The 72089-nt window shown below is 38.5% G+C and overlaps 1 protein-coding gene and 1 pseudogene across 1 annotated transcript; both read left to right on the top strand.

The window, feature by feature from the left end:
* Positions 1-19544: 19544 nt before the first annotated feature.
* LOC149238919 (uncharacterized) lies at positions 19545-19976 on the top strand. The gene has a single exon (XM_089369697.1). It carries the CDS (start codon positions 19545-19547, stop codon positions 19974-19976), a length of 432 nt encoding a protein of 143 aa, XP_089225823.1.
* An 18014-nt stretch (positions 19977-37990) lies between these two features.
* LOC149238918 (uncharacterized) lies at positions 37991-39386 on the top strand (annotated as a pseudogene).
* The last annotated feature ends 32703 nt before the right edge of the window (positions 39387-72089 follow it).

Genomic DNA, 72089 nt, shown 5'->3' with positions numbered 1-72089 from the left:
AGAGGCTAGCTTACTAAAATCCTTAATGAATCTTCTATAATACCCTACTAAGCCTAGGAAACTCCGAACATCGCTTACCTTTTGAGGAGGTGGGACCCTTTGGATGATAGCAATCTTGTTGGGATCCACTTGTAATCCTTGCTGAGAAATTGTATGACCTAGCATGGTCCCTTCAATCATCGGGAATTCACATTTTTTAGGACTGAGGGACAGGTTCATTTCGATTCACTTAGCTAAAACTTTTCCCAGGTTAGTCAAAGCTTCCTGGAAGTTAGAACCATAAGGGGTAAATTCATCCATATATATTTCCACTAAATCATGAACCAGTTCAGCAAATATGCTCAATACTGCTCTCTGGAAAGTGGCAGGAGCATTGCACAACCCAAAGGGAAGGACCCAGTATGCAAAAGTACCCTAAGGACAAGTGAAAGTGGTCTTATCTTAGTCTTCCGGGCTAATTTGGATCTGGTTGTACCCGCTAAACCCATCTAGGAAGGAGAAGAACTTCTTCCCTGCCAGGCCATCTAACACTTGATCTATGAAAGGCAAAGGGAAATGGTCCTTCTTGGTGGCCTTGTTCAGTTCCTGATAGTCTACACAGATTCTCCACTTCCCATTTTTCTTCGGCACTAGCACCAAAGGAGAGACCCACTCACTATCAGAGATGGGGTAGATGAATCCTGCATCCAGCAACTTTTGCAGTTCTTCTTTGACAATGTCCTTAAGGGCTGGATTCATCCTCCTTTGAGGCTGCCTAACTGGCTTACAATCTTCTTTAATGTAAATGTGATGAGTACAGACTGAAGGGTGGACTCCCTTCATCTCCTTATAGCTCCAAGCAAAAGCATCCAAGTGGTTTTTCAATAAGCTACACAATTCTTTCTCTTGAGAGGTGGATAGGGATGAGTTGATCCTCAAGGTTCTTTCTGGGCCGAATTCCACATTCTTGACTCGGAGAGAGGTCGGATCAGCCACACAGAGATCAACTACAGGATTGGCTTGGGTTTCTTCCACCAACTCTTCTAATGGAAACACACTGGGGGGTGGATTCTGAATCAAGTTTTCAATAAGGTCATCCTCAGTTTGTGGGCCCCCCATGGTAGCCTCTACTACACACAATGGTGCGGAATAGACTTTATCCTCATCTTCCTCCTCCAACCAGAGAGGTAAATCATGTTCTAACAGAGGTTGGGCAGGAGGATATAGGACTAGCTGCTTGGACATATGCCCATTCTTGATTGTCATGTTCCTAGCTTGAAAACTGATGTAGGCATCTACAGTAGCCAACCAAGGTCTTCCCAGGATGAGAGGATACCCAGTGAGCTTTGCCTTTGGCTGGAGAACCAAGAAATTAGCAGGGTACTCCCAGGAATCAATAGATACCATTACATCTTCCACAATCCCCTCCAGGGTCACGATGGAACGGTCTGCTAGCTGTAGAACTATTGTGGTCTTTCTCAGGGAACCATGAAGATTGAGTTTGAGCATAGTGTCCCTGGTCATCACATTAATGGCAGCCCCTAGATCAATCAAGGTATGGGGGATTACGGTGCCATTGATGTGGACATCGACTACAAGACTCCCAGGGTCTATATATTTCGGACAAATTGCCTGGCCCAACATCAGGTCTGATAGTTGTCCTATGACATTGATAGTTGGAGCATCTCTCTTGTGCCTGCCTGGGTGCCTGAAGCACTTCTCCTTGATCATCTTGTTGTATATAGGCACATCCCTTATGGCTTGGAGAAGTGATATCTTTACACATAACTGTTTTAATTCTCCCAGAAGTTCAGTTTCTTCTGGGGTCAATTGTGTGGCTCCAGTTAGTCTCTCAGGAAAGGGTGGAATGACGTTTGGCTCACTTTCCTGTTTTTCTTCCTCATCCTCCTTAGGAGAGGGTTGGCTATCTGGGACAACCTTTCCAAACCATAGGTTAATCTCCTAAATCTCCACAACATAGGTAGGACATGATGTTTCTCCACTATATACCTGTTGGGCCTGTCTATTATTGGGGTTCAGGTTCAGTTGAGCAGGTATTTGGGGTTGTCTTAGTGGAGCAGGAGGCAATGGTTGAGGTTGAGTAGATGGTGGAGGAAAAAGAGTGGGAGGAGAGTTGTATTGGGGCCTCCACCCCTAATGAGGTGCATTCCACTGAGGTTGTGGCTGAGCATAAGAGTGAAACGAATGAGCAACTAGCAGAGCCTAGTATTGAGGAGGATACAACCAAGGAGGGGGTGTGGACCAGGATGGATGAGCAGGGGGACCCCAAGATGGCATGGAAGTGGCTTGATTAGGGTTGCAATAAGTCTGGGATGTCCCTTGCATCCCCTGCTGGTAAGGTCTGGGTCCATGTGGCCTCCTTTGGTTCATGAAATAAAGTGGTTCAGTGGCTCCTTTAGCCCCTTGATATGCAGCTTTAATTCCAAGCAAGGAAGGGCACTGATTCGTAGGATGGTCTTCTTCATAGACTAAACACACTTCTATAGAGTGCAATGGACATTCGTTACTAGTATGCTTTCTAGTGCACCTAGGACAAAATATGGCCAAAACCCTCTTGGCTTCCTCTTGTTTCCTTTTGATATGCAAGGTATCCATTTGCATGGCAAGAGTCTGCCTCATCTCGCTCTTGAAATCTTCCAGCCGATTCTCAAGTTCATTTCTAAGGGATGAACTGGATGAGGATGCACTGGGTAAAAGTTGACTTCCCCTACCTCTCTTTCTAGCTAACCTAGAATGGTTTCTAAACATAGTCTTTATGTCATCATAAGGCAGTTGGTAGATGTCTCCCCCAGCTAGCAAATGGAGGGTATCTAGAAGGTCTTCAGGGACTCCTCTGAGCAGAACCAACTTTAGAGATTCAGGGTCAAGCGTGCATCTGGCCCTTTTATAACTGAGTTGAAACCTCTCTTCATAGTCTTCTAAAGATTCATCACTTCCCATGGTCATTCGAAAGATTTCTTCCTTGGTATCCTTTGACCTACAGTAGTCCCGGTATTTGTTGTTAAAGGCTTGTTGCATCTGAGCCCAGGTTGTGATACTATTTCTAGGTAACCCCATGAACCCGCGCAATGCTGCATCCTTGAGGGTAGAAGGAAACAGTTTCAACTTCTGCTTGTCCTCTGCATAGTCATAGGTTCGACAAAGAACAAAAAATTCAAACAAGAAGGTATCAGGATCTTCAATAGTCAGTCCATGGAAGTGAGGTAAGGCTGAAGGACTTATGTTTTTAATTTTTGTGTCCCCATTAGTCTCTCGGATAGGAAAGGCACCTTCTATTCTTTCCTCATTTCCTCTAACGTTTCTGTTTTCAGCCATGGTCTCAAGATGAATGGTTTCTTGCTCTTCTTCTGTTATAGGATCTTCTCATATCTCTAGAGGTTCACCTATAGGTTCTTCTGGATCACTGCCACCAAAGAAGAGAGAAGGGTGACTTAGTGATGTGGTGGGGGTGTTGGGTAGGAATTTTCCTGAAATGTCTCTGTTCCTAATCTCTTTTTGGATGATTTTTGTTTTTGTTTTTTTTTCTTTTTCTTTTTCTTTTTCTGCTTGTACCTACAAAACTGAAATGGATTGAACAAGAAATTGTAACTAACTGAAATGAATCTTGCTGAAATGGAAATTGCATAATTGAAATGAAAGCAGGAGACAACTAATCTACTTTGCTGGAATGTAAATTGCAGAATTGAAATGAAAGTAGGAAATGCCTAATCTACGCTTGCTGAAATGAAATTGCAGAATTGAAATGAAGGCAGGAAATGTCTAATCTACTTTTGCAGAATTGAAATTGCAGAATGGAAATGAAACAACTACTCTACTTTTGTTGAAATAAACTACTTAGCAAAATGTTGTAGTAGAAAATAGAAGAAAAGTAGTAATCACAAAATACTCTGACGCTTCCCTGGCAACGGCGCCAAAAAGAGTGGTGAGCTCCAGTATTGCAGCAATAATGCTCCAACTCCTGGGCTTCCTTCTTTACTTTTATCAACCCAGTAGTTCGTAACAAACTTGGAAGCGACGACGTTGTATGCACAAGTACTAGCTCTTACTGTAGGCTGTCACTTGATCAGCTAGCGCAAGTTCGCTAGGAGCTTAAGTCAACTTCTATGAGTTCTCAGAAGAATCTTTTACTATGATGGAATAAAACTAACTCTACAGAGGCTATTCTACTTGCAGAAAGAGAAGGAAAACTAAAATGAAACGCAAACCCTAGCAAACCCTAGTTTACCCACTAACCCTATTTTTGCAAGAAAAGAGATGGAAACTAATGAAGTGAGCACCATTGACTACTGAAAAGGTAAATTTCATTTATTCAAGCTATTTCTGAAGAGAAATGAGAAGAAATTATCTTTTTGTACTTTAGAGTATTTTTATGTGGAATTATTATGCTTGTCATTTGACTAGTTGTGACTGTGTAGACGTTTGGTGGCAAAGGAAGATGGAGTTGGCTTTTTTAGAAGGTGAGGAAGGTGTGGATAGGTCCTAAGAAGCCCCTAGTACCCTTCTGAAGACTTCCATTGCGATCAGACTTCGTAAAATCACTCACAATAAATTCTACAAGAGGCTGCAGGGGATCTACAGGAGGATCTACAGGAGGAGGCCAAAAGTGGTTTTTGGAGGTTTGAAGGTGGAAAAATGATGGGAAAGGGGAAATGCAGGCTGGATGAAGGCGTTGAGGGGTCTATAACTTGTCAAGGAAGATCAGGGATGAAGGAGATGGTTGGATTTGTTCAAATGGCAAGAAAATAGCTTTATGGAAAAACAATGCATAAAGTAGGGCAGATTAGCGAAATGTGGCAAATGAGCTAGGGGATCTATGAGAAGTGAGATAGTGCTAGCTGTTTTATGGAGGAATAATGAGCTAAGATGTCCTGCAAGAGATATGCACATTTACTTCTCAAAACTGACTAAAGCAAGAACAAAAAACAGAGTTTTGTCTAGCTTAACCTAATTTCTGACCTAAAACTAGAAAATGCTTAGCAGTACCTTATGAACAGAAAATCATGTGAGAGAACTATGGTAAAAGGACATGAAATGATCTAAGCAATTGAATCTGAACCAATATCAACTTTTCCAAATCAAAGTATCACACTATCAGTTGCATGGAAGAGCAAAACCTGTGTTTTTGGTGGCGGCAGTAGTGCCTTGATCTAAAATCATAGTCCCAAGAAGGGAGAAAGGAGATCAAGACCTGTTGTTAGCCTTTTTGGATCTTTTTCTGTCACTGCAGCAACTTACCTAAGCAACTTGAAACAAAAAAAACTATTATAACCATCAAAAGCAACCTAATCTAATGAAGTAAAATGAGTATATGCAACAGAAACTAACTCATGAATGGAAACAAAAACATATAAGTACATAAAGGAGGTTTTGGGAAGCTTGGGTTGAGCCTTAAGCCAAGAGCTTCAGCCCTCTGAAAAAGATCAGTGCTGGCTCAAAACTTGGTTCACCTTCATTATCAAAAATAGCAGTTACATCACATAAACTGTTCTGAAAAAGAGTTCGAAAATGCGCTGAGTACAATGCTGCACAAAAGTACGAAAATATACTAAGAACTGGCTAAACTACTGAGACTCAAAGCCTTCTTATTTATACAAATGGGGACTCCCAATAGTTCTCCTAAATTTAAGGAACTCGGCTTCCTAGAACTGAAGATAACAGCAGTCCCACTTGACTTGTTCGGCTACCCCTTGGAATCATCAATGTGGGCCTTTCTACTCTGAGCTTCTGATGGAGGATTCGAGGAAAGGGGTCATTAATGAAGGATATACCCCTCCTACAAGTCCTCTTCCTTGTTTTCCTCGATTTTGGCTACCATTTGCTCATAAATTCCTTGTCTTTGTCCAACATTTTCCAAAATATCTGCAATAAACATTCATTAGACTACATGGCAATGTGACTAACCCAATTCACTCTATTGACATAAATATATTCAAAAACATGCACAAAACTACTGAGAATGGTAGATTAAATCAAAATAAGAGGTAGAATGAGCCCATATAGTTACCCATTTCTGGGGCTCATCAACTATTACAATGAATTGGTACTTTGAAACAAAGCTACGACATGGAACTACGAAGTGGGACGTTATGAAGGAGAGATTTTTTCTAACATTCAGTTTTGAGGATGAATTTGAATGTATTCATCGAGCATTACATGAAATCAAGGTTGCGATATACAGAACACCTGTAGAACCTATCACGTGGGTACAACCTGACTGGAGTACGTAGTTGCCCCATGCTCTGGAGTGCTACAATGTTACCACAGAAACAAGTGAGGAAGATCCCAGGAATATTAGTATCCCTGAGTTAGAGGGACAACGTGAAGTCACTGGACCTAAGGTAGAGGTTCCTGACATTTCAAAACCATTGAAGGCTAACCAAGTGAACACTGGGTTGGAAGCACAGCCGAAGTTCACGAATATAGGCGATTATTGGGATGAGGACATAGTTGATAAGGTCATGGAGTTGTTACATGAATATCAGGACTTGTTTCCAACAAAGTTCTTTGATCTAAAGGGATAGTAGGTGATCTGGGTGCTATGAAGATCAATCTAAAGCCATATGTGAAGCCGGAAAAGCGGCTGCCATACCGATTGAATCCTAAATACAAATAAAAGGTGCACGAAGAGCTGGATAAGATGCTCGTAGACGGTATTATTGAGCCTGTAGAGGAATCAGACTGGGTTAGTATTATGGTATTTTAAGAGAAGAAGACAAAGGGTGGAATCAGGATCTGCGTAGATCTAAGGAAGTTGAACGATGCTTGTGCAAATGATCCACTCCGTATGCCATTCACAGAGGAAGTCTTGGAGAATGTTGGTGGTCAAGAAGCATACTCTTTTATAGATGGATTCTCAGGATATCACCATATCAAGATCGCACCCAAAGATCGAAGTAAAACTACCTTCGCCATAGAATGGGGCTCTTTACAGTTATGCCTTTTGGACTTAAGAATGCTCCTACGATCTTTTATAGGGTGGTAGTCATAGCCTTTAAGGAATTTATTCACAAGTTTTTGGAGGTCTACTTTGATGATTGTGTCAGGCCAGGCAGTAACTCCTCCAAATAAATTCGTTTATTTCATTTAGGTTGGTTTTTATTATATACATGAGGGAGAGACTATTCATTTCATCTCCTGGTGACTATTCATATTCTCTATTATTTATTTACATCAATTTTAGTTATTCACCCAATCCTGATGATTAGGTGTCAACATTCCGCCCCTTAATCTGAAGGGATGTTCATGAGTCCAAGCATCGTTCTGAATATTTCAAGCTTTTCTCTTCCAAGCACTTTGGTGAAGATGTCTGCAATTTTCTCGTTCGCGGAACAATGGCGAAGATGGATTGTTTTGGCCTCAACATGATGTCGAATCAGATGATATTTAGTATTGATGTGCTACGTTCGATCATGGAACTTTGGATTCTTGGCCAACTTTATTGCAAAGGTATTGTTAATAATGAGTCGAGTTGATTGTACTTGTTTTACCTGCAAATATTCAAGAATTTTCCTGAGCCATAAAATTTATTTTGTTGCCTCAGATGTTGCCACGTATTTTTCTTTTGTTGTGGAATCTGTTGGAACTGATTGTTTGCGTGATCTTCAGGAGACATCTCCTGATCCAAGACTCATAGTATAACCTGAAGTAGATACCCTAGTTTCTTTGTCTCCATCGAAGTCTGAATAAGAGTATCCAATCAAGCTGAAGTCGTCCACCTGTGTATACTTGATTCCAAAGTCTTGAGTTCCCTTCAAGTACCTTAGAACTCTTTTTGTAGCAGACCAATGTCCCTCACAAGGCTTTTGCATAAACCTGGAGAGGATTCCAACAACAAATGAAATGTCTGGTCTGGTAGTAGTTAGGTAGTTGAGACTTCCTACAAGCTATCTATACTTTGTTGCAACCTCAAATTCTTTTCCTTCAATGGATGTCAACTTTAAGTTTTGTTCCATTGGATTAGTAAGAGGATTGCATTCTGTCATGCAAAAACTATTCAACAGATCTCCAATGTACTTCTTTTGAGAAAGGAATATGGACTTTGGATGTTGAGTTACTTCAATACCAAGATAGTAATGAACATAGCCCAAATCAGTCATTTCGAAACCTTTCCTCAATTCCTTCTTTATGGATGCAATGTATCTTTCATTGTTCCCTTTCATCATAAGATCATCTACATATATGACAAGATATACAATTGTTTTGCCAACTTTCTTGACAAATAAATTTGCATCATCAAGATCATAATGTTTGAAATTGAGTTTCAGAAGATGCTTGGTTAGTTTTTCATACTAGGCTCGCGGTGCTTATTTGAGGCCGTAAAAGGATTTCACAAGTTTGCATACTTTATGTTCATGTCCTTTCACATCAAATCCTTCTAACTGGGACATAAAAACATTCTCTTTTATATCTCCATTCAAGAAAGCAATTTTTACATCCATTTGATGGACTTTCCAACCGTTCTAAGCTGCTAGGGCAAAGAGTGTCTGGATGGTAGCCCATTTTATTGTGGGGGCAAAAGTCTCCTCATAATTGACCCCTTCCTTCTGTGTAAAACCTTTTGCCACAAGCCTGGCTTTGTGCTTGTCAAGTGAGCCATCAGCTTTATACTTGTTCTTGTAGACCCACTTGCAGCCAATTGGTTTGATTCCTAATGGAGGATCAACCAGCTTCCAATTGCCATTCTTTATGAGGGCATCATAATCCTTTTGCATCGCTTCTTTCCATTCATCATGAGAAGCAGCTTCTTTGAAGGAAGTTGGTTCAAAATGTGTAGACAAATTCAATTCATAATCATAAGAAACATCCATATCAACAGGTGAATTAGATTCATCTACATCACCTCCATTTTTCCGGTTCGAATTTCTAGTTCCTGTCTTTCCAACCTCATCAGGATGAACACTTTCAAGTGTCTTTATCAGCCACTTTGGAGGACCTTTCTCAGATGGTCCAGGCTGCTCCGTTGATTGAGTTGGGACTGAATCAAGATTGATTCTTCCAATTCTATCAATCACATCACTTAAAGCATCATCCATTGTTGGAGTTTCATGCAGGGGAGAGAGTGCTTCAGAAGAAGATTCCACATGTTGTTCTAGTATAGGAATACCCCCTTCAAGATGTGGAATCTGATTATCAAATTATTGAAATGATTTTTCATTTGTGAATCTATCCAAGCAATCAAGTTGCCGCTCAATGACATTGTCAGTTTTGGATGATTCAAGAAAATTACATCTCTAGATACAACAAACTTTTTATTGACTTCATCATAGAGACGGTATGCTTTGGAGGTGTTTGAATACCCCAGGAAGATACAGTTACAACTTCTTGCACCAAGTTTATGTCTATGTACCTTTGGTATCAAAGAATAATAGGTGGAACCAAAGACCCTGAGATGCTTTACCGAAGGAATGTGCCCATACCACATTTCATAGGGAGTCTTTTTTCTGATAGCATTAGATAGATATCTATTCTTTATATATGCAGCACATAGAATAGCATCAGACCAAAACATTATTTTTACATTTTTGAAGAATAGCATGGAGCGTACCATATTTAAGATTGTCCTATTCATTCTTTCAGCTACACCATTCTGTTGGGGATTATAAGGCACAATTGTTTGATGTTTGATCCCATGTTGGCGAAGATAGTTTTCAAATTCATTTGATGTGTATTATTTTCCATTATCAGTTTGAATAGACCCAATATGAGATTGTGCATCATTTTCAATCCATTTATGAAAGTTCTTGAATGTTTGAAAAGCATCAAATTTGTTCTTCAATAAATAAACCCAACACATTCTGGTGTAGTCATCAATAAATGTCATCATATATTTATTTCCATTTACAGAAGGAACATGCATTCGACCACATAAATCTGAATGAATGAGTTCAATTTTTCTATGTGCTCTTGAATGTGAATCATGCAAAGGCTGTTTGCTATGCTTTCCTAGAATGCAAGCATCACATTGCTTAAATTTCCTAGGAATTGTAGGCAAACCAGCAACACCATTTTCTTCAACAAGCGGAGGCTGTCATAGTTCAAATGTCCAAATATAGCATGCCATAATAAACTTGATGGAAGTGTACCTTCTTCATAATGAGAATTGTATGAGAAATGTTGTGCACGAGCAGAGGTACCTTGCAACTTGAGAAGCCTTTCTTATTCTATTCCCCTCATGACAAGTGAGTGGTCAGATGTTTTTCTCACCTCAAGCTTGCCATCAAACATATGAATGGAGTGACCTTGCTGGTGAATGTGGACCAAGGACAAAAAGTTTCTCTTCAGCAGTGGGAGATATAGAACATGATGCAAAAGAGAGTCTAGAAGACCAGGCAATTTGAGCCTGATTGTGCCAAGTCCTGATGACTTGATTTTTGATTGGTTTGCAAAGTATACTACTCCATTAACATTGTCAGTAAATTCTTCAAAAAAATATTTTCTATGAGTCATGTGGCAAGTTGCTCCTGAATCAAGCAACCAATCGTTTTTCCAAGAGGCAAGTGAAGCATTAAATAAGTCTTCATTTACTCCAATATTACATTGTGCCACAACATAATGAGCAGATTCAGGTGCTTTACCTTTTTCTGTGTCATTAGTTTTACCTTTCCGTTCGTTTCTTTGCTGCTCAATTTTGTGCCATGGTAACTTGCATGTAGAGGCATCATGTGATCCATTTCTTTTGCAACATATGCAGTGAAAGTCTGAATTTCTCCTTGAGATTGTCTGCCCCCCTGCCTCTAAAATATCTTCCTCTTCCTCTGGAAAATCTTGAGCAAGATTCTTTTCTTTATGAGCAAGGAACACAGCCTCTTCAGAAGATTCAGGGGTTGTCTTCTTTCCAAAAGCTTTCTCTCTTTTAGCAAATTTTTTCATAAGAGAGTCAAAGGTGATATCTTTGAGATTTCCATTTGCTTGCAATGACTCAAGATAATTGGAGTAAGTAGGATAAAGTGCCTTGAGAAAAGCGAGAAGAGGAATATCTAATTCAACCTTAGTGGCTTTGATATCATGCATTATAGATTTTACTTTAGATGCAAGAGCAAGAGGATCATTATTTTTCAATTCAAGAGTGAAGAGTTTAATCATGTGTTGAACAACTTCAAGTGCAGAATGTGAATCATAGAGTTCTTTCGACTTTTGTAAGGCTTCGAAAGTAGTTGAAAATGGCGAAATATGGTGACTCACCTCTTCACTTACAGATGCTGCAATTAATGCATAATCTTTGTTATTCTTATTTTCCCAAATGGCGAGCTCTTTGTCTGAGGTAGGTTGTTTTGGCTCTTTGTCTCCGTCTCCAATACACACTCCTTTCCACAACCCATTGAAAATGAGGGTGTCTTTTATCATGCGGGACAACTGAGGATAGTTCTCCTTGCTAATAAGAACTATTCCCACAATGATTGAATGCATACTGTAAAAAAAAAATCTGCTGGCAAAAAAATCTATGTACTGTAAAATCTATGTACTATTTTTAAAAAAATACTTACGATGGCAAAATGTGCTTTTGAAGTAAAAAAAAATCATAGATCAGGTTCTTTTGCACACGATCATCAAAATATAAATAATCTTTTATATCCCAACCAACACATTAATCGATTTTTTTTACAAGAGCTCAACCCATATGATTATTGCAACAACATTTGACATTCTCCAAAAACACACACAACCAATGAGGTGGTGTGGGAAAACAATATGGCTACCGGTGGAGAGGCAGTGCGCATGTATTAAAATGATGTATTAAAAAAGCCACAAACCACGATTGCATACACTTATTCAGATACCTCCTGCGCATTTATGTATATAAAACACTGCTTTTTTTTTGGAGAAAACCTTTAAATATATATCAGTGTTATATATATCAAAACAGTGGCTTTATATATACCAAAAATATTGTGGTGCCAGCATGTCAAAAATGGAGGAACTGCACCATTATCAATATCATGCAATATATATATTGTATTCCAAAACAATACTCATCGCACACATGGCCTTAGTCTCATACACGGTCTTCAAAACGGGAGCACACGGTCTTGGTGGAGGGAGTATTGTATTAACAGCAGTGTATATTAAAACAACAATCTTAAATATGAATAGCGCAGTATTACTATTATGGAGGTATCAACGGATTACCAGTATGGAGGTATCAACGGTATTGTGGATTATTGATATGTTCAATCAGCGCAGTATTCAGTGGATCCCGGCAACGGAACCAACCCCAAAACATTGCTATACGAGATCTCAACCAGTATTCCTCCACCGTATTCCTCTACTGTCTTCAACGCCAGGCTGCTCAGAATGGAGCAGCGCGCAACCACGGTTCGAACCCCACGCGGTCCTGAAATGTTGGGCTTTAAGAATGAATAGACGGATGGCAGATGAAATGGGATTTGAGGGAAGAAAAACTTCAGATCCTGGTCTGGTCGTGGTTGCTAACTTGGGATGTATGTGTAGGAGCACCAACGTTCACACATATGAAAAAACGCATATGACAGCGTTCACACACCAAAAATGAAAATGAAGAGCACCAGGTCTCTTGACAGAGGGTGCAGACTTAAAAAACGCATACAATATCAAAAAACGTATATGACACTGCCTAGAGCAGGCCTCAAGCAACCAAGCAGAATATAGACAGGAAGTTAACACTAGGAGTTACATAAAAACTAATTTCAGGAGATGGCTTCGATACCATGTCAAGCCAGGCAGTAACTCCTCCAAATCAATTCGTTTATTCCATTTAGGTTGGTGTTTATTATATACATGAGGGAGAGACTGTTCATTTTATCTCCCGATGACTATTCATATTCTCTATTATTTATTTACATCAATTTCATTTATTCACCCAACCCTGATGATTAGGTGTCAACGGATTGGACGATGTTCAGGTTAGTTAAAAAGCATGTTTCTAGGCTTCGCCTAATATTGGATACTTGTAGGAAGTATCAAATCTCCCTAAATTTGAAGAAGTGTATATTTTGTGTACCATATGGGATACTTTTGGGCCATGTTGTTTGTAATCAAGGGTTGATGATGGAACCTGCTAAAATTGCAGTGTTTATCAATTTGGATCCCCTGAGGAATGTAAAAAAGTTGTGCACAAAATTGGGCCATATAGGATACTATAGAAATTTCATTAAGGCATATGCGTAGATCACTGCACCCATGGAGAAACTATTGAAGAAAGATGCAACATTTTGCTGGGATAATGATTTCCAGAAAATGTTAGATGTTTTGAAGGAAAATATGGTTACAACACCTATTCTAGTGTTCCCCTATTGGAAGAAATAATTTCATGTACATGTGGATGCATCCCACATAGCATTAGGAGAAGTTTTAACCCAACTAGGTGAAGGATATGTCGACCATATGATTGCATTTGCAAGTAGAAAATTTTCTAAGGTGGAGAAGAATTATTCAACCATGGACCACGAAGGGTTGCCGATGGTATATGTGCTCCAGAAGTTCAGGGATTATTTGTTGGGTGCACACTTCCAAATCTATACGACCATTCAGCTTTGAAGTACCTGGGCAACAAGCCTGTGTTGGGGGGGGGGGGTTGATTTTAGGTGGTTACTGCTATTTCAGGAGTATGACTTCAAAGTAATTGTGAAGATAGGAAGATTAAATGTTGGACCCAATCACCTTTTGACCTACAAGTCTTGATGAAGGATTGCCTGATGCGCAACTCTCTGTTGCGCACGTTGCAGATGAACATTTTTTGGATATAATCCAATTCTTGTCTACGTGTGTAGCTCCTGAAGGATATATGACACAATAGAAGAAGGAATTGGTGGTCAGGATTGTAGATTTCTCCATAATTACAGGGCACTTATACAAAATGGGGGCGGATGAAGTTCTGCGTAGGTATGTACCAGTTTATGAAAGACAAAGTATCCTCACCAAAGCACATGGAAGAGTTGTTAGAGAACATTATGATGGAAGAGAGACTGCGCAGAAGATCTTACGAGCTGGGGTGTGGTGGTCAACTGTGCACAAAGATTCAAAGGAGTATTGTAGGGCATTCGATGTTTGTCAGAGGACCGGGAATCCGTTGCGAAGGGATTAATTTGTTGGGTTGTGTTATATTCTTTACAAGACTAGACTACGTAGTTAACCGGGGGTTAGAGGGGCGGCGGAGCCCCCCCTTCATTGCGTCAATTGTGCAGCGGGGGGTCATGGGGGGGGGGGGGGGGGGGGTAGCCCCCCTCTACATGGTCTACGGCAACACCCTGGGGAAAAAAAATTGGACCCTATATTAGGTTGGGCTTTGTGCATGTTTTTCACACATGTTTTTGGAGGCGATGGTTTTCAGTCCATGGTATTGGATGCTTCAGCATGTATAAATATGTATTGTAACATTGAAAGGAAAATAATGAAAAATCAAGCTGGTAGTCCCGGTTTTGGGATCTAGGGGAAAATCTCTGTGTATATGTGTTTTATGTGTTATGCTCTCGCATTATTTATTTTCTATGTTTTAGAATTCGTATGCAGGTAATTTCTGTACGGGGTTAAAACCTACATTTGGTATCAGAGTTGTTTTGGCTTCAAGGGGACGCCTTTGTTGTTGAGGGGTTTTGCTCAGGCCTGTGGTAGACCCTATTCAGTGGGAGATCTGCGGTATCGATTCTGGTGGTGAAAGTAGATGGCAAACAGTGGAAAGATAGAGATCGAGAAATTTAATGGTCAGAGTTTTGAGTTGTGGAAACTCAAGATGGAGGATCTGTTGGTGGATAAAGATCAGTGGATCACGGTAGATCTAGGTACTAAACCAATGGGAGTGTCTGATGAAGAATGGAAGAAGTTGGATTGGAAGGCAAAGAGCACAATACAATTGTGTGTCTCAGATTCAGTATCACTGAATGTATCAAGGGAAGCTACAGCTAAGGCTTTGTGGGACAAGTTAAGGACTTTGTACGAATCTAAGTCTCTGGTGAATAAATTGTTCTTACAGAAAAATTTGTATAACCTGAGGATGAAAGATGGAGACTGAGTGACAAAGCATCTGAACACATTTAATACTGTGGTAACTCAGTTATTATTTGTTGATATTAAAAATTCAGAAGAAGATAAGTGCATCAGTTTGTTGTGTTCTCTACCAAATTCGTGGGATAGTATGGTTATTGCAATAGGTAGCAATGCAACTGCCTTGCGGTTTGATGAAATAGTCTCATCCTTGCTGACAAAGGAGATGAGACAGAAAAATATGGAGAGACATAATGGTGATGCCTTGTCTATACGAGGACAGTCCCGGAACAGAAACAAAAATAAGTCATCGAGTGCGAGATCTAAATCTAGATGGAGATCTAAATCTCCAAGAAAATATGTAAAGGTGGTGTGCTAGAAATGGAGAAAGGAATGGCACTACAAAAGGGACTATAAATCTAAAGCTCCTGACAAAGGAAAGGGATCTGATGATGCTCCTTTTGTAGAGGTGAAAACCACCTCAGATGAAGGTGGGGATGTGTACTTGGCTTCTTTAAGTACACATGTAGATCATGAGGCATGGTTGATTGACTTAGGTGCCTCCTTTCACTTCACTCCCCATAGAGAGTTGTTCTACGAGTATGAGAAATATGATGGTAGTGATGTCTTCGTGGGGGATGATAGGAAGGCTAGAATCATTGGTCACCAAAAAGTAAAGTTGAAGTTGCAAAGTGGAAGGGTTAGAATACTTCCAGGTGTTCTGCATATTCTTTCATTGGCCAGAAATCTGATTTCCATAAGCAAGTTGGATGATGTAGGTGTAAAAACAGTGTTTGAGAAGGATACCTACAAGATGGTTCGGGGAGCACTAGTATTGATGTGATGAGTTCGGATTGGAACTCTGTACAAGCTACAAGGTAGCACTATTGTTGATGGGTGCAACAGTTCTTTGGCTCCTGAAAGTGGAGTAGAAAATATAGTGGTCTCTAGAGAGAAGACCACATTGTGGCATCAAAGGCTTGGAGATATTAGAGAGAAGGGCCTTTGAATACTTCATGGTAAAGGTATGGTAGAAGGTATGAGTAATAGCTTTCTAGATTTTGATTCTATGAAAATTTTGTATATGGGAAGAAGAATCGAGTGAGTTTCCCCTCTGGTGGTAAGAGGGAGAAACAGATATTAGAACTTGTGCACAGTGATGTGTTTGGACCTGTGAAGGTTCCATCACTAGGTAAGTCTATGTACTATGTATCATTTATAGATGACTTCTCAAGGAATACATGGATATATTTCGTTAAGAAGAAATCTGAAGTCTTTGACAGGTTTAAAGAATTTAGGGCTCTGGTGGAAAACCATAGAGAGAAGAAGATAAAGGTGTTGAGGACAGATAACAGTGGAGAGTTTTGCAGTAAGGAATTTGAAGAATTATGTAATAAGTGTGGTATACCACTGCAGAAGACCACTCCATACACACTTGAGAAAAATGGAGTTGCAGAAAGAATGAACAAGATGTTGATGGAAAGGGCACGAAGCATGCTCAGTGGTGTCAAATTAGCATAGGAATTTTGGGCAGAGGCAGTGGAGACAGCATGTTACCTGGTCAACAGGTCACCTTCATCAACGTTGGAGGATAAGACTCCACAAGAGGTATGGACTGGTAAGAAACCCTCTCTTTCACATCTGAGGGCATTTGGATGTGATGCATATGTACATGTTCCAAAGGAGAAAAGAACAAAATTGGATAGTAAATCTGAAAAGTGCATCTTTATTGGGTATAAGGATGGTTTAAAGGGTTATAAGCTTTGGAACCTAGTAACAAGGAAGGTTGTGTACAGCCGAGATGTGGTGTTCAGAGAAGTTAAAGATGTTATTAAACATGAAGTCCAACCAAAGGAACCTAAGAAGATAGAGTTTTAGCTAAAGGAGGAAGAATCAGACTCTACAGCAGAAGAGGAATCAGAAGGTGAAGAGCCACAAACTCCAGGTGTGATAAGATCAGTTCGAGAAAGAAAGAAACCGGAAAGGTATAGTCTATCTGCTTTCTGTTCAACTTTTTCTTTATCTATTACTAATGATGAACCTAGAACTGTTAAGGAAGTAGTAGATTCATAGGATGGAAAACTCTGGAAAGAGGCCATGGTTGATGAAATGGCATCTTTGCACAAAAATTAGGCATGGGATCTGGTGGATTTGCTGGCTGGAAGGAAACCCATTGGAAGCAAATGGGTGTTCAAGAAGAAGACAAATGCATAAGGAAAGGTGGAGAAATACAAACCTCAGTTGGTAGCAAAAGGTTATTCCCAGGTGTCGAGAATTGATTTTGGTGATATTTTTTCTCTTGTTGCCAAGTTAGCTTCTATTAGATTACTTTTATCTGTTGCTACTATTTTTATTTTGAGGTAGAACAGATGGATGTGAAGACATCATTTCTTCACGGGGATCTGGAAGAGTAGATCTACATGAAGCAACCAGAAGGCTTTGCGGTGAAGGGTAAGAAAGAATTGGTATGCAAGTTAAATAAGTCTCTGTATGGGTTAAAACAGTCACCAAGGATGTGGTATCAGAAATTTGATACATTTATACGGGGACTTGGCTTCACCAGAAGCAAAGCAGATCACCCTGTGTATATTAAATTAATTGGTGACCATGTTATTTATCTAGTCCTGTATGTGGATGATATGTTGCTGGTTGGAAATGACAAAGAAATTATCCAGGATTTGAAGACCCAATTGTCCTCCAAATTCGACATGAAAGATCTTGGTCTTGCAAACTATATTTTGAGCATGGAAATTAAAAGAGATCAGGCAAAGAGGAAGCTCTGGTTAAACTAGAGGAAGCATGTCGAGACAATATTACATAGGTTTAATATGCAGGATAGTAAACCGGTGAAGGTTTCTATCCTTGTAGGTGTAAATTTATATGTTGAACAGTGTCCCAAGACACAAGAAGAAGAAGACATGTCCCGTGTTCCATATGCAAGTGCAGTCGGTAGCTTGATGTATGCGATGGTCTATACTAGACTAGACATTGCACATGTAGTGGGAGTATTGAGCATGTTTATATCAAAACCAGGGAAGGATCACTAGATAACCGTGTAGTGGGTTTTCAGGTATTTGCGTGGCACTAGTGATTATGGCTTGTGCTACCAAGGGACACCAGGATTGGACAGAGTGTTGGATATTCGTGGCTTTTTTGATGCAGAATGGGCTAGAGATCTTGATCAGAGTTTGGAGGTGCAGTCAGTTGGATGAGTAAGAAACAATCTATAGTGGCACTATCAACTACAGAGGCAGAATACATGGCAGCCACTCATGCAAGAAAGGAAGTAGTTTGGTTGCAGAGATTGTGTTCAAGTATGGGGTTAGTACAGGGAGCTATAAGGATAGACTGTGATAGCCAAAGTGTAATTTTCTTGGCAAAGAACCTTGCTTATTATTCAATGACAAAGCACATTGATGTTCAATATCACTTTGTGAGGGATATGATAGAAGAAAAAAGGTGTTGCTAGTAACGGTGGACACTTTGAAGAATATTGCAGATGCATTGACAAAATTTGTGAGCTCTGAGAAGTTCTCTTGGTGTAGAGAAAAAATGGGTGTTGCAGGGCTGGATAAATGACTTATCTCTCTTGTGGCCCCCTATGGAAAGAAAACAACAAGTGGGAGAATGTTGGGTTGTGTTATATTCTTTCCACTACTAGCATACGTAGTTAATCGAGGGGTTAGAGGAGGGGCGGAGCTCCCCCTTCGTTGTTCCAACTACATAGTGGAGGGGTCATGGGGGGGCGGAAGGCCCCCCTGTCCAAGGGGGCATGGATATCCCCCCTCTACGGGGTTTGGGGCGGTGCCTCAGGGAAATTTTTTTTTAGACCCTATATTCGGTTAGGCAGACCTACCTATGGTTTTGTGCATGGTTTTCGCACTTGGTTTTGGACATGATGGTTTTCAGTCCATGGTATTGGATGCTTCGGGATGTATAAATATGTATTGTAACATTGAAAGGAAAATAATGAAAAATCAAGCTAGTAGTCCCGGTTTTGGGATCGAGGGGAAAATATTTGTGTATATGTGTTTTATGTGTTATTCTCTTGCATTGTTTATTTTCTATGTTTTAGAATTTGTATGCAGGTAATTCCTGTACGGGGTTAAAACCTACAGAATTTCCTCTGAACCTGCAAGTCTTGTTACAGGCATTCGACAAATGGGCAACAGATTTTGTGGGACCTATTCAACCACCAGGAAGGAAGACAAGAGCATGCTACATTATCATGATGACAAAATACTTGACCAGGTGGGCTGAGGCGCAACCTGTGAAGGATTACAGCACAACTACAGCTGCGAAGTTTATATTTGAGTAAATTCCATACAGGTTTGATTATCCTAAGATTTTGATGAGTGACAGGGGTTCACATTTTTCAGAAAAGCACACCATACCATCCTCAAGCAAATGGAACAATTGAAGCTTTCAATAAGATCCTGGAGAATACTTTGACAAAGATCTATAATGTGAATAGGAATGATTGGGATGTGCGCATACCAGTTTTTCTTTGGTCATATAGAACTACATGTAATAAGTTGATCGGGAAGACACCATTTTGAATGGTTTATGGACAAAAAGTGGTGATGCCAATGGAGTACATAGTGCCTAGTTTGAGGATTGTTGCAGTCACAAATATGGAAGATCGGGATATAATGGAAGAATGCCTCACGCAAATATTTGAGTTAGAAGAAGATCAATTCTTTGCAGGTTTTCATCAGCAGGTGCAACAAGCTAGAGAAAAGGTGTGGCATGATCACCACATTAAGCAACACACCTTTAAAACTGGAGATTTAGTGCTGATGTATGATAGCAAGTTTACTAAGTTCCCAGGAAATCTTTATATGCATTGGCTGGGACCATACATCATCAAGGAGATTACGGATGGAGATGTAGTTCAACTCGCAAAGTTGAGTGGGGAGCTATTTCTAGGAAGAATCAATGGGAGTTGGTTGAAGTTGTATAGGGACGATCCCACCCCTGCAAAATGGCTACATGGATGCAGGACAGTCTTAGTACTTTAGGCAGTTGGAAGGAAGTGCGAGACTATAAACTACTTTGCTAGGATAAAATTTTGGAGAAGAGATTGGGTTGTGCGATGGTTAGGAGAAAGGTGTAGATGAGAGTTGCGACGAAGGAGCTACGCTAGCAAGGTGGGTCCCATGTAGCCTAGCCAAAAAGTGACTATTGGAAGCACCGCAGATGATTGGATGGCTATTTTCCCACTAAAGGGAGCAGGGTAAAAGCATTTAAAGAGAATATATTTGGAAATTTGTCGCCAAAAGAGCATTAATGAGGGAGATCTGGAGGGAATCAATGGATTTGAATTCAAAAAGTGTTATAAATACATAATTCTTCGTGGATTTCCACGAAGCCCGGGAAGAGGGCAATGAATTCCACTATGCCTAGTTGTTATTGTTGATTGCACTAGTTGTGTGACGCACACCAGACGACTCACGGTTCCCCGCAGTAGATCCTGATTTTTGTGAAGCTGCGCGGTACGCTTCACTCTCGGCCTCTAAGGAGCCCACAAGGGAGATGGAGAATAAAATGTTTTGGGTCCTGGTCCAAATGGACCTATGCATGGTGATCAACCAATAACCATGTTTTTCACCCGCTCTACATGCACAATATAAAGATGTAGCAGACTTCAAAGCAAATTTTCATAATATGTTCATGTGCATGAAGAAGGATGCCACAGGAACATGGCACAAGTTTCCTTATTTATTCGCGGAGTAGGATATTATGGGGGTCATTAGAAAATGATCAAGTGATTGGCTCACCCAATCTGGTGAAGCCACAGGAACAAATAAGGCCACAAAAGTAGAAACAGGGAAAATAGCAATTCCAACAAAGGCCAAGAAAGACAAAATGAAAGAAGCACAGAAGGCTTTTAAGAAAGAGAAGGAAGCGCAGAAGGAAAAATATGTGCAGACAAAAACAACACAGGTCACCATTGACCTCAACGAGCCTAGTACAGAGAGCACAGATTTTGAAGTAGAAACTACATATGAAAAAGAAAGGGGCGCAGATCCCTATGTCAGATCAGAGGATTTAGAGTCCCCTTCCAAGATTAGGAAGAGACGGAAGCATAGTTTGACAGGACCATGCAAGAAGCAAAAGTCTGATAAGTCTGCGGGTACTGAACCATTGGTCCTCATGGAGGGGGGCCTTGATGAGATAGGAAATGTTGTTTGCTTCGCAACTAAGAACATATGGGGGCACATTGAGGACGAGTACAAGAAGGCACTGGACAAAGTGCAACAGGGCCTGAAGGAATTGCAGTTCCAGGCAAGCGTGGTTCAAGCGAGCGCAGGTCAAGTGAGCGTGATTCAGGTGAGCAAGACATCAAGGGCAGAGCAGAACTGACTACAAACCTCTGCGTAGTGACGCTACTAGAGGGTTCCCTGCATGTCGAAACAACTAAGGATCAGGCCAGGTTGCTACATATGAATAACATGAGTATCCACATTATCGCACTACCTATCTAGACTTTGCACGAGCTACACCAAGGAATTTCAGACAAGCTTTGCATCCAGGAGGAAAGAGCTCTATTGATTATCAAAGAAGTAAAGATTAACAATCAACATATTTTTGCAGAGAAAGTGTAGGCCTTGCAAGCTCACGACGAGGTGATGGAGTGAAATCAGCAACTAGAGGAAGCCCTTACCCAAGTGTGCAGTGAGCTCCCTGAGATCCAAATTCCAGCCGGAGCGGCCTCTGCAGAGAAAATTCACAAGTTAGCTGCTGCATTGAAGGAATCCAAGGAGGAAGTCAGAAAGGTGCAATTTGAGATGCAACTACAGATTTCAAATCTTCAAATGAAGCTACAGCTAACCACACCTTCGAAGCTCATAGAGCAACGCGAAGTTTACATTAAAGAGGATATGACAACTCTGGTCGCTACAGTCAAGGACTACAGCCAATTATTTGAGCAGACAATGGAAACGTGGGCCTCGCTGCAGGAGGACCCACACTTACAGAATATTGAAGCAAACATCTGCGATAGATAGCTATAGTTCGATGAGATCTGAGCGACAGCACGGAACCTTGCACCTGTGAAAAGGTTCACCAAAATTCAGGAAGGAAAGAATCTGTAGGCACAGATCGACGAGCTACGCAAAAAAGTGACCATAATTGCAGTGTGAACACATCGATGGGCTAATGAGGCAAGTCAATTGTCTCAGACCATTGAGGGCAAGCTAAAGGCCCTTCAACAGACACAGAGGACCATGGGCCTTGTATTCGAAGGTCCAACGATGGAGAAGTTGGTCGAATAAATTTATCAAGTCATCCGCAAAGAACAACAGATCTTCAAGCATTGAATATCGAATTCAGTGGCCTGCAAGAAAAGGTTGAGGGTACACCAGCAGAGTGACTTGAGACGAGTCACGGATTTGTGTTGGGGGCATGTTCGGACGAGGTCCCCTGGGTCAAATTTTGTTAAAGTTTTGTTAAGTTTGTAAAGATATTGTAAATTCTCTGCATTTTGAGGAATGGAGTGCGAGTAGCTCAAGTCAATAGGCATCACAGGGGCTTTAGGAAGGTCAAATCCCCTTAGTTTTTTAAATTCAAGTTGTTTTGAGACCCACCCATAGTTCGCGGACCATGGTATTGTAATGAAGGAAGAATATAAAAGGAAGTCATAGAAGAGTCATAGGTCAGCTAAGTAGGAAGTGCATGAGTTGAGTTTGAATTTGTCTATTCTGTACTTGGGTGAAGGGGAAGGCTCATGCAACAATGTATGTGGAGACCTTGGTAAGTCCACAACTTAGTGCGTGGACCCCTGTAGCTGTGTGCACAAAGTTGGAAAGAGTTTGTAACTAAGAATTTGAAGCATATTAAAGACATATTTTGAAGTGATATTTGTGTATCTGTGTATTACTGTTTAATTCTGAAGTTGTTGTATTTATGATCTGTTGAATGCATTTAATTGGGAAAAGTACTTAACAGACTCGCAAAGACGTAGATATTCTTATTTGTATGATGTTATGCATGTTTAGCGTAATCGAAAAAGGACAAAAATCTATTAACTGTTATTTACTGTAAGTTCGGGGTTTCAAGGGTTAGGGTTCGCGAAGGTCAAGATAAAGCCCTATATCTACAAAAAACACATCACATAGCCCTCTGGATGCAGAAACATAGTTCTAGCATCCACCAATACTGCCTTGGGTGAGACTGCAACCCGCTCTATGTGGGTTGTTGCCGAAAAGGTCGGTAGTGTAGGGTTTTGTTGGTGAGTGCGACTAACTCCAAACCTGGGTCCAAGCCCCATTAAGCCAACATATTTCCATGTATGTGCCTCCTCAACTCTAGAAGGTTAATCTAGTTTCTCATTGGAATTTAGGATGCCACATGATCAACAAGTAACCTGTAAATGCCACCTGCCAATGCCCTTGTCAACCTCAAGTTTATATTGCTACATAGAGTTTTATTTGACTATCATTGAACATTGATCCATGTTTTTAGCTGACACATGCTAAAGAGATATACTGCACAAGTTAGATGACATGTTTTCCACTATTATTTCTGATCACATTAGCTTGATTGTGAAAGCTTCTTATTACTGGTGACCTATTCTAGTCAAGTTGATATCCTCATATGATTCAAGTTATGGTACACATTATCTATATATTTGTTGAAAATAGCAACAAGAAATGCTAAATATCGAAGTGCTAAATTTGGTACTGCTATAAATAGCATTTCGGGATACCTTCCTATTTTAGTTAGTCCCTGAACTAAAATAGAGAAGTAAAAATTCGAATTTGATCTTAGCAGTTGTTTGTAAAATAATTAATTAATTCACCATGAGTTAATTAGTTGTAAGTTGTAGAAAATCAAACATGAAGCCTATGTGGGGACATGCAACAATTTCTCCATTGATTGAGGAATTTATCCATCAGTGTCTAGTCAATTTAGTGTCCTAAATTGCTCTACATAAATTATCAATCCAGGTATTGTAAACTGATGAAGTGTGGTGCACTATATGTGCTTAGTTAACCTTTCTCTTACTTCGTTTTTTTATAGTTTATGTTGTTTTTGGGGGTTTTGTTTCTCATGCTTAAGGAAATTAATCTAAGAAAGAAAAGTTATGCTTCTAGATGAAATCTCTAAATGTTAATGGACAACTAAATCTAATGTTAAAATCTAATTTCTAAAGAAGGGAGAAAAGGAAATGAACATTAGATAAAAGCAAATCAAAACTTTGAATAGTTAGATTAATCTAGGCCGGAAAAATTTCTATGAAGTGAAAGCAAAAATGATAATGCTAGTTTAAAATAATACAAAAACAACTATGATCTATTGCAGGCTCAAATACCATTGGGAACATTCAATATAGGAAGATGTTGAAATCATCTTCTTGAAATGACTTAAGCAATTGAGTATACAATAGATGTGATCTTAAGAAAGCATGGAAATGAATCTATCACTGCTGCATGAACAAACACCCAAATTCAATCCAATTGGAAAATGGTAGAGCCATCTTCTAGAAACGATTTAACGAGCATAGGAAACACAGTAAGTTATGCTAATTTGAAATGGAAAGCAAATACAAAACATGTAAAGGAAAAATAATCTACTGTGTGCTCTAATGCTCCAAGCACCAATTGGAAAATACTTTCTTGGACTATTTTGCCAAGCATAGATTACACAGTTAGATAAAACTACAATCAACCGGTTGAACACACTTGCATGAATTAAACTTACATGAATGGAAAATCTAAACTTGAAAACAATAAAATGACATACTTGAATGAAATCAAAGCAAAACTACAAAATAAAATCTACTCTACCTTACATTCTAATATGCTCCATGACATCTACTTCACATCTCCTTCCATGTTGAAAACGTCAAAGCTTTATTCAAATTCTTCAAAATTACAAAGTACAACAAGTTGAGCTAACAAAGTTTACCAAGCTTACAAATAAAGGAGATAGATCTCCTATTTATACAAAAAGATGAGAAGTCATCTCATTCATGAGAGTCCATGAATCTCTCTCTATACCTCTAGAATTATAATCAAAATAGGAAATGATAAGACACATGTCTTCTTAGAGTTTCAATACAAATAGGAAATGTGACACATATCCTCATGATCCCATGATCCTCTCCACTCAAATTCGAATTTGGCCTTAGGGTGCCACATAAAGGTCTTCTAGAAGATTCCTTTTGACCTACACATGTCAACAATCTCATCCCACTTGTTAGGTATAATAATATGCACATTATTTTCTAATTTTTAACCACAAATTCACTTAAAAATGCTAAGAATTAATAAATTTTGGAAAAACATAAATGTGACCTAATAATGATGAAAGTGAGATGAATGTAGTGACATGGTAGTGAAATGAAGGTGAAATGGAGGTGACATAATGGACATGATAATGAAAGTGTAATAGAAGTGAATGACAATTTCAAGACCCAACAATCAGTTAAAGAGATAAGGATGAGTTGTAATATTGAGTTGTAATTAGTTGACTCAGTTAATGATTCAAGTCCAGTTATATTAATTAAAATGGCTTGTTGAATTAATTATGAGTTCAATTAGTTAATGCATGCATGCATGTAATTGCTGCACTTCAGATAACTGAATATTCTCTCATAAATAACTCATGCATGCCAATTCAGATAGAGACCCAATTGAGATCAAATGGAGGGATAGTGTACTATCAGTTGCAAGAATATTCCATTGTGAATATCTCTTGCATGCAAAAGGAATTCTTTCCTTGAGGATTGTGCAGTTACTTCTTCAGTTTTTGTGAGTGTGATGAAGCCAATTCACACATGTGGCATCACTGGACCCCAAGAAAAACTGCGCAAGGAAATAGGAGGCTTGGAGGGCTTGAGGAGGACATATATTGTGTCTATTCAGTCTGTGAGTTGTATTGTTTGATTGTAGAGCGAGTAGGATAGCTTGAGAGCTGATTATTTTTGTAACTTGAACATATTTCCACTTGTATGATAATACAGAGATTGGAGTTTTAGGTTGAGGCTTTCTCCATGTTATTTCTTCTGTGTTATGTGTGATTGATTTCTCATTATCAGGTATATGTGTTCTCATTGATCTTGCTCAATTCGATTAAGCTTTCGCAAAGTTTGTTGTAGAAGTAGATCTTGTATTTTTCTTTAGTATATTGCATAATCTATTGATCTACAGTGGGAATTTCTACATAGTATCGGATCAAAGGTGATCAAGGCGAAGAACAGTATACAAGAAGGGAGAAGTTCGAAGTTTGAGGTTCCCGAATATAGAAATTGAGTTCTTATCACGTCTCAATTTCACCAATGTCATTCAACGGTTTAAGACTCGAATATGCTCTTGATGGTAGTTCAAATTATATAGCCTAGAAGGATCGCATGGAAGCAGTATTAGAGGATCATGGTCTAAAGGACTTCATTGATCAAGAAGTCCCCAAGCCGACTAATGCTACTGAATTGGTTGAATGGAAGAAATGTGTGGCTAGAGCAAGGAGAATCCTTCTGGAGGGAGTTTGAGACGACATAGTCTCGAGTATCCATGGGAAGGAGATACCATTTTCAATGTGGAAAACATTGAAATATCTATATCAGAACAACATCAATTAGAGGAAGCTGGCACTAAATGACAAGCTTCGGAAAATCAAGTGTGAAAAGGGCGACACGATCTCTACATATCTGAACAAGCTCACCACCTGTAGGGATGATCTTGGAAGTGTAGGGATCACAACCATTGATGATGACATGGTGAGTCTTGCACTCCTCGATCTTCCTAAGAGCTGGCATAGCTACCAAGACTCAGTTAATGGAAGAGAAAAACTACCAAAGTAGGAACGACTTTGGTCGGATTTGATGTAGGAGGAAATAAGAAGAAGCACTAGAGATGGATCCTCATCGAAGTAAGATGATGAGGAAAATATAGCCTTAGGGAGTAACGCGAGGAAAGGGAAAGGGAAAAGCGTCCCATTCCAAATCCGGTTCTTCCCATGGTGGGAAGAAGTTTGACAAATTGAAAGTGCGATGCTTTCATTGTCATGAAGTGGGCCATTATGGTACACATTGTCCATAGAAGAAATCCAAGAAAGGATCCTCGAAGGGATCTGATGGTGAGGCACTAGCCTCACAGTTTGAGTTGGATTTCTCTCTTATCACATGCATGGTTTCATCCATGGTGGGATGTTCGTGGTACCTGGATAGTGGAGCTTCATTCCACATGTCAGGTGACTAGAATATTTTCAGTACCTTGGAGGAGAAGGATCTCCAGATGCAGATCGAGATGGGCGATGATGGAAAGTACCGTGTTTCAGGTGAAGGTACGGTTGTGTTTCAAAGGGAGCATGGAGCTCCCCTCACCCTGACTGATGTAAAGTATGTACGAGGTCTAAAGAAGAATTTTGTGTTTGTCGCTATGCTAGAAGATAAAGGCTATGATGTAGTCTTTAGTAAAGGAAAGGTATTCCTGAGGCATATCAGTACTGGACAGACAAAGCAAACTGGGATTCGAGTAAAGAATCTCTACAAGCTAGAGGTAGACCACTATGTTGCATTGAGTTCCAAAGCTGAGATGGTGCAGATTGAAGATGTTGGTGAGCTATGGCATAGAAGACTGGGCCACTTGCACCATGGAGCCTTGAAGATCATGCAACAAATTTCTACCGGATTACCCAAGGGAAAACTTAAGCAGACGAATACATGCAAAGGTTGTACCTTGGGTAAGTATGTGAAATCTTCCTTTCCGGATCAAGACAGTAGAGCTGGAGAAATCCTGGAGCGAGTTCACTCAAATGTTTGTGGACCTTTCTCTACAACCTCCACTGCTAAACAAAGGTACTATGTTATTTTTATTAATGATTTTTCTCGTAGATGCTGGATCTACTTTATGCAAAATAAGGATCAAACCTTCTTGAGGTTTTGTGAGTTTAAAGCCTTGGCAGAGAAAGAATCTAGAGAGAAAATAAAAGCCTTGCGTAGTGAAAATGGTGGACAGTATGTCTCCCAAAAGTTTAAAGACTTCTGCGATGCAGAAGGAATTAAACGGGAATTAACGACACCCCATAACCCATAGTAGAATGGGGTGGCCGAAAGGAAGAACAGGTCAATTGTGGGAGTAGCTCGAGCGATGTTGCATGACCAAAGCCTACCACTGCATTTGTGGGCTGAGGCATGCAATATAGCAGTATACTTGCAGAACAGAAGCCCGCAACATATACTGGAAATGAAGACACCTATGGAGGCCTTTTCTGGGAAGTGACTTGATGTAAGTCACTTCCGAATATTTGGATCATCATTTTATTGTCATGTGACCAAAGATGCCAGGAAGAAGCTAGACCCAACAGCTAAGTTGGGAATACTTGTGGGGTACACAGATACACCCCACAACTATTGGTGTACCTGCTACCAGTCAGAGGACTGTGGTACGCGTGGATCTAAAGTTCGACAAGTAGAAAGCCATGTGAGTATCACTTGAGAGGGAGCTCAAGTTGCAAGCAGAGGAGGAACTTTTAGTTCCTAAGGAGGAGGAGCCTCAGATTGATGTGGAGCAGCCGCATGCAAAGGATCCAGGAGTGGAGACATCCACTCATGCTGAGACTTACAGAGATGGATGGAAATTCTCAAGGGAAGCTAATAGGTTGATGTTGGATGTGCGGGAGAATGTGGGACAGCCATCTTCTCAGCGCAGACAGAGGAGGTCACCTGAGTGGTACACTAGGTACATGGCCCTGGTTGGGGAGTGTGTACATACCGAACCTTCTTCATTTGAGGAGGCAGCGCAGCAACCAGTCTGGATTGATGCAATGGTAGAGGAGTACGACTCTATCATTCGGAATAGTGTGTGGGATGTTGTCCCAAGACCTCAGGGTAAGTCAATGGTGAGTTCCAAATGGCTTTACAAGGTAAAGAAGGTGGCTGATGGCAGTGTTGAGAAACATAAGGCAAGGTTTGTTGCCCCAGTTTTCTCACAGGTTAAGGGGATCGACTACGATAAGACTTTTGCTCCTGTAGCAAGGTACTCATCGATTAGATTGATGTTGGCACTATCATCTCAGATGGGGTGGAACATCCACCAGATGGACGTGAAGACAACATTCCTCAATGGGAAGATTGAGGAGGAGGTGTACATTGAGCAGCCAGAGGGTTTCGAGACCTTCGATCGTGAGTAGCATGTGTGTTGACTCAAGAGGGCTTTGTATGGGCTAAAGCAAGCACCCCGTGCTTGGTACACCAGGATCGACAACTATTTCATCAGATTGGGCTTCACCAAGAGTGAAGCAGATGAAAACCTTTACCACATCATGGTAGAAGGTAAGCCATTGATCATTGTTCTTTATGTCGATGATCTGATTTTGACAGGTGATGATTAGCTAATACATTCTTGCAAGGAGGACCTTGCAAGAGAGTTCGAAATGAAAGACATAGGTCTTATGCACTACTTTCTAGGCATGGAGGTGTGGCAGAAAGATGGTGAAGTATTTGTGTCTCAAGGCAAGTATGACAATGAGATACTCAGGTGATTTCACATGGAGAAGTGCAAGCCTATGCAGACTCCTCTAGCTAGGAACTGGAGGAAGGAGGATGCTACTTCAGGTGAGGTAGTAGCTACTACTATTTATCGGCAGCTGGTGGGTTCACTTATGTATCTGGTGAACACATGACCTGACTTATGCTTTGCGATGAACCAGCTGAGTCAAGTTATGGTTCAACCTACCAAGCTATTTTGGAAGGCAGTGAAGCATGTGCTAAGATACCTCAAAGGCACATCTCAGTTCGGATTGTGGTACAAACAAAGAGAGGGAGTGAAGATTCAGGGCTTCACAGATGCATATTGGGCAGGGAGTCCATCAAACCAAAAGAGCACTTATGTAGGAATCTTCAACCTTAGTTCAGTTGTAGTTTCCTGGTACAGTAGGAAACAGAGATAAGTTGCACTTAGCTTAGCAGAGGTTGAATACATGGCTACTAGTCAGGCTACATGTGAGGCCATTCGGATGCAGAAGATTCTAGTGGGATTGTTTGGTCAGAGGATGGATCCAACCATGATCTGTTGTGATAATCAGAGTTGTATCAAACTCTTTGAGAATCCAGTTTTTCATGACAGGTCCAAGCACATTGATATCTGGTATCACCATCTTCAAGATTGTGTGGTCAAGAGGATCGTGTTGTTGCTTTATGTTTCAACCGAGGAACAGGATGCAGATATTTTGACGAAGGCATTGTCAAAATGCAAGCTCGAGTTCCACAAAGACAAGATTGGGGTTACTGATAATCCCTTTCTTGTTGAGAGGGAGTGTTGAAAATAGCAACAAGAAATGCTAAATATAGAAGTGCTAAAATTAGTACTACTATAAATAGCATTTCGGGATACCTTCCTATTTTAGTTAGTCCCTGAACTAAAATAGAGAAGTAAAAATTCGAATTTGATCTTAGCAGTTGTTTGTAAAATAATTAATTAATTCACCATGAGTTAATTAGTTGTAGAAAATCAAACATGAAGTCTATGTGGGGACATGCAATAGTTTCTCCATTGATTGAGGAATTTATCGATCAGTTAAATAGATAAGGATGAGTTGTAATATTGAGTTGTAATTAGTTAGTTCAGTTAACTGAGTCAAGTCCAGTTAGATTAATTCAAACAGTTTGTTGAATTAATTGTGAGTTCAGTTAGTTAATGCATGCATGCATGTAACTGTTGCACTTCAGATAACTGAATATTCTCTCATAAATAACTCATGCATGTCAGTTTAGACAAAGACCCAATTGAGATCAGATGGAGGGACAATGTACTATTAGTTGCAGGAATATTCCATTGTGAATATCTCTTGCATACAGAAGGAATTATTTCCTTGAGGATTGTGCAGTTACTTCTTCAGTTTTTGTCAGTGTGATGAGGCCAATTCACACATGTGGCGTCACTGGACCCCAAGAAAAAATGCGCAAGGAAATAGGAGGCTTGGAGGGATTGAGGAGGACATATATTGTGTCTATTCAGTCTGTGAGTTGTATTGTTTGATTGCAGAGAGAGCAGGATAGCTTGAGAGCTGATTCTTTTTGTAACTTGAACATATTTCCACTTGTATGATAATGCAAAGAATGGGGTTTTAGGCTTAGGCTTTCCCTGGGTTATTTCTTTTTTGTTATGTGTGATTGATTTCTCATTCTCAGTTATATGTGTTCTCATTGATCTTGTCAATTCGATTAAGCTTCCGCAAAGTTTGTTGCAGAAGTAGATCTTGTATTTTGCTTTAGTATATTGCATAATCTGTTGATCTATAGTGGGAATTTCTACAATATTGTGGTACTAATATATTTTGTTTTCTCCTAAAAAAAAAGGAATGTCCTATGCATGTAACTTTGTTTCACAATTTGTAAGCATTATGGAAGTTAATCCAATGTCTCTTTCTCCATGGACATATTGTTACAGGAAAAAAAACATAACATGTGTTGACCATATGAATTCTTTCTATGGGACAATGTCTGGCCTATTGTGTTGCAAGATATCCCTTCTATGCTGGCATTGGTTGTCTCGTAATAAGCGTCTCTAGATTTAGTTTTGTCCAAATATTTTGGTTTAACCATTATTTCAGTTAATGAGACAATATTAGATGTTTGTTTGCAAGTCACAAATTAAGTCTCCTAATAACATAGACCTTAAAAGGTCTTGAAAGTTTGGTACAACAAACTTGATTGTTGGGCATATTTTCCTTTTTTGTTGGAATCTGGTGATACAATATTTGGTGCAATGATTATTTTTCATTATTTGAAATGCATTTTTGAATATATAAATGGATTTAGAGCCCTGAAAAATCCTTGAGGCATTCAATTTTCACATATTTCACAACTCAAGTTTGTGATTCCAACAATTTTTGGTTGGATTTTGGGAAAATCTCATCCAAAAATATGCCTGGGGAAGGGAAAAACATATAACGTTTAGACTATGATTTACATTGTTCTCATATAATATTTGACCATGCTTTCTTACCTCACATTTTAATATAATTGTTTTTTTGGTGAGTGATTTTCTGCAAACATGCTTCTCGAATCCTTCCAAATGTTTCTCAAGGATAACTGCTAAATCAAATATATGTAGAAGAGTTTTTATTTCAGAAAGGTATGGAAATTCACTCATTTACATTTCAAAACTAAAGAAAGACAGTTTTGTAGTAAGGTCAACCATGTTGAGGTAGGTAAATTAAAAGGAGCAAAAATACCTATACATTTTGGGTAATATATCAATGTGATTTGGGCTTGATTTCTTAAGAATTTGGCCCCTGTAGGTGAATCTGATAATGTTATTACTACGTTGATAAAATTCATAGGTGTATTATTAAAATATCCATGTTAATAAGTTCTAATAATTGTGCTTGGATATATTTAGGTTTCATCCACCACTTGAACTCCATTGTTGACATTTTGTGTTCCTGTCTACAACCTTGTTAGCATTTTTTTAACATGAATTCATTCAACAATGATTAGGATATTTATTAATTTTCTATTCCCTTGAAACATAGGGTTCAACTTCCAATCATGCTTTTTTGATTTCTCATTACTTCATTTCATAACTTCATTTAATTTCACCTTCCAAAATCAATACTAGTATATTTAATCTCTAGGTTATCTTAAGGCCTTCTTTTGAAAATGCCTTTTCAAAATTGTTAGAAGATGCTCCTCCATTTCTAAAAAAAGGATGAGAGTTGTATAACAATAACAATGATAAAGCATATAACTATTATAATAATTCAACATTAAATTATATTTTGTTTAATATAAGTATGATTCAATCCCATTGTAAAGAAGTGCATCTCTTCAAAACCAATTTAAAGTCATTTCTTTATCCAAACTTTAAACAAAGGGTGTAACATTGTAATGTATTATGAAGCTCCAATTATTTGAAAGAAGCTTATGTTAATTATTATCCCTCTCCCAAAGGTAGAAACTTTCAACATAAATGCAAGGATGTGTGCCAATGCAAGTCATTGGCCAACCTTAGGTGGATAACGGATGGTGCTATAACATAGGAAATTGAGTAGGAACATCATAAGGAGGGTGAGGGTATTCCCATAGGAACAATGTTGAGTGGGGTCATGGCATGATACTAAGCCATGGTCTAGGTGACACATGAGGACATATGTTACATTAAAAACAAACATTGGGTATGAACGTTTTAAACATAACTAGAGTTAAATATGTGTACATCTAGGTGAATGCAAATGAGGACAGGATGAGTACTAGAGTTACAAATGTGTACATGGTACTCAATGAATGATGACTACTGTAATTAAAATTGTGACATGTTGTTGTCGCCTTACATACACCTAAGTTAGTGAGAAAATCCCTTAACCCCACAAGGTGTGGTTGGTGGCCAAACTAAGAGATGGGGCTCTCACCTATTCCCAACTCTCTCCATTTAAGCTCTCTCCTAGGTAAGCTAAGGAGGGTGGCCCCTAAATGAAAAGCTAAGTTAAAAAGGTGATGTGAGGTTTTGTAGGAGATGTCAATTTTAATTTGGATTACTTGAGATTATAAGCAAATATTATGAGCAATATCAAATGAAATATACTTCAATAACCATCAACACAAATCAAAGATGAGCATATAAGATCAATGCCTTCAATATTGCTTTAAAATAAATGACATTTGCTCTAAAATGAAATGTTTCAAAGTGAAACACAAGTAACCTCGTTAATCAAGAATATATTAGCAAGATTTAAAATTGTCTCCAAATAAATTCTTTCAAAATATAACCATTCATAATTCTAGAGCATGTAAGGAGGAAAACAAAATAACTTGCAACATGAAACAAGCTAAAGCTTCACTTTGCAAAATGAACAATATGGTACTTTCCTAAGTGAGATAATCAATTCAAAAAAAATTCATCATGACGAGTATATAAATAATTTGCAAGTAAAATAGTTTGAAAAGTAAAGTGTGTTAACATGAAATGCATTTAACTAAGGTTAGATGCAATTATCTTGGTTAATTTTAAGTTAGATGCATATTCTAAGTGAAAGATCTTTCTTTTGAACTCATACCAAAGGGTAAAAATTGGGGTGACTATAAGAAATAGGGGTTGAGGACACGACAGTGTCATTAAGGATACCCTTCCCCTCGGTCTTATGACCCCTCATGTGCCTTTGTTCCTATAAGGGGACAAGCTACCTCCATAATTGCAGGGTCACACACTTTTTACTTTACTTTGTACCAGTTGGAATAATTTTCCTTATAATGTCTATCAACTAAGATTATGCTTGGAGGTAAATTAGAAATTCAAGCTAATCTAAAATGATTAAATGAAATGCAAGTTTACAATTCTTGAAAGTAAGTAAATGGTGCTCAACAATATATTGCAAATATAACTTTCAAATGGCGATTAGCTTGTAAGTAAATTAGAATGATGCAACCAATTTTCTTGAGAAACAAATTTATTTAAAGTAGACAATAGAATGCTCGAATACTCAAGATAACAATGTAGCATTAGAAATGAAGCATGAACTCAAGTATACATGAAACAATTTGTTACACTAAATGGAAATGAATTAGTAAACAAAATTAAAGTTTTCTAGAATTGAAAATGCTTGCATGTGAAGCTTAGATTGCTCAAAGTAAAGTGTTTATAGCTCAAAGAAATATACAAAATAGAGAATGCTAAGCCTTAAGTTGAATTGTAGCAAATTATCTAAACAAAATAAAAATATGATGAGTGATGTTGCGTAAATTTTAAGCATGCAATTAAAATGGAAAGAAAGAGAATGAAAAAGTTAATTCACCCACATATTTCTCTCCCCAAATGGAGAGAAGGGATGCCATGGGTAAAACCCAAGCTCCCACAAGAAAAAAAATATATTTTATTAGCTTTTTTTACAATGAGTAGAAGGCTCATTAATGGGATGCCCAAAATATGGAAGGGAAAATTACAAAATATGAGTCTATAGGAGCCAAGATCTCCTTCCAAGAAGTGGCAACCACAATGGCCAATGAACAACTCTTGAAATCTAAAAATTATAAGTGCCCAAAGGCCCATAGCCAAGTTAATTTTCTACTATCCAAGATTTCCCATGACCTCCCTAAAGTTGATTCTCAAATGCTCTTGAGGTCCTACAACAAATGGTTAGAGTTTCAAACTTTAGCTTCCTCAATCTTGCCAACACAAAGGGTGAGCATAGTCCATAAATAAATCTGCATTTTTTGCAAAAACTACACTGAAACTTAGTGTAAAACAAGGAGGAATGTTAACAAATATTATCTACTGATATTCTACAAAATTTAGAGTAAGGAATTGGAGCAAAACTCCTTTCCTTTCCTAATCTCCAACATGCTCTTCAATAGAAAAATAAAATAATTATTAGCGCAAGAAATTGAGACAAATCATTTTAAATTAAATTAGATTTTGAAACACAATCTAAAAGCCAAGGATCCCTGTAACAAAAAATTGTAAGATGAGGCCTTGGGAGATGACAAATATGGGTTCTTCAATGAACTTTCTCAAGAGTGAGATGGTTCTCCAAGAATTTCCCCTCACGCTTAAGGCTTGATCCAAGATATGTCTCTACACAACTTCAAATACACATTAGATCCACATGGGTTAAAAAAAATACAATGATACAGAAATCTTAGAGATTTATTGGAAAATCAACTAAAAATTTCTCTATCTAGAGCAAACTCTCAAAACCAAATGCCAATGTGAGATAGATACACATTAAAAAATATTTAAAAGCATAATGGAAACTAATGAACACAATAGCATAAGTAGAAAATGAAACACAATGATGAAGATATTACCATGCACAAGAAGAACAACACCTCATATGTGAACCCCAAAGTCTTTTATTGCAATAGAACATGAGTGTACATAAAAGCAAAGCTTTCCCAAGCACAATAGCTCATTTTTAATAGATACATAGTTAGAGCCCATGACTCTATTATATAGAATTTTGGGAGTCAATCCCAAGGAAAATGGTGACAATCCCTATGATCCTTCATGAAAATTCGAATTTCCCAAGTGGCATCAAGAATCCCTCAAGAAAAATCGAATTCCATGATGAAATGTCAAGTGTAGAAGGGTAGGGACCGATGTGGAGACAATTTCCCACAAAAATATCTCCCAAATATTCTCCCAAATCCCCCCAAATGTGCATTAACCCCATAAGTTTGAATTTTCCAAGTAAGCAGCTTCCTCACTTATTGCCAGAAATTCGATTTCCTTGAGTGGACCATGTATTTATGATGCAAGGCGTCAAATCATCCTCTGATTGTCCTTTGACTCATTCCTTTAATCTGAGATAATTTCCAAGTCATTTCCATGTAATTTTGTCACATGAAGCTATTTATTTTTCTCCATTTAATTTATTTCTGGTTAAATTTATTGTCAACTTTCCCACTAAACTTAGGAAAAGTGGGTTTTGAGGGTCTAGAACACATTTTTAATCCCTCAAAGTGTGTCATAGTAGAAATTTGAGGGTGAGAGGTGTAATTTTAATCACACATACCCCATACAACTTCTCTAGACATAACTTATTACATTTCATATACAAAATTCATTCCAATTTCCACCTTGTGGGAAATTTTAAAAATTAAAAAATGACCCCTGAGACCTAATCAAATTCCATGATTTTTTTGTGTGATCTAGTATGGTAATATACAATGACCCTAGACACTAGGACTCACCCAAGGCCTCGCCATCAAGCTACACTTTAACTTTGTGGTTATTCTTAGAGGAAAAAATCTCAATTAATTATTAAGTCCTCGTAAGGATATGATAATTAACCAAGTGAAAAAATCATTCCAGAGTAAAATCACTTGATGAAAAAGTCCCAAGTTACCTAGGCCTGTTACATGAATCGAATCCTCATACTAGTATCACTTTTACATTGTCCCCGCAGGGCTTGTGGAATTTGAGTACAACAAAAAAATATGAGAATAAGAAGCTAGAGTTTAAAAACTATGATGATAATAAGAACTCTAATGGTACATTGAGGCCTCTGACATATCCTTAGGCATGGAGTCTTCAAAGAAATCTCTAGGTTCCACTCCAATGGTCGACATGACCATAGTGGTGAATCAAATAAGGAGAAGATGTGTACATAATGAGGATCAAAACCATACATGCCATTCCATCTCTATCACATTCAACCAACCCAGAGAATATGGGGTATATCTACACAAAGAGGCCACCGTAATTGTACACATTTTTATCCTTCTATATTGAGATGTTGACACCCATGTTTTTTACTTCATGCTTTCATATTTATAACATTATTGGTATTAAGACTGCAACAAATGCATACTTTGTCATTTTGTGGGCTTTTCTAGCCTTGTGATTATTGTAGAGTTTTGAATTTTCAATAGAGTTTTGAATTCTAAAATTTGTTCCAGCAAGTATACTAGTGGTGTGATTCGTATAGAAAGAAACATCAAGAACAAACTTACAGGTTAATTAATTTAGGGTTGGAAGATTTGGGAAAATTTGGTCATGCATTTGTTTTAAATTGAGGGGATTGAGAACAATAATGACAAATGACATCCTTGCTCATTCTCTCGGGCTGACACATACATCCCTACTCATTTCTTTATATATATATTACCACCACCCAAACTTCCCAAAACCTTCTCTGAATCATTTTCATAATCATTTTCTATTTCAAATCCCTGGACTGGGGCAATATGGGTTTGTTCGGGTGATTTTTATCCTTCATCAAAACCCAAAATAACCACCCACCTCTCACATGCCATAGATCTAAAACATCTAGGTACAAGGATTCTATGACGACATTGATTTTCTATCCTTGAGGTATATACACATGTTAATGACCTTGTGGAACTTATTTGGTTTTTTTTTAATATGATAATCTGACTTCTCTAGCCTGAGTGTTTGGATTAGTCTATATAGGATAATATTTTCTCAGCGTCCATATTTATTCCCATGAATTATAGTACTAGGTTAGAGGATCAATAACTATATTTTTTCCAGGATTTGTGGATACCCATGTGAGTTTCCTTACTTGTTGCATAGGGTCTCAATCTTTATTTGTATGATCATGAGGATCAGATTCTAAATTTGTAGGAAGAATGGCTCCTGGAATCCTATGTGCATTGAGGCATGTGGCCCCATCTAGGTCGAGGAACAATGGCAGCAACCATAGCTCGAAGAAAAGGATGGAAGATAAGCCTATTCAGTTTGTTACAAGTAATTCCATAAGGTCATCATCCTCCATGCATATTTTTAATGTCGCAACTTCAAATCTCGCTGCAGCGGTTCCTCACCCTACAATTCATTGGAATTATCATCATGACCATTGGTTTGAGATTTCTATGGCTCCAAGGCCGAAGTAGGTGACAAATCCTCTAAATGAAATGGTGAGAGACAACCTTTCTAGTGATAATTATCATGAAACTACCAACTACGGAAGCAGCGGTAGCGAGCATGATCTTGATTTTATGTGCCTTGTTGATATGGTCTATGGTTTCATGGAAGAAGAAGAAAGAATGAAAAATAAGGAAGACAATAATTGTGGGAATTCAAGGTGCAATTGCTTGAATGATAATGGAGATCCATTCTCTGAAAATATTGCAGAGGTGGATGGTGATTCTAATTCTAGACTTACTAAGGATGATTTCAATGAATTTCCCAATGCAGATCTTAAGGAGATACTAGAAATCTTGTTATTCTCTTGCATTAAAAATCTAGTTGAGTTTCTCCTCCATAAGGAAGTTTTTAGGGCTGTTGAGATAAATCAAAACAAAGTTGAAAATTCCAATGTGGATAAACCTCAGGTTATTGACCAGAAAATATGGTGTAAGCGGTTTGTGATGAATTATTTGCGTAGACAAGGGATCACATTGGTGGATTCCCTATGGGATTATGAGTACATATATGTAATAATTTATGGAGAGAATTTCTTTGTGGGCATTGATTTCAGAGTACAGTTTGAGATCAGAGTACCCACAACTGTATTCAATGCCTTATTTCAGGTTTTTCCCAATGTATGTGTATGTAAGGCCGAGAGATTGAAGCATGTCATTGATATCATGTGTTAATATGCCAATAAATCCCTCAATAAAATGGGAATGAACATGCCAACATGGAGGAAGTATAGATACATGTAGAGAAAATGTTTCAGTTGCTACAAGAGAACTACCAATGCAGTGACCAACTCTTCCCCAAAAGAGTCCTCTTTAGCCATGGAGCTCAACAACATTGCACTGAAGGGCATAGGATGGGACCATTGTTTCAAGAACTAGATGGAGGTCATCATGCATTTTGAAAAGGGAAATTCTAGGCTAAAATTGAAACCGAATTATGTTGAAAATTGTAGTTGTGGGCATAAATTGGATACCTCCTATAGTTGCGCCAAGACCTACTTCACAAGCCAATGTTTCTCGATTAGCATGTGCATTGAATAGGGCTTTCCTTACTTCTTCATTCAGATCACAAAAAGTTCTACAGAAGTAACAACGGGAATAGGGTTTGGGCCAAACTAGCCTATGGCATTTCCATAGATTTTTACTAGCTTAGTAGTGGAGCCTAATAGCCCCAAGTTTCTTTTAAAGTTTATATTAATGTATATATGTTGGAGAGAAGAGTTGAGAGCCTAAACATAGTAAGGTGAAGAAATAATGGTGTTTTTAATCTAATGTATGGTTTCATAAGTTATATTACTGGCATTAAAATCCTCATGAGTTATATTAGTAAGAGGCATTTTATCTTAGGATAACTTGCTTAGGAGAGAGGTAGCCTCATTACAAGAGGATGGGTAAACTTCCTTGCACTATGCAACATCCATCATTCAAGGACATAGTTGTTGTTGGATTTATATGCATATGTGTATATGTAGTCTTTTTGTGTATTCTTTCTTGGCTTTCGAGAAATATGCATATCTGCTTTCCTATGTAATTTTCTAAGCATGAATAAAGAGTTCTAAAATTTAGAATTTTTATAACTTTTCTATACTTCTTGATTCCATCCCAAGTCCATGGATCTTAGTATGGACTGAGATGAATTGAACTGAACTAATGAGTTCACAAGCTAATCTCTATTATCATCTAAAATTGGTATCATACTGTATCCAATGCTAGTGGACAATAATCATATTGTAGCCAGTACCACTGGACAATAATCATACCATAGCCAATGCTAGTGGACAATAAAATATATTTTCTTTTATTTTGATAAAATTGGATTCATCTATCTTATCCATCACTTTTGACATTGAAAATACTCTAAAATTAATCAATGGCACTTAATGATTTGTGGAATTCACTTTTTATGAATTACACATACATAACCTCTCTATTAGATTTGATGTCATGCCAGTAATTCCATTTTTATGTACAACACATTTGGTGGTACAATTTCCTCATAATTATCAGATGTTTTCCATGCACTACTTAACCTCATCCATTCTCTCTATGTCTATTCACACGCCAGTAGAAAAATGGATAAACTTTGAGACAGTTGTGTTAGAAGGGATTCCATAAAAAAAATTCGTTGAAATTAAATGCTTTGCAATTCCAACCGAAGGAATGCAAATATTTTTGGCAAAGGTGGTGTAGCCAAGTGTTCAAATACATAACATGCAATGCAATGTAATTAGGCCCCACAATATTGGATCCAAAATCATGTCGTGTAAAGCCTAGGCATTCATGCACTGCAATGCAGGCACTCTAAATTTCACAGGCCCATGGTTTTTTGCATTTACACAAAACAAAAAATCCCAGTAAATTATGACTTCTCAGTGGAAGACCTGGAATTTACCCATCATTAATACCACATCATACCGATTGTTTTCCATGGAAGGGCTTACCGACATTTTTCATTGGAATCCAGTGATAATTTCAAGGATTGAAAAAACATGATTTGTATGCTCTCTACAGATTTATTATCTGTGAATTGATCTGTAAAATTGAAATGAACAATTTTGACTAATTTTTCACTGCATGCATCATTGGAAAAAGTGGTGAAATCCAAGTACACTGGCATGGTTCAGTTTAATCCTATAATAAGGACACATAGGCACATTCTTGCAACTAAATTATAGTAAAAGCCCAAAAAAAATGACTCTTTAAATTTAGTTTCAGACATCATCTCTAACATCTTTAAGATGACAAATGTGATAATAATATCACATGTCAAATATCTAATATCACATGTTTTTAGAGACTGAACCTATGCAGTTGGGGAAAGTGTCCTAGAGACTTGAATCTATACAGTTGGAAAAGGGATTGTTCACCAAACCACTCGAGTTAGATATAAACAACCAACTATGTATTTTCTTTAAAAACCATCTATATATTTAGATAAATGAATATTATTTTCTTCCAGAAGATGGAAACTACCATATCTTTCAAAAACAATGTATGTATTATGCATTCATGTAGATGGATGTTGCTTTATTTTAGAACCTGGAAACTACAATCTCCATTTTATTAGGTGCGTTGAATCTACAGGTTTTTGTTTGTAATGTGGGTGGATGGATAAGATTATGACTGCAACAAATCCATGGTTGGGGTTTAAATTGTTTTAAATTTTAGGGTGACATGCTCATAGATTGAACAAACAACAACAAAAATCGACATGGGGGTCCTCTTTCTCTGCTTGTAATGATATTTGTGTGGCCCTGGTAATAAGAATAATACAGTGAGCCATTGTCTATATGTGCCATGGATAAGTCCTTATCTCAAGGATGACAAGTGAAGGAAGAAGTAGGTAACCTTAGGTTGAGGATTAGTTAGTAATCAATATTTAATTATGAAAAGTCCTGATAAGTGTCCTTATATATGAACTGAACCAATAATGGCACATTCATTGCACTTTACTTTTCTCTCTCGCTATCTACTATAGGGAAACAAATGCTTCAATGTTGAGTTTAATTGGTGTAGGAGGAAGTGGTTCTTTTGCACGAAATTTGGTATATATTTCTAAGAAGTATAAGTTTAGGTTGTTTATTTTGTGGAGCTCCAATGCTGCAATAGTTTTTCCCAGTGCCACACAAATCAATCTTTCGACAGGTTGATTCAGGTTTAAGCACATCCATAGGGAATTGTTCAAGTCTCCATGTTTTCAGCAGTAGCATGTGTTTCAAGCACATGCACAAACTGCATTTCTTCAGGCACAAAATTTCAGCTTCCATTTGTGTTTAGGCACACAAACTATAGTCACTTTAGTAGAATAATAAGGGAGAATGTATTGGGAGCATTTCCAAGAATGTATGACAGGTGAAGTTAACATTTATTTTATTTTAATTTAATTTATTTTTTCAGTTGCAGGCTTTGAAATTTGAGGAATTTTTTACTTCAAAAAAACAAATTGGTAAGCACAGTGATAGAGCATAAGTCCTTAGATGATCTGAACTATCTTTTTGTTGTAGTGGCTACAACCACGCTCCAAAATTTTACCTATGCTTTGTTTTGGAGCCTCCCTCGTCAAATCACAACAACTCATCTTACGTGGACCCAGGTACTTGTGATTAAATTGAGTTTTATCTTCTTCTTACGACTTGTGTTTTCTACCTTGCTTTTCTCTCTAACTCGCAAGTCAATCTCTTGACTTGGTTTTAACCTGGTTCTAGGCTTGCCTTAGTGAACTACACAATCCTTGAGGGAAACCAACCTTCAGTCCAAGAATTTTGAATCCAAGCCACAGTGAGCCTTCAACTCCAAACTGCGTAGAGCCAACTGATAGCCTGCCTTCAGCTGGGAAACTGATCAGATCATGATAGGCAGCCTGAGTCACTCAGCCCATAAATTGCACATAAGCTTTCCCTCAGCAGCTGCCTGATGCATGAGCTAGCGATTTTTTCCAGTTTCCCCAGTAAACGCAATCTCTTTATGCATGCATGGAAATTTTTTCCCAAAAAAGAAAAAAGTGAAAAATCATCCCTAAAAAATAGGGATATATATTTAGCAGTCGAAGTTACACTTGAGTTATTTTTGGAAACTGCCGCCAAGTGTTGCTTTTTCCTATATTTTTGGCCTTCACGTCATAAACCCTAAATCGACTAAATCTATTTAGTGGATTCCCCAAGAGCTCATTTTCACATTCGATCTTGGATCTCTAGCATTTCCGGGTAAGTATTGCTTTTCTAGCCTTTTGCTGCTTTTTATGTTGCTTTTGTTTGCTTGGCTTGTTAGAGTGATGTTTTACCCATTTTATTAAATGACCGATGGCATTTTGATTTGTTTTAGCTTGTAGAAGTGTTGTTTTAATTTTTACATTGCCTTTCTATTGGCTTGGTTTGGTCTGACCTAGGTTCGACCTATACTACGCACCAACAAAACCCTCAATCGCTCACCCTTTGGCAACGACCTACAAGCAGATCGCATTCTCACCTGAAGTGACTATGGGAGGATGCAGAACCAGGTTTCTGTAGCCTTGAAGGATGTGTAGATGTGGTATTATTTTATTCTTAACATTCATAAATTACTTCGCCACATTACATTAATCACTTAACCATATCACATTAAACCATAAACCATCATTGTGCAGAAATCAAATGCAGCTGTAATAGTTGCAAATCTAAAATAGATATTAAGAAAATATACACATGAAGACATCAAATTATTGTTTTTCACCCCAATGTGGGGCTATGTACACAAGAAATGTTGATTATATAATGAATTTATGTACAACAAACAGTTCTTGGTCTATGCACTAAGCTGCAGACTCAGGCCTCAGTGCACTCAACTATAGAGCCTTACCTCTCTCCAAATTACAGATCACAATAATACAACCATGACACTGATCTGGATCCTAAAATATGATTCTCTTCTTATTGTTTCACCCTATATATACTATTACATCGAAGGGTTACATCATTACAATACCATGGACTCCTCAAAACAAGCTACTATGGTTCGAAAACCATTGATCTCTTACAAAATTGGGTCGTTTTACAAAAAGGAGGGGCTTTGACCCACCTTGAAGCCCCCATACCGCGCAGTATATTTACTGCATGGTCCACTTCGTGCTCCGCTGCATTCGCCACTGTGCACTTTGCTCCACAAAATGCGAAGTCTTTGCCAAAATCTAGGCCAAGTTGGGCTATGCCCAAGAGGCCCCCAACAATCACATGTGACTCATCTCAAGTCACTCATCCGTTTTGCCTCTGATATTTGTTGTGATGTTGTTGTAGGCACTGTTGAACTGCTACAAAATATCTGTGACTTGCTTTTCTTCAATGGTCACTTCCTCCAACGGTTCTTCTGTCACATGTTTCGTAGCCTTCTACACCATTGTTGTCTCCTTCTATCGAAGCTCTTGAAGCTTCTCATTTATTGCTTGTGATAGTTGGAGAGCCTCATCCTACCATGGTTGAGTTCTCTCTGTAAAAACCTATTCTTCCTTCCTTAGCTCCTCAATATTATTCTAGAGGGCATTTCCCTCATTGATCTTGGTGAGATTCTGCGAGATTGGTAAGGTCTTCACAGATGCCCAAATCTCTTTTAGCTATTGTTGCCTCTGCTAAATGTCTTCCTATAGTTTCTGCACATTTGGATCTTCCTTCAACGAAGTCCAAATCTGTAAACTCTCATCCAAAAGTTTCCCATAGTCTTCCACTACTACGAAGATGACAATCATTGCAGCCTTTAGGTCAGTCTCCCTCTGCTCCCACACTTTCTGTGGTGTGGTTGGCTACAACTTCATCTGTAGCTCATTGATCTTCATCTCATATGAGAATTTCACTTCCACAATTTTCTCCTTGTACACTTTTACTACAAGGTTGAGCTTCATGATCTTGTCCTCTACTAGATTTTCTTCTTGGAAATCAAGGTCCAAAATCTCTCGACATGCTGCTTCAACTACATCCTTAAGCTTCTATTGTTGTTAAACTACTTGATTCTTTTACTAGATCTGTTGGAAATAATACTGAGAGGGGGGGTGAATCAGTATTATCAAATTCTTTTCAATATATTTTCCTTATTTATACTTTGAATAATTCTTCAAATATTGATCATTACTTTGTATGTCAGTATCATAAAATAATGAGCAGGAACAAGAAAAGCAAATAGTCACACAAAAGAACACCAGATATAAGGTGGAAACCCAATGTGGGTGAAAACCACCTGCTGCAATATGTCTCTATCTTCTTTTAATAAGAAACTCCTTTTACAATGATTTTGTACTGGTGCAGTCCTTTACCAGTACGCAGGCTACAACCTGCAGAGAGCTACAACCCTCTTAGCTCTTGTACTAGCCAAGATACTAGTACGTAGGTGCTGGCCTACTGAAGGCTACAACCTTCTCTTTCTTCCAGGGACCACGTTTCATAAATTTTCAGACTGGATCCATGAACATCAATCAATCATCAAGTATATCTGCATCAAACAATCTCCTTTTCCCAATTAGCACTGAATCAAGTAAACACTTCTCTGATAGCTGTACCCAGAACACAGTAATAGTAACCACACACCAAATTCTGAACCCAGAATACTGCAGCAATAGACAGAGGCAGCTAGATCATAATTTAAAGATATACGCTACTTCAACGACCTGAAACCTGCGTGCAGATCTATAAAGGATAATTCCTTCTTTCAAATATTCAAACACTAATTAACCCAGATTGTCAGATTTATAGATCAAGCATGCGCCTCATATAACAGATCAAAATCATGCAAAGATACTATTATTCAAGCACAAAGATTATGACCCATCAAAATAACTTATCCTTCTTTATGCGCTAAGGTTCCTTCTTCATTCAGATCCAGATCTGCACCATAACCCAATCACAAATATTTCAGATCTAGCACTTATTAGATATTCAATTCATTCGATGATGCTTTGCCAAATGATCTCCTTCCTCTTTTATAGTCTTAGGCCTTCCACAATACCACGGTCCAAAACCATAGGATCAAAAAACTGTTGGACTAATACCATGAACCAACCATGAAAGTGCGTGGGATCAACACTTTTGGATGCAATACCACGGGCCAAAACCATAGGATCAAAAACTGTCGAACTAATACCATGAACCAACCATGAAAGTGCATGAGATCAACACTTTTGGATGCAATACCACGGGCCAAAACCATAGGATCAAAAACTATCGAACTAATACCATGAACCAACCATGCAAGTGTGTGAGATCAAACTTTTTTTTTTTTACATGAAATAAACTTTTCTCTGCATAAAAGTGCGTGAACTTTTCTCTCCATGAAATAAACTTTTCTCTTCATAAAAGTGCGTGAACTTTTCTCTACATGAAATAAACTTTTCTCTGCATAAAAGTGCATGAACTTTTCTCTACATGAAATAAACTTTTCTCTGCATAAAAGTGTGTGAACCTTTCTCTACATGAAATAAACTTTTCTCTACATAAAAGTGCGTGAACTTTTCTCTACATGAAATAAACATTTCTCTGCATAAAAGTGCGTGAACTTTTCTCTACATGAAAGAAACTTTTATCTTCATGAAAGTGCGTGAACTTTGCTGCACTATAATTTATCATCTTAGATGAGTGGGTTGCCATCAAGTACAACATATGTATCATAATGCCAACAATCTCCCCCTTTGGACTTGATGGCAACAACAACCAATCACTCTCCCCCTTTGACATCAAGGGCAAAGGGTTATGCTCCCCCTAAGAACATGCTCCCCCTGACTATAAACCAGATCTGCAAAGAAGAACCATAATCCATCAAACACCATAAATGACCATGAAAGAGAGATAGAGACGTATTGCAGCAATATTCAGACCAGCATCCATGATCTCCTTCTGTACTTCCTCCATAATGCCAACAATGCATGATATGCTCCCCCTGAACCTGTGCCATTCGATCTTTGACCAATCCGCAACCCAGCACATGTACGCATATACTTCAGATGAACCTTGCGTACAACCAACAATCAGAAGAGATTCAACAACAAGATGAAGCATCAACAACCCCCAGCTTTTGCCTGAGGTATTCAAAGGTCTCCCTAGGCAATGGTTTGGTGAGTATATCAGCAACCTGTTCCTTAGAAGGAACATACTCCAACTTGACCTTTTGTTCAAGCACTTGTTCCCGGAGAAAGTGATACTTGATTGGTATGTGCTTGGTTTTTGAATGCATGACTGGGTTCTTTGAAATGCTGATTGCACTTGTATTATCACATAAGATGGAGATGGGTGGTGTACAAGTGATTTGAAAATCCTGCAAGGTCTGCATCATCCAAACGAGTTGAGTGCAGCAAGATGCAGCAGCAACATATTCTGCTTCAGCTGTAGACAAGGCAATCGAACTCTGTTTCTTGCTGGACCAAGATACTAATCTGGAACCCATAAAGAATGCACCACCACTTGTGCTCTTCCTGTCATCCACGCTTCCGGCCCAATCTGCATCAGTATAAGCATGAAGTGTGAGATCTGTATCTCTAGGATACCATAAGCCATAATTTTGAGTCCCTTGAAGATATTTGAAGATTCTCTTTACTGCCTGAAGATGAGTTTCCTTTGGATTTGCCTGAAATCTTCCAGCTATTCCCACTGCATGCATGATGTCTGGTCGGGTACCTGTCAAATAAAGTAGACTTCCAATCATAGATCTGTAGGTTGGTTGATGTACTGCTGTTGATTCATCATTTGCACTGAGGCTACATCCTGTGACCATGGGTGTACATACTGGTTTTGCATCTTCCATGCCATATTTCTTCAAAATCTGCTTGAGATACTTGGTTTGAGACAAGAAGATCCCTCCTTCCTTTTGTTGGATTTGCAGGCCAAGAAAATATGTCAATTCTCCAAGCAAGGACATTTCGAATTCTTTCTGCATCACCAAGGCAAAGCTTTGACTCATAGATTCTTCATTGTTGCCAAAGATAATGTCATCTACATACACAACAAGTATTAGCAATTTGTCATTTTCAATTTTTATATAAAGATTGCTATCTGCTGATCCTTTTGAAAAACCTTGTTGATGAAGATATTTGTCCAAACAATAGTACCAAGCCCTTGGAGCTTGTTTAAGACCATAGAGAGCCTTTTTCAGTCTGCATACAAGATTTGGATCATTTCCAAGAATGAAACCATCTGGCTGCTCAATGTATACTTCTTCTTCTAAGTCTCCATTCAGAAAGGCTGATTTCACGTCCATTTGAAATACTTTGAACTTTTGAAATCTTGAGAGAGCAAGGAACATTCAGATGGCCTCAAGTCTTGCAACAGGAGCAAAAGTTTCCTCAAAATCTATTCCTTCTTGCTGCGCATACCCTTTACAAACAAGTCTTGCCTTGTTTCTAATTACTTCCCCATTTTCATTCAACTTATTTTTGAAGACCCATTTTGTCCCTATAACATTCTTATCCTTTGGTCTAGAAACCAACTCCCAAGTGTTGTTCTTTTCGATCTGCTCAAGTTCTTCATCCATTGCTTTGACCCAAAATTCATCTTTGCATGCCTCTTTTACATTTTGTGGTTCAGTGGAGGAGAGTAATGCCAAATAGCTTGAAGCTTCTGCAATTGTTCTTCTTGTTTGTACACCTGCTTCTTTCTGCCCCAAAATCTGAGATTCTGGATGATTCTTCTGAAAGTAACGGGATGGAGTCTTCTCTTCTATCCTTATCTGTTCCTCTGGTGCTTCTTGAGGTTCTTCTTCTTCATCATTCTGTCTTTGAGGGTAGTCTTCATCTTCTTCGATATTTTCATGATTTACTTGCCTAGGAATGTATCCCTTTTCATCAACCACTACATCAATGCTGTCAACAATTCTTCCAAGTCTTTTATTGTAGCACTTATATGCTTTGCTGTGTGGAGAATAACCAAGAAGAATTCCTTCATCTGCTCTAGGCTCAAGTTTGCCAAGTTGCTCATCAATATTCTTAATATAGCATTTGCTCCCAAAGATTTTGAAGTGCTTTACCGAAGGAGTCTCACCATACTAGAGCTCATGAGGAGTATGAGTGTTGTTCACTCGGACATTTGTTTTGTTGAGAATAACAACCGTAGCATATGCAGCTTCACCCCAGAAAGTTGCGAGAGTTCCGAACTCATCAAGCATAGCACGGGCCATTTGTTGGACTGTTATGTTCATCCTTTCCACCACTCCATTTTGCCGAGGAGTTCTAGCTGTAGAGAATTCCCTTCTTATCCCATGTTCTTCACAGAAATCGAAAAATTCATTTGAGGTAAACTCCCCACCTCTGTCAGACCTGAGGCACTTAATTTTGTAACCTGATTCATTTTCAACCAAGGCTTTGAAGGATTTGAATTTCTCGAATGCTTCGTCTTTGTGCTTCATAAGTCCTAACCAAACAAACCTGGAGAAATCATCAATGAATAATATCAAGTATTCTTCTCCTCGAGGTGTCCTTTTCCTAAATGGACCACATACATCTGTATGGACTAGCTCAAGAGGCATGCTAGCTGATCCTTCCTTCTCTGGAAAGTTAGTTCTGGTTTGCTTTCCAAACTGACATGATTTGCATATGGTGTTGTCTGGAATTTTGATATCTGGAAGACCACGAACAACCTGATATTTGCATGCTTTCCTTATTTGTGAAAAGCTTAGATGCCCCAACCTCCGGTGCCATAACCAGTGTTCATCATCCTTGCTCAAATAGCATTGTTGTTGTCCTTCTTCAAATATGTATATATTATTTGGAGTTCTTCTACCTTTGATCACTATTTCACCTGTATCAAGATCACGAACACGACATCCGTTTGATCTAAATATCACCTCGGTTCCTTGATCACACATCTGGCTGAAACTTAGAAGACTATGCTTCAATCCATCAACATACAAAACATTTCCAGCTTTGACCTTTTCTTTTAACTGAGTAGTGCCTTTTCCTTTTATAGCTGCAGGAGTATCATTTCCAAAAGAAACTTTCTTTCCCTTTTCTAAAGCAGAATATGATTCAAGTTTTTCTTTATCACTTGTCATATGTTTCGAACATCCACTGTCAATGTACCATAGATTTTCTTGTCCTTCTGCATAAAATGCTATCCCACATCTTTCTGTTTGTGGTTCCTTTATTCTCCATGTTCTGGTGCTTGAGGCTTGTTCCTTTGTCTGCTGAAACCTGCTCCTGCATTCAGAATCTTCATGACCAAAGTTATTGCAAATAGAACATTCAACTTCATTTTCAAGAGCCAAAAAGTTGTTATAGGTCCTTTTTGTAATCCCGATCATACTTCTTTGTTTTTGAGCTTCTCTAGTCATGATTGTTTTATATGCAACACATTGAGCTGCTCTGTGACCAAAGTTATGGCAAGAGAAACATTGCCCATTGAAGAAAATTCTACGATTATCAAATCTACCGGCCAAATGATTGTAGTTTCTATTGTCATCCATTCTTGAAGAAAATTGAGAAGATTTTACCTGTGGCTGGTTGTAGCTTTTGTTCATCCTTAAGATAGATTGCCCCTGGTTTACCTGATAGTCTTTGTTCGTTCTTGATGTAATTCGTCCCTGCTTTACCTGGTGATCTCCATTGTGCTTTTGCTCATTCCTTCTTGCTGCATCAAGATAACTCTTTGAGGTGGATGCTTGAGATGTTTCTCCATTATACCCCAGACCTGTCTTGTTTAGCGGAGAACGTTGTACATTGATGATCTCATCCAGAGTTTCAGATCCTTTGACAAACTTAAGATTAATAGCCTTTGTTTTCTCAATTTCTTTTCTAATGCCAACAATTTCACCTTCTAACTTTTCATCAATTTGAAATTGTAGAGTATCAATGATCATATTCTTTTCTTCTATACATGTCTTAAGTCTAGAAATCTCATCATAAAAACTATCCACATCTATAGCATCCATGTAATCATCATCTTCAAATGCCATTAAAAGTTTATAGTCATTACCTCGTTCATCTTCATCACTATTTGATAGACCATCATTGTCTTCATGAGTGTAGTAGCTTTTCTTATTTGCATTTTGTTTCTTGTTCCATCTAGCAGGTTCCTTTCCTTTGTCAATCTTATCCTTATGAGGACATTTGGTAGCATAATGGCCTACTCTTCCACAAGCAAAACATTTAAAAGGTAGCTTACCTCTGAACCTTCCAGTACCCCGTTGAAGATTTCTGACAAAATTTGATTCTTCTTCTTCTTCTGGCACGTGACTTGATTCATAGTAGTCTCCTTTGCCTGAAGCCTTAAAAGCAGCTTCTCTCCTGTCTGATGGACCTCCTTTTCTCATTTCATAAGCAGTTAGAATTCCGTGTAGCTGAGACATAGTAAGAGTTCGTAGATTTTCCTTTTCTTCTATTGCAGATACTTTAGATTCAAACTTGGGGGACAATGATCTTAGGAATTTTTCAACCACAACAGCCTCTTTTATTTCTTCACCCAAGTTTTTCATACAATTAACAATCTCATCTACCCGAAGGAAATAGTTAGCCACACTTTCATCATTATACATTCTGAGATTCTCATACTGAATCCTGAGGGTTTGAAGTTTTGCACGTTTTACCTGTTCATCTCCTTCGTAGCTCAAAACAATCTTGTCCCATATTTCTTTTGCGGATTTATATTGCATAACCTTCACGAATTCAGATTGAGATAGACATCCTAGAAGAGTATTAACCGCCTTTGCATTTGTTTCATATTTCTTCTTCTCAGCTGAATCTGTAGGAGTAGCTGATGGAAAAGTATATCCTGTTTCTATAATGTCCCACACTTCTGTACCGAAATATTGAAGATAGGAAGTAGCTCTTACCTTCCAATATACAAAGTTTGTCCCATCAAAAATCGGTGGCCTGATTGATGCTTCCCTCTCGTAGTTGCTCATGATGTTTGATCTTCCTTCAAGCGATCAAGCTTCTTCAGAAGGACCTGCTCTGATACCAATTGTTGGAAATAATACTGAGAGGGGGGGTGAATCAGTATTATCAAATTCTTTTCAATATATCTTCCTTATTTATACTTTGAATAATTCTTCAAATATTGATCATTACTTTGTATGTCAGTATCATAAAATAATGAACAGGAACAAGAAAAGCAAATAGTCACACAAAAGAACACCAGATATAAGGTGGAAACCCAATGTGGGTGAAAACCACCTGCTGCAATATGTCTCTATCTTCTTTTAATAAGAAACTCCTTTTACAATGATTTTGTACTGGTGCAGTCCTTTACCAGTACACAGGCTACAATCTGTAGAGAGCTACAACCCTCTTAGCTCTTGTACTAGCCAAGATACTAGTACGTAGGTGCTGGCCTACTGAAGGCTACAACCTTCTCTTTCTTCCAGGGACCACGTTTCATAAATTTTCAGACTGGATCCATGAACATCAATCAATCATCAAGTATATCTGCATCAAACAATCTCCTTTTCCCAATTAGCATTGAATCAAGTAAACACTTCTCTGACAGTTGTACCCAGAACACAGTAATAGTAACCACACACCAAATTCTGAACCCAGAATACTGCAGCAATAGACAGAGGCAGCTAGATCGTAATTTAAAGATATACGCTACTTCAACAACCTAAAACCTGCGTGCAGATCTATAAAGGATAATTCCTTCTTTCAAATATTCAGACACTAATTAACCCAGATTGTCAGATTTATAGATCAAGCATGCGCCTCACATAACAGATCAAAATCATGCAAAGATACTATTATTCAAGCACAAAGATTATGACCCATCAAAATAACTTATCCTTCTTTATGCGCTAAGGTTCCTCCTTCATTCAGATCCAGATCTGCACCATAACCCAATCACAAATATTTCAGATCTAGCACTTATTAGATATTCAATTCATTCGATGATGCTTTGCCAAATGATCTCCTTCCTCTTTTATAGTCTTAGGCCTTCCACAATACCACGGTCCAAAACCATAGGATCAAAAAACTGTTGGACTAATATCATGAACCAACCATGAAAGTGCGTGAGATCAACACTTTTGGATGCAATACCACGGGCCAAAACCATAGGATCAAAAACTGTCGAACTAATACCATGAACCAACCATGAAAGTGTGTGAGATCAACACTTTTGGATGCAATACCACGGGCCAAAACCATAGGATCAAAACCTGTCGAACTAATACCATGAACCAACCATGAAAGTGCGTGAGATCAAACTTTTTTTTTTTACATGAAATAAACTTTTCTCTGCATAAAAGTGCGTGAACTTTTCTCTCCATGAAATAAACTTTTCTCTTCATAAAAGTGCGTGAACTTTTCTCTACATGAAATAAACTTTTCTCTGCATAAAAGTGTGTGAACTTTTCTCTACATGAAATAAACTTTTCTCTGCATAAAAGTGCGTGAACCTTTCTCTACATGAAATAAACTTTTCTCTGCATAAAAGTGTGTGAACTTTTCTCTACATGAAATAAAATTTTCTCTGCATAAAAGTGCGTGAACTTTTCTCTACATGAAAGAAACTTTTATCTTCATGAAAGTGTGTGAACTTTGCTGCACTATAATTTATCATCTTAGATGAGTGGGTTGCCATCAAGTACAACATATGTATCATAATGCCAACAAGATCACCTATTCAAGCTTCTGTTGCAGTGAAACTCATTGTATTTCTACCTAAATGTTCAGCTGCGAGGTGTGTTGTTGGCACAACTTCAGATCATCTATGACTTCCAAGTGCAACTTGTGTAATTTATGCAATGGTAATGTTGTGATGTTCATGTTAACATTCCTCCATTATTTATTCTATTTCTAAAACTCAGCAGAGTCAAACTGTAGGGCTTCGGCAGGCATCGATGCTATCCACGCTGCAAGTGTAGGCTATATTTTCCTTTCTTCTCCAATATTCTCCACTACCTGTGCTAGTTGTCTAACTGTCCTTGCCAATATTTTAAGTTTTGCGATGCACTTCTGCACAATTGTTAGAAGTGTGTCGTAGCGATCTTCTAACATATTCCATGATTCTGTTTTCACCTCCTGAATCCTATCCATAATCTGATCCAAGTCCCCATCAGTGAAGACCACTAGTGTGATATCCTTTGTCTTGTTTGCCTTCTGTTTCTTCTTTGTCTTCGTGGAAACTTTTCCCTGCGCCTTCCTTTTTTCTGCAACAACTTGTTCTTTTTCTGTCTGTTTAGACTCTTTATTTTGTTCATCACCTTTAGGAGGATCCTGGTGACCCTCGTCATGTCACTTCTCTTCTTTTGACTCATACTCATCCTTGTCTTTGTCCTTTCCACTTGCTTCCCCATGCTGTGATATGTCCTCCTCTGTAGCACTATCTTCTATCAGTCTCTCTAGCACAGTCATCCATTTCTGGCCATTGTTGTACATGTGCTAAGATATCATCTTCTATTACCAAATATGGCATGGGATACCACTTCTTCTTTGTGTCCTTGTAAGCTTGTATATACACTTTGTGGAACTCGGCCTTAAACTTCACAACAAAGCTATAATGATCGTATAAGCTTGGCGAAAGGAGAGGATGTTGGTTCACTAACACATATAATTCCATATGATATAATATAAATAACATCATGTTCTACTGTGCTCATGATGCTTTACTGGTATTCCACAATGACGCATACCACACTACTTCACAAACATCTGAAGCCACAAGGGGAAATTGTGAATCCTTCGGCTCTCTCCATGCCAGGATCATAATTATTAAAATCAACCATCCATAATGAAATGTGGTACCTTTCTCTTGAACCTTGCGGCAGTCGTCCAAAAACTCTTGGCATAGATATGCGGCCCAATTATACTGAACCCCATTAGCGCATTGTGCAGCTAATGAAACCACCGATGTAAGGACTTCATTAGCCCGACACTTTCTCGTGATATTCCTGGCCAATATGTGTGTTGAGAAGTGAACTCCTTGGTCATTGATTGAGTTTATTTGGTATCCTTGCTTCCCTTTTGTCAGTCCAAATTATTCTTCATGCTTTCGGCTATGGCACGATCAAATTCTTCTGCGAGGTTTCACCCTTGATATGGTAGTCTTATGATTATCCACATGAGCATTGGGTTTATAAGGATCCTCTTCCCCATCCATAGGCATCTATCATGCACCAACACGAGCAGCTATCTCACACAAGCTATGCTCCTAGACTTCTGTTGAAGTGTGACAAATTCAACATGTTCAATAACCCTGACTATGCCAACCCAACCACCCACTGTTGCGGCTTTAACATCATCACACCACTTTAAGGGTATTGTACTTGTTTTAAGTATCTATCTGATGGGAACTGTGGATATTTCTTCTTTTCAATGAAATTGTAATTTTCGAACTTCAGCTGCGGAATTTTCCCAAGGATTTCTCTAGGAAATGGTATTGATTCTAGCAATAAGGGTGTGAAGGTGCCACACTTCGCATCCTTTGATTATTTTACTGGTTTTTCATTTAGTTTTGTAGGTGGGATATATGGTCGTAGAGGTGGTGAAAATGTTGTGCCATCCATTTCCATTTCCACTTGCCCTGCCTCTTCCTCGTTGTCTCTGACTTGTTCAGTTTCTTATTGAGGCTCGACAGGTTTCTTATCATGTTTCTTCTTCATTCTCTCCTCTTTGGTCGATTTCTTTCATGGAGATATTTGCTGCATGGGTAATGATGCTTCTATGGGTGATGTTGTTGTGGGTGATGCTTCCATGATTCCAGGTAAGCCCTTCTCATGAAATATACGAACAATTTCTTCCCAAGAATGATTAGACGACATATGACAGCAAAAATTTCTGCAACTTCTCCGCAATAGAAACATTTGAATTCTCAATTTAGAAAAGTGCCAAATCTAGGCTGGAGGAAGCTTTTTATAACGATTTTTAATTGTTAACCCCATCATTAGTTTTGATTTTTTTTAGATTGTGCTCATTAATTGCATATGTATCCTTAGATCTCATCAATTCGTCCTCATAAATGCAAGTTTCTGCGTGTTTTAATGTTAACTTTCCCTTTTAACACACATATTTTTCTAGTGAACTTCGATGCATCTAATATTATAACGAAAAACCCTTCTTACTTCGGGACTCTTATGAACTGCGAAATAATCCAGACTGTAGCGAAGTAACTTCCTACATCGAAGCTCTTTGTAGCATAGTTTATAGTACAATGCCTCCTTTCAACTGCAGGTGGTGCTAAGAATTTTCTCCTTTATTCTTCAAAGCGAATCTGTAGGGGCAGGATTGTCCCTGTAAAACTTTAACTTGTTGCCATTTACTCTTCCCTGAATCAATTCTCTATTTAAATTTTCTAATTGAACTACACCTCCATTAGTAATATGCTTGATAATATATGGGCCCAACCAAAGCATTTTGAATTTTCTTGTAAATTTTACAAACTTACTGTCATAGAGGAGAACAAGGTCTCCTACCTGGAACTTCTTCTAATTAATATGTATATCATGTCAGGCTTTTTCTCTTTCTTTCTATACCTTTTTATGGAATCCCGTTATAAATCTGTCTTCCTCCAAAGCAAGCAACTGCACCATTCTTTCCCTCATTATATCAAGGTCTGCCATATCTATAAAAGTTGCAATCCTCAAGCTAGGCACAATTTACTCCATGGGCATCACAACTTCTTGCCCATAAACTAACCTGAAGGGTGTCTGACCTGTCAAATTTTTGCATGTGGTCCTATAAGCCCATAATACTGCTGGAATTCTCAGGTCCCATTAATATCTATTCACATTGCATACCTTAGTAAGTGCATTCTCCAAAATATTATTTAATGCTTCTACTGATCCATTGGCTTGAGGATGATAAGGGGTACACTTCTAATGATAAACTTGGAACTCCTCGGTCAATGCTCAATAGTCTTATTCAGGAAGTGTGAACCTTGGTCATTCATCAAAATCTTCGGACATCCAAATCTAGAGAATATGTACTCAAAAATAAACTTTGCAGTATTCTATATGCTACAGTCCCTTATTGGTTATGATTTGACCCATCTTGTCAAGTAATCAGTTGCTATGATTATGTACCTCACACCAGTCCCTTTCCAGGTGGGTTGATGGGTCCAACAAAATCGATGGCCCACTTATCAAAGGCCTGCAATGTAACTTGTGGTACCAATGGCATCTCATCTCTTCTTGAAGGCTATCTTATTCTTTGACACACATCACATGCTTGGAAGTACTCCTTTGCATATTTGTGTAGTGTAGGCCACCATAATCCTCCTCTCAAAATCTTTTGCATAGTAGCTTTTCCTGCATAGTTTTCACCAACTCTACCTCCATGAGCCTATGCTAGAATCATCTATATTTCATGTTTAGGAACATATATGTGCAATATCTCATATAGTCCCATCTTATATAACTGTCCTGTTATTAATGAAATTTCAGATGCCTTAACCACTAATTCTTTCTTTTGTTGCGTAGTATATTCTGAAGGAGCCATTCCTATAGTAAAAAACTGAATGATATCTTCAAAATTGTCATCTGCAACTCTGATTGCAAATAACTGTGCATTAGGGAGATTATCCTCTATGATGGTTTGTTCTTCCCCTGTTTCTAATCTTGACAGATGATCAGGTCCTACATTCATTCTTCCTGGTTTAACAATGACCTCAAAGTCATATTCCTGGAATAACAATAACCATCTGCAAATATTTCCTCCTAAGACAAGCTTATAACCAAATACTTCAAGGCATAATGATCTGTAAACATTTAAAAGTGTGACCCCAAGAAATAGTGTATAAACTTCTGCAAAGCATATACTATGGCCAGTCCTTCCCTTTCTGTAGTGGTGTAATTCTTTTCTACTTTAGATAACATTCTACTTGCAAAAGCTATAGGATGATCATTCTCTCCTACACCAGGTTGTGCCAGTACTACTCCCAAAGCTACACAAGAGGCATCCAAATGGACATGAAATTCCTTATTCCAATTAGGCAACACTAATATAGGAGCGATTACCATTTTTTCTTTCAATATGTTAAGGCTATTTTGACATTCTTCATCCCACTGAGAAGTTACATCCTTTTTCAACAATTTCTCCATAGCCGATGTAATCTGAGCATACCCCTTGATGAATTTCCTGTAATACCCAATATGTCCCAACATAGTGTGAAGCTATCTTACTGTCTTAGGTGGAGGCAATTTTACAATGATATCAATCTTAGCAGGGTCCACCATTAGTCCTTGTTTACAAATGATATGTCCCAATAATATGCCAAAAGGTACACAAAATATACACTTCTTGAGGTTCAAATAGAACTGATATTGTCTACATGTAACGAGCATAAGTCTTAACTTCCAACATGTTTGCTCAATAATCCAAATATTTTCCAACCATCAAAATATACCTCTAAAAAATTGGGGATGTATTCCTTAAAATCTGCAACCACCACCCTAGAAAATATAGTAGGGGAATTTTTCAATCCAAAAGGCACTATTGTGTATTGATATGAGCCCATTCTATAGCAAATGTGGTCTTATGTCGATCTTCAGGTGCAATCCTAATCTAATGATGACCTCAGAATCCATCTGTAAATGAATAAAATTCATGGCCTCCTACATTGTCTAGCACTTCATCTGTGAAATGGGTAGGGAATGAATCATGTAAACATGCGCCATTCAACTTTCTCATATCAACATAGATCCTAATTTCTTCTTGAGTCTTTTTCTCTTGTACCACCATAGGACTCACCCATTCTAATTCTTCTACAGGTTCAATAATTCTTATTGCTATCATCTTATCAAGTTATATCTTTACTTTCTCCTTATACTTCGGGTTCAGCCTGTAAGGTCTTTGTTTTACTAGCTTCACATTAGCGTTAAGGGGAATCTTCATGACTCCTATATCTCCTATTATACCCTTCATCTCTGAAAACTTAGTGGGGAATAGTTTTTTATATTCATGAAGTAGCTTTGTAACTTTACAGACTGTCTCCTCATCCCAATATTCTCCTATTGTTGCAAACCTAGGTTCCTTCTCTGATCCTATGCTCACCTTCTTGGTCTTCAGTGGCTTCATTATGTCTGGTATTTATGGCTCAGGTCCAGTTACTTCACGGTATCCTTCTGATTCTACTATGTCGATGTTGCGAGGATCTTCTTCTTCATCTGCAGTGAGGTTATAACACTCCAGTGCATTTTCTATATGCGCAACCCAATCAATTTGTTGCCATGTCAGTGGGGTTACATTCTCAAAGATCCTCTTCTTGATTATCTAAAGGGCCAAATCTATGTATGGACAATCATCCTCGAAACTGAATTTTAATATGAAGCTATCAACCATTTCTGCCTAGTTCACTATACCATGTCGAAGCTCCGTTTCTAGGTACCAATTCTTAGGGATAGCCTCTAATGTATGAATGAATCCATGTACCCATTCTTGTTGTGGAATCTCCTTCCATGTTGTAGTGCATAGTTGGATATGCTTTCTAGGATTAGTTCACCATCATATTTTATTTCTATCTCTATATCTATCTATCCAAATCTTATCCACATCAATCTTCGACATTCTTTCCAGCCTCCTATATTCTTCTTGTGCGCATTCCACCATCTAGCAGGGGTAGCTTTCAAGGCTATATCCAAGGCTGGCAACCTTTGATTTTCTGGAACTTGTTTTTCATAATCATTCAAAAAAGTATTTACATCACCTAAGCCATCATAAGAAGGTAGGTTACATACCTCAAATATCATACAACAGACTAATTTGGTAATCCTTGCACAACGTCTTGTGGATACTTCATGCAACCTATTCTATCAGTTCTTCAACTCTTCTTCTGAGTATGAGGTACAAGAAATATCACGGTCCCAACTCAACTTGCCCTTTGTAGTAAGGTTAACAAAATCTTGTTCCTTCGCTTTCATTTATAGATATTGTCTATGTCAGTTGCACAATATTTTACTTTGAATGTTCTGTATATCTTACTCCTTCTGATGGATCCAAAGGAAAAATTACTCTCACATTGTTTTCTTCAAATATCATTTGTCTTTTCTTCAAATTAATTATGGAAAAATTATCAAATTCCCAATCAATTCCAAGCAATGTAGGATAAGGGTTACTATCATTGATGATCTTTATTACTTCAAAATCAACAATAGTATGAACTCCATCAATATCTACTATGACACCTAGTAGTCTTCCTAGGGGGGAGATCTTTTGTTGATCTTCCATCCTTAACTGAATAGGTAATAATTATAACTTCGGCTTACCCATTAATTCCCATGTTTGCTTCATTAAGGCATTAGCATCAGATCCCAAATCTAGAATAACTTGATCCATCTCATATACTCCTATATGCACACTAAGCCTCATTTCTCTTCTAATTCTCTTTTGTCGATGCAAATTATTGACTGCGCGCATCTTACTTCGCGGTGTTTCTTTGGATGCACATGAATCTATCAACTCCTGAATCCCTTCTACAACCTTTTTATCTCTTAATAATTTCATACAAGTCTACGTAAAAGACTTTAAAATACCTTCTTGATTTTTTGAATCCTAGTCTTGTGTTGAATCTTAATCCTACATCGAAGTTGATGACACGTCATGGTTACTTTTTTTATCGGGCTTTGGTTGTGCACTCTAGCATCCATAAAACTTCGCTATGCTTCCTTAAATACTTCCTTTTCTTTCTGAATATAAAAAAATAGGAACCTTCTCAACAATGTTTCTGACCCATGCACTTTCATATTCTTTCTTTCCATCTGTTTTATCACTACTGGTCGCAACTCCACTTTTAGTGACAATACTAATTCAAGGTTCGTCGATCCTCCTTTCAGCAGCCATCATTTGAATATCTATGTCGGCTACTTATTTATTTTTTCTTGCATCTTTGCCATAAGTACATGACATTCTTCAATTACGTGGTCAAAGGATTTAAAGTACTTACATGTCATTGTAGGGTTCTGGAAATCCCTCGCAAAATGATCTGGTTGGCCACAGTTATAGCAAATAATTTGTCTACGTCCTCGACCAGCTCCACCACCTCGACCTCTTCCTTGGTAACCTCCTCGACCACCATGTTGTCCATTGTCCTCTTTTCCATGCTCTTCTTCTTTCATTCTATAAGTGCCAGCACCGCGCTCCATCATTAGTTCATAAGCCCGACAATTATTCTCATCATGTCCCACCAAATTAAAGATTTTCCAATATAGTTTCCTTGGTGTCTATACATATTTCTGTAACAAGTAACAGTATTTTGAATGATGCTTGCCTCTAGTATTACATATTTTGCACCACATGTTGGATCCTCCATTCAAGGGATTTGGAGCTCAGCCAACCATGTAATTCCTGAAGAGAGGGCATTGTTCTTTAGAATGGCCCTCTGATCTGTACTTCGTACACCATACTTATTCTCTAACTTCTTTGATTTTCTTGATGTCTTGTAGCTGCAAGGTTAGGTTTTCCAACTGACTTTGAATCTATTGAATGCCTACATTAGTATCTCCTATAGGTGAAGCTTCCAATTTCATCGCAATTTCTAAAGCTTCGGCTTGAGTTCCTATCTTTTTTTGTGTTAATGGAAATATGATATGCGGTAGCAATGCAACTATAAACAATTATTGATATTTCTCCAGAGCTATGTTGAAGCTTACTTGATCCAATAACACCTTAAATATCTTATCAAACTCCCAAACAGACTCAGTAGGTTTTTGTTTGATCTCTTTCAACTCGATGATGCATTGCGACTCAGACTTCAATTTCTTAAACTCTCTTATCAATGTTGTTTTAATATCTATAAATGTTCTGATCTGATTACTTGAATACTTCATATACCATGTCAATGCTCTATCCCAGAATGTCATAACAAGCTTCACTTTCTTTATATTTTCATCATTAATTTGATTCGCTTTCCATATTGATTGACATAAAAACCAAAATTGTTCCAGATCCTCCAATCCGGTTCCTTTGAAAACATGTAGCTTAATATCATCAACCATAAATCTTCTTGGAGGGGGAGGGGAAGGGGAGGGGGATAGGGGGTAGGAGGTGTAGAAGGAGAGGGAGGGGGATAGGGGGTAGGAGGTGTAGAAGGAGAGGGAGGGGGATAGGGGGTAGGAGGGGTAGAAGGAGGGGGAGGGGGAGGTGGAGAGCCAAAAATACCTTGGATATTACTAGATTTTGGCTTTAGCAAACTCTCAGGATGGAAGGGTGAATATTGTGGAGTTACCTGAGGGTTATTAGGGAGGATTTCTTCACTTTCAGATTCACTCAAAAGAGGGCTATAATCAATCTCTATGAAAACCTTCAGATCTTTTCCATGAGATCTCTTTCTGGTATCTACTACATATCTCTTTCCACTTCTCATTGTTCTAATTTCTAGCTAAGATTTATTCCCTCTTCTGCCAAACATAAGTAAACTAGCAATCTAACTACATCTGTAAAACTTCCTTTTCACACAAAAGCATATTAATCCAAAGTTTCATATATTTTAAATACTTACCTCGCGGTCCTTTGAAGAATTTTTGTTCCACTTCGTTGTAGGACACAATCAAGTCTACTACGAACTCAGTGATGAATCCTCCCAAGATACTACCAATCCAGAAATCGACAGCCCTTGAAATCCGATTGTCAGTGTTCTTGAGTCATTGTATCAGTTTAAGAGTCCACACTATAGATTTTTACCTATAAAACAGTCTTTACTTTCACTCAGCCTTGATATCCACTTGTACAACTCGGTAGGAAATGAAGTGAAGAAAATTTCATATTGGTCTGTAAAAATATACTTTTGTAACCAAGCTTTAGTTTTCAGATGAGGGTTTACGTTTTCTTGATCCACAAATTCTCGCTCTTTTAGTTCTATCCAGTCTTGAATTTCTTTCTTCGACGAGTGTCACATCCACATTTCCTTCAAAAAAATCTTGGCCCTAGCAAAGGAACCATTTAGTGGCTTGGTTTGGGCTGAACCAGGTTCGATCTATACCTCGCACCAGCAAAACCCTCAATCACTGGCCCTTTCGGTAACGACCTACAAGCATATAGCAGTCTCACCCGAAGTGACTATGGGAGGATGCAAAACTAGGTTTCTGTAGCCTTGAATGATGTGGAGATGTCGTATTGTTATGTTCTTTTATTCTTAACATTCATAAATTACTTCGCCACATTACATTAATCACTTAAGCATATCATATCAAACCATAAACCGTCATTGTGCTTGAATCAAATGCAATTGTAATAAACGCAAATCTAAAACAAATAATAAGAAAATATACACACAAAGACACCAAATTACCGTGGTTCACCCCAATGTAGAGTTATGTCCACAAGAATTGTTGCTTATATATTGAATCTATGTACAACAAATAGTTCTTGGTCTATGCATCTATGCACTTAGCTGCAGATTCGAACCTCTACGCACTCAGTTCTAGAGCCTCACCTATCTCCAAAGTATAGATTGCAAAAATATAATGATGACACTGATATGGATCCTAAAATATGATTCTCTTCTTATTATTTCACCCTATATATACTATTACATCGAAGGGTTACATCATTACAATACCATGGTCCAAATACCATGGACTCCTCAAAACAAGCTACTATGGTCTGAAAACCATTGATCTCTTACAAAATTGTGTTCTTTTACAAAAAGGAGGGGCTTCAATGATCTGAATGCTAGGAAAACTTGTTAATTATATGCAAGCTCCCTCATCAGTATAAAATAAAATGTGTTAGGATTGTCTTAAATTAACCAAACTGTGAGGATTTATGTGTCAAGTATTGAGTCTCTTTTATGAGAAATTTATGAGGTTAATCAGTTGTTTAAAACACATATACAGCAAGTAAATTGTAGAGAAATAAAAAACAGCAAACTCATAACACAAAGTTGATAAAGGAGTTCACCCCTACTGGGCTACATCTCCTTAGACCTACTTCAATGGTTAGGCCCTCTTTGGATTAATGGTCAATTCTCTTATTGCATGCACCTACAGTGATCCAATGGCTTTGCAACCTACTCCATTGGATTCATAAGACCCAAAACCCCAAAAAATGACTATCCAAGCTCTGCAATTGGACTTCAGCTGATCTAGGTTTGACCTCCTCTCCTGGTGGCCCTAGGCTTCCTTAAAATTCAATGTAGCAAAATCATGTGAAAAAGTGTCTTTCTACCTCTGAAACCTATTCCATTGTGCTCATAGCATCCAAATCATCTAGGAATGACTCTTTCTGAGCTAAAATTGGTTGAAATATGCCAAATTTATGGCCTCTTCAGTTTCTCCTAGGAAATCTCCACTAAAACTAGAGAAACTCCAGTTAACCCTGCCAAATTTGGAGTAGTTCCGGATTTAGTGGACCCACCAAAAATATCGCCAACCTAATCCACACTTAATTAGTGGATAAGTATGGATTAAGTAGCATAACTCCACTTAGCGCATTTAATGGTATGGTTAGCTCTAAGCATTGGCTCACGGTTATGGTGTTGGTCATATGGGGAGGGGGTTGGCCCACGGGGCTGGTTCCTTACCTCCAAACTCCGCTAGCATAACATTTAAATACTAAATGTGCCCATAGACTATTAATTCCAATGGTTATGGTGTAGCAGTAATGCTTTGTGCTTGTGTGGGCGAGGTTGCGATTCGACTCCGCCGACCTGTCCATAAAATTTTTCCATTGCACGTCGATGCTCATAGGCCTTTGGGGAGGGACACATGGCATCCTCTAGGCTTGCCACATGTCTCCTTCTCATTGGTCCTCCCCTGTCCAATGAAATAAAGCCAACTCATCAAAATGTAGACCAAACGAAATGCGCCACTTAGCGTGACCTCACTGGTCATTGACCAAACCTTTGACCTGCACAGTCACCTGCCACATCAGTAGTACAAACTGCTGACTGTGCAGTGACTATATTTTTCTTTTTCAAAATTCCTTTTTTTGGCAAAGTAGATAGAACGTTATATCTTTCTCATATGAGCTCTGTTTTGATTGAAACGAGTTGCGTTGGGATCGTATCACCGAAAGTGATGCAATCATTCAGGTTTTTAGTGATTCTGAGCACTTTTATTTTCGAGCAAATTTTTTCCCCTAATCTAGATTCTAATCACTCCTTCCCACTGGTAAGATTTTGGGCCCATAAATTCTGGTTATCTGATGAGATATGAATACTCTTCTCCTTCCCAAGTTCTATAAATTGATTCTACTTGGAAAAATCTCCATGACAATCACTTGGGTTATTTGACATGCCTTGCCTTGCAAATGGCTTGGCACTTCAACCAATGTTCTCCTTTTGCTACTGACGCAATCCAACGCTTGCTGGCTACTTGCTAATTAAACACCTTGTTGTACCAAATTGATATCTTGGTGCTTGGAAAGCTGACTGATGGCCTTCCCACTGAGAATCATGTTCCTCCTTTGCAACACATGCATTCGATGTAAGCTCCTCCTTGGAAACCACTTTTCCAAGTTAAGCCCATCTGAGTGAACTACAACAATGAGTTCCAATATCAATAATAACAAGAAAAGAAATGACCATTCTTTTACCTCCATGGTTCCAAATTACACATCTGGAAGAATGCATTCGCCATCTCTTTCGCTTCTTGGCGTCAACACATTAAATGGTCTACAATGGCTGCAAATGTTTTTGGCATTTTTGTCCACTTTCACTTCTTGATTCCATCATCCTCCAATATTAACATGTTTCTCATGTCATGATTTAAGAATGAAGGCTAATCATGAGCCTCTTTCTCAAACATGGACCTTCCAAAATCCTGCGACATCTTGTCACAAGAAACACCATTAACCTTCAAAAACACTCATGCAAGAATATAACTTGACGACCTCTTCCTTTTGCTTCTTCAAAGCAACAAGTGTCACATCATGTGAACATCGCCATGTAATCTTACATCTTGGTGTATAAACCATCAAATAAACACAAGTCGACAAAACATGCTTCTTCAAAGCAACTAAATTTCAAATCAGGCAAAAGCATGTACAACAACTTGATGATTTACAACAAGAATTCCACATTCTCATGAAACAATTTGTCACATCTCCCTTTCATCTTTGGAGACAAAATCAACTCTTCCAAGTCGATATAACATACATGTAACAATCAATCTACCATACAAGCCGACACTTATGCATGTGCAAATGATCAACATCCTCAAGTTGACAACATACATGTTAACAAAGCAATCAACCAACACAATTCAATCACTCATGCATGTTCAAGCACAGTGAAACTATTAAAAATTCCATTGTTCACACACACAAACTCTCATTAATGTATAACAATTCTCAACTCTCTCACAAGTACAAGAATCCCATTGGTATGTATGAGTACTTAAAGAGCTGAAATGACCAAATTTTCTGCAATAAAGTGAGTCAACATACTCCACATTCGAATACCTTCCTTGTGTAAACATTGCAAGTTCAAGAATGCAACATGCACGCAAATTTATAGTTGCAGATTTCCATCTTTGCTGCATCTAAGTGAGTCAACATAACTCTACTTTTCCAACATCTTGCTTTGTGCAATATGCAACATACTTTTAGGAGAAAAGAAATGCATCAATAAGGCAAGATTTGCACCAATTATCGAAAGAAATGCAAGGCATTAATTGGTTAAGAAATCTAACCATATCTCTCCAAACCATTTCAATGGCGCTTCTTTCAACTGCACTTCATCATGTGTATCATCCTGACCCACATCAATTATGGAATCCTCTTTTCCATTCTTGCAAAAGTCTCTCTCCACCTTCTTCAAATGTCATGGATGACTTGTTGGATGCTATTGAAAATGCAACAATATGATGGAGCTTAGTGGAAAGGAGTCGCCTTCACTAAGTGGGCCCGCAGGCTATTTTTGGCGCAAAGTATATTTTTAGACTATGTCTATTTTTAGACATATGGATCATGGTCTATGAGTTGCAGTATGTTATTTGTGGATGATTGGTCATGTCGGTAAAAATATATGGACTTCTATTTTTAGACATATGGGCAGGTTTCTATTTTTAGACTCCCAGGCTAAAAATAGAACAGTCGAATATTATTGTCTCATAATAATATTTGGACTATAAACATTATCTTATCCTCTTGGAGCACTTCAGTTTGAGCTACAGATGTGGTACATGCAGCTGTCAGAAGGAAATACACTTTCTTTGTGGGTCAGTTGAGATATTGCATGCAGGACTTCAGTTAGAACTCATGTGGTTGAGTTTCTGTGGAGTTGATTGTGGAGTTGATGGAGCTGTGTTCAGTTTGACTTGGTTAAACTAGTTGCAATTAGTCTAACTACAAATAGACTAGTGATGAGTGATGTGAATTAATTGATTAAATTAATTCACTAATTATTAACTCATAAAGCAACTAAAGAATACATCAGTTAACTCAGTGCATGTACAGTTTAGTGGATACAGGAGTTAGAGGTTGAGATTGCTATCAATTGTGACTATAGTTGTGCATGAGATCTTGCACAATCAGTGGGATTGAGTTATGCCAATGAGTACTGTGCAATGTGGGCCAATACCAAGGAAATTGTAGCTTGTGCTCACGTGATTTTCACTTTGGATTGTGCAGTGGAGGTAGGCAAAGTAGTGGAGGAGATTTGAGCTATGATTGTTCAGATATGAGCTAGTTTTGTGTGTAACAGGTGGAGATAGTACTGAGTACTTGTGAGGAGTATTGTACTATGTATTTTTACATGTTCTCTATCATTATAATATACAAATAGTGTGGGGTTTTCAGCTGTATGCTTTCCCCGGGTTACATACTGTGTATATGCGCGCATGTGATTGATGTTTCATTGATTTTACTGCTGCTAAATTGATGATCAACGTAGAGGAGGTTATGTATTATGCATGTATTCCGCAATAGTGTATAATCGGGATAATCTCTGTGAATAAGTGTTTATGATTCAAAATTTCTACATGGTATCGGAGCTGTTGATCATCAGATCTATTATTCAGAAAGTGTTTACATTCTATTTCTTCAGGCAGAGTCTGTAATCGGGCCAGGTAGCCTCTGGATTCATCCTTCCTTTGGAAGGTGAGATATCCGATAAAATCCCATACAGTCAATCTCTGTACGAGAAATACTTTGTTCTCACGAATTCTAGATCAGAGGCGGTTGAGTTTGGAGCTAGTTGAATTCGAATTTGCAGCAGTGTTTTCTTGGTGTCAAAGTTGAAATGTCTTTCAACGGATTTCAATTGGAGTATGCCCTTGAGGGCAGCTCAAACTATATTGCATGGAAAGACAGGATGGAGGCAGTGTTAGATGACAATGGGCTGAAGGAGTTCATAGAGGATGAGGTCCCAAAGCCTACTGATGCTACTCACGTTGAGGCTTGGCAAAAAAAGACAGCAAAGTGTCGAAGGATTCTATTGGAGGGCGTGAAGGATCACATTGTGTCCAGCCTGCATGGAAAGGCTTCTCCGTACTTGATGTGGAAAGCGTTGGCAGATCTATTCCAAAGCAAGAGTGACCAGATGAAGTTGGCGCTCAAGGATAAACTCAGAAACATTAAGTGTGAGAATGGAGACAGTATGCCCAGGTATCTCACGAGGTTCACCCAGTGCCCGGATGAGCCAGGAAGTGTGGGGGTGACTTTCGATGATGAGGAATTGGTGAGCTTGGCTCTTCTTGGTCTTCCGAAGAGTTGGCATTCCTATCAGGACTCTGTCAATGGTCGAGAGAAATTACCAGGATGGGAGAGACTTTGGTCAGATCTTGTGCAAGAGGAGATCAGGCAGAATACCAGGGACGGATCTTCATCAAAGGCATCTGATGAAGAAAATTGCGCTTTGGCTACCAAAGCAAAGAAGGGGAAGGAGAAGGGTTCTCTTTCCGAATATAGTTCTTCCAATGATGGGAAGAAGGTTGACAAGTCGAAGGTGAGATGCTTCCATTGTAATGGGTTGGGCCATTATGCTACTAATTTCCCAGAGAAGAATTCCAAGAAGGGATCTGGGGAAGGATCTGAAGGTGAGGCACTTGCTTCACAATTTGAGTTGGATTTCACACTCTTCGCATGCATGGTTTCATCCATGGTGGGAAGTGGTTGGTTTCTTGACAGTGGAGCTTCTTTCCACATGATTGGTGACAAGAGGTTGTTCAGTACTTTGGAGGAGAAATATCTCCAGATACTCATAGCCATGGGTAATGATGAGAAGTATAGTGTCTCAGGTGTAGGCACGATTATTTTTCAGAGGGAGCATGGATCTCGCCTTACCTTGACCGATGTCAAGTATGTACCAGGACTAAAGAGAAACTTGGTGTCGATCGCGATGTTAGAAGACAGAGGTTGTGATGTAGTCTTCAGTAAGGGAAAGGTTTTCCTTAGACACATCATCACTAGATAGGTGAAGCAGATTGGCTCACGGGTCAAGAACCTGTATGCTCTTGAGGTTCAAGATGCATGCAAAGCCTTGAGCAGCGAGGCAACTGATGCAGACTTGGTGGTTGAGAAGGAGCGTATATTACCTCTCAACATGCAGAGCCAGGAGAAGTCTTCGACAATTGTGGAGGAGCCACGATTGGTGCAGCAGCTTCAGGAGGTTGTGGAGCAGCCACAACAAGGGAAGCTGAGAAGAGATAGAGTAGAGACATCTACTCATGCAGAGACCTCCAGTAGGGGGAAACTTCGAGCCAGGTGGGCTGAGGGATCGCATGCAGCCATACCTCCAGGTAGGAGGTGGGGTGATGTGGATTGATCATCCCAAGGAGGAGGGGCAAGATCCTTGAGGTACCCAACCTCTTGGATGAGACCTTGCTACGGGAGACCCGATGTGGAGTAGTAGGAACTGATTGATTGGGTAGAGACAGATGCGGATGGAACGGCAGAGAGCCACAGTGCAGGGAATCCCAAGACAGCGCATAGCTAGCAGGCTGCAGCAATGCGAGAGGCACAAGTGTTTTGCACAATGCTAGGTGGCACAGAGAAGTGTGCAATGGTGCGAGATGCATGGAAGTGTTGTAGTAGCACAGATGTTAGAGAGGGAGCACTTGTCAACAGCAGGTAGAGCTTCAGCATCAGAGTATGTTCCTAGCCCAACAGAGTGGTCAGTTGGGAGTGTTTTTGTTCCAAGTGTTGTTGGAGCAAGTGGACCGGGCAAATGTGTTGCATGCAGAACATTCTAGAGTTGCAGGATAGGGGTTGCAGCTAATCCATATCTTGTTGAGAGGGAGTGTTGAAAATGCAACAAGATGATGGAGCTTAGTGGAAAGGAGTTGTCTTCACTAAGTGGGCCCGCAGGCTATTTTTGGCGCAAAGTATATTTTTAGACTATGTCTATTTTTAGACATATGGATCATGGTCTATGAGTTGCAGTATGTTATTTGTGGATGATTGGTCATGTCGGTAAAAATAGATGGACTTCTATTTTTAGACATATGGGTAGGTTTCTATTTTTAGACTGCCAGGCTAAAAATAGAACAATCGAATATTATTGTCTTATAATAATATTTGGACTATAAACATTATCTTATCCTCTTGGAGCACTTCGGTTTGAGCTATAGATGTGGCACATGCAACTATCAGAAGGAAATATGCTTTCTTTGTGGGTCAGTTGAGCTATTGCATGCAGGACTTTAGTTAGAACTCATGTGGTTGAGTTTCGGTGGAGTTGATTGTGGAGTTGATGGAGTTGTGTTTAGTTTGACTTGGTTAAACTAGTTGTAATTAGTCTAACTGCAAATAGACTAGTGATGAGTGATGTGAATTAATTGATTAAATTAATTCACTAATTATTAACTCATAAAGCAACTAAAGAATACACCAATTAACTCAGTGCATGTACAGTTCAGTGGAGACAAGTGTTAGAGGTTGAGATTGCTATCAGTTGTGACTATAGTTGTGCATAAGATCTTGCACAATTAGTGGGATTGAGTTATGCCAATGAGGACTGCGCAGTGTGGACCAATACCAAGAAAATTTTAGCTTGTTCTCACGTGATTTTCACTTTGGATTGTGCAGTGGAGGCAGGCAAAGCAGTGGAGGAGATTTGAGCTATGATTGTTCAGATCTGAGCTAGTTTTGTGTGTAACAGGTGGAGATAGTACTGAGTACTTGTGATGAGTATTGTACTATGTATTGTTACATGTTCTCTATCATTATAATATACAGATAGTGTGGGGTTTTCAGTTGTATGCTTTCCCCGGGTTACATATTGTGTTAATGTGCGCATGCGATTGATGTTTCATTGATTTTACTACTGCTAAATTGATGATCAACGTAGAGGAGGTTATGTATTATGCATGTATTCCGCAATAGTTTATAATCAGGATAATCTCTGTGAATAAGTGTTTATTATTCAAAATTTCTACAGATGCAACGTCCAACACTTGTCTACAAGATGACCCTGCTTATGGAAATGAGTGAAAAATAATTGCATCTTCTTTTCAACATGGTTCCCATTATCCAATGGACCTTTTGAAAGTTTCCTATGTATGGATATCCTCTTCCAACACCTCGAAATAGTATGGTTATTCAAACCACAAAAGGAACATGTAAATTTTATCCAAATCTTATGTGAATCTTTACCATGTTTATCATAATCAAAAGAAACTTGATTAAAGGCATATTTATACCTTACACATTCACCTTTGTCACCTTCTTGAGGAGGTGAGTTTGATGAGGAAGTGGATCTCTTCATAATACCAAAAATGTTTTCAATGACCTTAGAGCGTTCAACATCCTCTTGTTTGCCACTTCCATTAGTTGCATGCTTATGAGCATATTCTTGCAAAGTGGGTATAAAAATTTTGCATTCCTCATGAACACAAACTTCACAAGCTTGAGGTAATGAACATGCAATGAAAGTCCCTCTTGGAACACCTTCATGTGCCTCCTTGGATTTGGAGAATTCTCCATCATGTTTTCCATAACCAAGACCCAAATACCTAGGAATTTACTCAACAAAAATTGGCTCGACTATGCCTTGTGCATGTTTGCCTAACCCTTTACATTCATAGCCCATATTCATCAATGGTGTGGACCCTATTCCTCTAGTGTGTCTTTCAAAAGCACCAAAACATTAATTTTGAGATGAAATTGAAGATAAACTTGAATTTCACACCTCATTTTCATGCACATATTTGGCTAGGGTTTCCTTGGCATCATGGAGTTGAATCTCCATCTCATGCATCTTTTCAAGAAGCTCTTGCTTCTCCTCCTTCATGGCCATCAACTCCTCTTGAAGTATAGTGTTCTCATTCCTATATTCATTCATCTCTTCCACCATATCTCTCATGATGATAAGCTCTTGTAACATATCTAAATCAAAGAGTATTGCTAAAGAAGATTGATTAGAAACATCACTTGTTCAAGTTGCTATTGTTAGCGCTTGAAATTTCACCTCAGGCTGAGAAAGGTAAACCTCAAGGCAACATCAAACCATTTAGCCTCGTAGCTAGCCCTACGGGGCAGGAGAAGGCTCTCTCCGGTCTA

Source organism: Pinus tabuliformis, chromosome 8, assembly GCF_031772625.1.
Source record: "Pinus tabuliformis cultivar Carrire ecotype Pingquan chromosome 8, CPIR1, whole genome shotgun sequence".
Taxonomy (NCBI): Eukaryota; Viridiplantae; Streptophyta; class Pinopsida; order Pinales; family Pinaceae; genus Pinus; species Pinus tabuliformis.
The sequence above is the reverse complement of the archived record's forward strand: the minus strand, read 5'-3'. Positions and strand labels throughout refer to the sequence as shown.

Coding starts and splice junctions, on each gene's coding strand:
- LOC149238919 (XM_089369697.1), top strand. CDS start 19,545: ATGGAGTACATAGTGCCTAGTTTGAGGATTGTTGCAGTCACAAATATG.